Source organism: Sus scrofa, chromosome 2 (genome assembly GCF_054392235.1).
Source record: "Sus scrofa isolate SSC_HxYL_T2T_F1_AM1 chromosome 2, Sscrofa_HxYL_maternal_Yorkshire_Landrace_v2.0, whole genome shotgun sequence".
NCBI classification, from domain to species: Eukaryota; Metazoa; Chordata; class Mammalia; order Artiodactyla; family Suidae; genus Sus; species Sus scrofa.
Genome location: NC_139384.1, coordinates 86,300,548 through 86,363,348, shown reverse-complemented (window position 1 = coordinate 86,363,348; position 62,801 = coordinate 86,300,548). Strand labels below are relative to the sequence as shown.

The 62,801-nt window shown below is 53.8% G+C and overlaps 4 protein-coding genes across 12 annotated transcripts in view; 2 read left to right on the top strand and 2 right to left on the bottom strand.

The window, feature by feature from the left end:
- The window catches only part of SLC39A3 (solute carrier family 39 member 3), an 8,333-nt gene extending 2,040 nt beyond the window's left edge, over positions 1–6,293 (bottom strand). Inside the window, exons 1-5 of one of the 5 annotated variants that reach the window (XM_005652816.4) lie at positions 6,215–6,293; positions 5,866–6,064; positions 5,505–5,625; positions 4,601–4,938; positions 1–1,676 (exon numbers count right to left, since the gene is read on the bottom strand). The exon at positions 1–1,676 is cut by the window's left edge and continues 2,040 nt beyond it. In XM_005652816.4, coding sequence (XP_005652873.1) covers positions 942–1,676; positions 4,601–4,810 — 945 coding nt within the window. In that variant the 5' untranslated portion in view covers positions 4,811–4,938; positions 5,505–5,625; positions 5,866–6,064; positions 6,215–6,293 and the 3' untranslated portion in view covers positions 1–941. The remainder of the gene's footprint in view (positions 1,677–4,600; positions 4,939–5,504; positions 5,626–5,865; positions 6,065–6,214) is intronic. The other 4 variants (XM_005652815.4, XM_003123026.5, XM_005652817.4 and 1 more) reach the window with 4 other exon arrangements.
- Positions 6,294–18,559: 12,266 nt separating this feature from the next.
- Positions 18,560–35,706, bottom strand: SGTA (small glutamine rich tetratricopeptide repeat co-chaperone alpha). Of its 5 annotated transcripts, none has more exons than XR_014836306.1 (12): positions 35,651–35,706; positions 28,469–28,616; positions 27,144–27,250; positions 26,897–26,981; positions 25,536–25,635; positions 24,355–24,664; positions 23,487–24,071; positions 22,715–22,777; positions 21,561–21,598; positions 20,952–21,041; positions 20,672–20,792; positions 18,560–19,702 (listed from the first exon to the last, which is right to left on the bottom strand). XR_014836306.1 is itself a non-coding variant. In XM_085009277.1 (12 exons), exons 2-11 carry the CDS (start codon positions 28,566–28,568, stop codon positions 20,678–20,680), a joined length of 942 nt encoding a protein of 313 aa, XP_084865403.1. In that variant the 5' UTR covers positions 28,569–28,616; positions 35,612–35,706; the 3' UTR covers positions 18,560–19,754; positions 20,672–20,677.
- A 1,701-nt stretch (positions 35,707–37,407) lies between these two features.
- THOP1 (thimet oligopeptidase 1) lies at positions 37,408–57,051 on the top strand (the record flags this gene model as incomplete). The annotated part of the gene is given in 13 exon segments (NM_214223.2): positions 37,408–37,536; positions 40,698–40,910; positions 43,594–43,742; positions 45,054–45,161; positions 48,288–48,390; positions 50,566–50,726; positions 51,782–51,917; positions 52,094–52,460; positions 52,646–52,847; positions 55,229–55,415; positions 55,544–55,672; positions 56,292–56,428; positions 56,641–57,051. Coding segments are annotated over 13 exon segments (2,064 nt in total). The 5' UTR covers positions 37,408–37,520.
- Positions 57,052–59,647: 2,596 nt separating this feature from the next.
- The window catches only part of ZNF554 (zinc finger protein 554), a 19,752-nt gene continuing 16,598 nt past the window's right edge, over positions 59,648–62,801 (top strand). Inside the window, exon 1 of the mRNA XM_085013330.1 lies at positions 59,648–59,846. Within this exon, the coding sequence (XP_084869456.1) occupies positions 59,791–59,846 (56 nt within the window). The 5' untranslated portion in view covers positions 59,648–59,790. The remainder of the gene's footprint in view (positions 59,847–62,801) is intronic.

The following is a 62,801-nucleotide window of genomic DNA, read 5'->3' as shown; positions in this document are numbered from 1 at the left end:
AGAGCAGAGTGGCACCAAGGGTTTGCACCAGCCCCATAGGGCTCAGTCTCCTGTGTTCTTGCTTCATCTGAGTCTGGTGTGGGGAGTTGAGTCATATGACCCCTGACCCTGGCCTGCAGGGGTCCACCCTGCCCTGGAGACCTGGGCACGCAGGGCCAAGAACCAACAGCCAAGCCGCCTCCGACCTGCCCACAAACTCTTGGCTCTGGGCCCCCTTTGCCTTAAGGAACCAAGAAGCTCAGCCCAGCCCAGTGCCCCAGCCCCCATGGAGGGGCTCCCACCAGAAAGCACAGAATTAGAGGTGGTTCCAAGGTCCTTGGGACCCCTTTCCCCCCAGAAGCATAGCCTTGAATGACAGGAATTACAGTCTCCTGTGGATCTGAGCCTCCTCGAGAAGGAACTCTTTCAGAAACTGTTCAGGGCTGCATGTGACCAGTGTTTGGACCCCCTGCGAACTCTGGGTCCACACCAGTCACATTCTGCAGGGCTTGAGGGAGGCTGAGGATGGCCATGGTGTTGGCACTGGAGCCAAGGGAAGGAGGACAAAGGCCTGGGGGTTTTCAACAGCAGCTCAGCTGGCTGCTCCCATCCTGGTCCACAGTCGGGGGCGTATTTGGGGTGGGGAGGGCCTGGGCCTGACCCCACCTGGACGCCCGTCTCTGCAGCCCCTATGAGTCACCAGATCCCTATGCCCGAGGACGACATGGCCACACAGCTTTGGTAAACACTTTTTAAGTGAAGTATCTGAAAAAGGAGTAGTGGTGCCCCATGGTTCAGGGTGTAAGATCTGGGGCTCAGCGTGGTCTCTGTCAGCCCCTCTGTGCGCAGGCGAAGCCTGGGCCCAAGCTTGTCCCCTGGGGTTGGCAGGGCGGGTCCACGGCCTGTGTCTGGTGGGACTCAGGTCCAGTGGGGGTAGGGCAACCATGACGGGTGCAGGGTGGTCACCATTTGAGGAAGACCATGCCGGCCAGGACGGCATAGCCCAGCACCAGGAAGAGGACCTTGAGCAGCCGGTCACTCTTCTCCTCCAGTTCCTTAGCCAGGATCTCAAAGAAGGTGACAAAGAGGAATGTGCCACCCGCCAGGCCCTGCAGCAGCACAGAAGCCACGCTGCCTGGCACTCCCCGGGCGCGCTCAATGCCCAGGCCCAGGCTGATGCCCAGGGGGATCATGGCGCTCACGGGAATGGCCAGCTTGGCCGCATCCCTCAGGGCCATGGAGCTCCTGGCCATGCTGATGCCCAGGGCCACAGCCACCAGCGTCTCATGGATGGCCACACCCACAAACAGGCTCACCACCTTCTCCCCCTCCTCCTGCAGGCCCAGGGCCAGGCCCTCAAAGACAGAGTGGGCTGACAGGGCAAACACCAGGCTGAGGAGCCGCATTGGGCTGGAGCGCGACAGCTCCTGGACGCTCAGCCCATGGCTGTGCCCATGGGGCTCCCCATAGAGCGTGTGGCCCCGCGGGCCACCCATGAAGGGGCTCTCATACTCCGAGTCACTGCCGGCATCTGAGCTGGCGTTGAACGTCTCCAGGTCGATGAAGGCCGGCCTCTCCTTGCGGAAGGTCAGGACCAGCTGCTCCAGGAACACAGTCATGAAGAAGCCCATCAGCACAATAGTCTCAGCCAAGGGGTAGTCGGTGCTGATGTGCCCGAGACTCAGGACTTTCTGGAGCTGGAGCAAAGAGTGTAAGAGGGGGAGAGGGACGGAGAGGTTCAGAGGCAGGCAGTCTGGAACCCCACTGCCCTCACAACATGGTTCATCAGATGTCACTGTTCCATTAGCAGAAACAGCCAATTCATACAGGTTTAAAAAGGGGGGAAGGGCCAGTGGCTCATCTTGGATGGATTAAAAAAAAAGAACTTTATTAGAAGGGGAATAGGCCTTTCCAAATTTTAACACAGTATAGTGGGCTGCACTGTGACCCCTATAAGATGTGTCAACCAGGAAACTTAGAATGTGACCTCATTTGGAAGGGTCTTTGCAGACTTAACTGAGGTGCAATGGGCTGAACTGTGTCCCCTCGACCAAAAAAAAATTTCCCCTCTCTCTCTCTTTTTTTTTTTAAAGGCCCATACCTACAGCATATGGAAGTTTCCATACCAGCAATGCCAGATCCAAGCTGCATCTGAGACCTACACCACAGCTCACAGCAATACCAGATCCTTAACTCACTGAGCAAGACCAGGGATCGAACCTGCATTCCCATGGATACTAGTTGGGCTTTTAACCCGCTGTGACACAACAGGAACTCTAGGACTGGTTGCTTTATAAGAAGAGGAAGAGGAGTTCCTGTCGTGGCGCAACAGTTAACAAACCTGACTAGTATCTATGAGGACTCCGGTTCGATCCTTGGCCTTGCTCAGTGGGTTAAGGATCTGGCGTTGCCCTGAGCTGTGGTGTAGGTCGCAGACACGGCTTGGATCCCGCGTTGCTGTGGCTCTGGCGTAGGCCGGCGGCTATAGCTCCGATTCGACCCCTAGCCTGGGAACCTCCATGTGCTGTGGGAGTGGCCCTAGAAATGGCAAAAAAAAAAAAAAAGAAAAGAAAAAAAAAAGAAGAGGAAGAAACACTGGGGACCATCACGTGAAGAGGCAGCCAGAGGTAGCAGTCTGCAAGGCAGGGAGAGAGACCTCAGGAGGCCCCAGCCCTGTCAGCATCCTGGTCTGGCACTTGCAGCCTCCGGCACCAGGAGAGGATAAACGTCTGTTGTTTAAGCCTTGGTCTCGAGACTTTTGTTATGGCCATCCCAGGAAGCCTGGACATGAGATAAGGATCTGGAGATGACATGATCCTGAGTAAGGATGGGTCCTTAATCCAATGACAGCCAGAATCTTATGAGACAGAAATCTTATGAGACAGAAAAGGAGGGGCTGAGTGACAATGGAGACCGAGATGGGTGATGCTCACTCAAGGCAAGGGACGGCAAGGACTGCTGGCGATACCCCACAAGCCAGGAGAGATGCGGGACAGAGCCTCCTCACAACCCCAAGAGGCCCCAGCCCTGCCAATACCCTGGTCTCAGACTTCTGGCGTCCAGACCGTGATATCAACCAGGATTTGGCCCTGACGCCTGCCCAGGGTCTGCCTCCTACCCAGAGAGGCTGGTTCTGGCCTCTGACCACCCTGGTCAGTGGCTGGGAATAAATGCAAGGCTTGGCAGCACATTCAGCCATGCTCCTCAGATCCCCTGAGCCAGGACTGTCCAATAGAACTTTCCAGATGACAGGAATGTTCTCTATCTGTGCTGATACAGAAGCCACTAGCCATGCGTGGCCCATGAGGACTTGAAATGTGGCTGGTGAGGCTGAGGACTGGCATGTTGAACTGCGTTTTATTTTAATTCACCGAAACCTGACCAGCAGGAATGGTGAATGGCAGCCACAATGGACCAAGAGACAGGCGCTCTGGCTAAGGCTGGCAGGTGGCCAGGAGGCATGGGAAGCCTGGGAGGAGGGGCAGGACGAGGGAATGGTTTGGGAGGACTGAGAGGGCCTTGAGCACACTGAAAGGGAATAGGAAGGGGCAAGGTCATTCCCACAGTCCAGGCCTGAGGGGTGATACTACAGGAATGCAGAAACTGGGGGCGGGGGGACATGTGCAAGAGCATCAGAGAGGACTCAGATCTTATCTTTATTGATGCCATCTTTATGAGTTCACTGAACTGTGTAAAGAGGAACTCAAGCTTAGCAGCCAGGAGTCCAGGAGGGAGATGGGCTTATAGATAAAGCAAACAGCATGGCGGGGAGGCCTGTGTGCCCAGGGATTGAGGCTGGCTCCCAGCCAACAGCCAGGGAGAAACTAGGCCCTCAGTCTGACAGCCAGGAAGGAACTGAGCCTGCTTTACATCCACGTGAGCTCAGAAACTGATCCATCCCCAGTCGGATTCTGAGATGAAACCACAGCCCAGTGGATACCTTGACTGCTGCCACATGAGAGCCAGGAGCAGGGAACCAGACAAGTGGTGTCCAGAATCCCAATCCAGAGACACCACGTGGAAATAAACATGTGTTGTTTTAAGATGCTAGGTCTGTTATCACCTGTTAGGCAGCAGTAGCTAACTGATACAGGAGTTGTAGAGAGGCCCCAGTCGCTACTTTCAGGGTGAAGTGCATGCTGACCAGGGCAGGCAGTCTAATCAAGTATTGACTGATGAGCCTATCAGCTGGGAATCTCAGGTCTAGGGCAAACCCCCTGTTTACCAGATAAGACCCAGAGGGGAGAAGCAACCAATGTGTGATCACACAGCAAGTTCATTTTCTACTTCCCAGCACCCTTACAGTGTCAAGGCCCCCAAGCTTGGTGTTAGGGCTGAAAAGCACTAGAGAGGGGAGGAGCAAGACAGGGGAAGGGGATTAAGAGGTACAAACTATTATGCATAAAATAAATAAGCTACAAGGATATATTGTACAGAACGGGGACTACGCCAATAGTTTATAACTACACAAGGAATATAACCTTGAAAAATCATGAATCACCATGTTGTACACCTCTAACTTAAACAATCTTGTACATCAACTATATCTCAATTTAAAAAGAAAGGAAAAAGGGAAAGTATAGAGACCCTCTACCATAAGGTGCCAAGGGCTGCTGCTTACCTTTTCCCTCACGGCGGGCAGTAAAGCATTGAAGCATGTGGCCAGAAAGACCCCGCCTCCAAAGGTGTTGCACAGTGAGAGGATCTTTTTCGAGCGATGGGCCTTCTCAAAATCTGACTCGATGATCTTTACGGGGAGCAGGGAGCCAAGCAGCATGAAGAAGAACACGCCCACCATGCAAAGGATTTTGGCCACCAACAACTTCATCATGGTGGCGGCCCGGACTGCTCCGGTCACCGGTCGCGGCAGGGCCAAACCATGTGTGGGCGTGCACTCTGTCCCAGGAGGTGCTATGGGGTCCAGCCACACAGCCGGGCGCTCATGCCTCAGCCTAGCCACTGTGAATGCCAGGAACAACCACGTCAGCTGTTGGACTGGTTATACAACTAGCTCTAGGGAGCAAGCCCATCTCCCCCAGCATCTCACCCCCATCCCAGGTCTGACACACATCACTGCCTTCCGCAGAAAATTCTCCATGGCTGTCCAACATGGCTAGGGAGTTAAACTTAAATAAGATGTAGAATTCAGCTCCTCAGGTGTGCTACCTGTATTTCAAATGATCAGGAGTCACCTGTGTCTAGCAGCTACCATACTGGACAGCACAGAGAACATTTCCATTGTTGCAGAATGTTCTGTGCCCCACTGCTCTTACATAAAATCCAAAAGTTTTACCCTGAGGCAAAGACTCTCCACCATCATCTCCCCTCACTGGTCTTTATGATCCCTAAAGGTGCCAAGCACATTCCTGCCTCAGGGCATGTGCACCAGTTGTTCTCTCGGCTTGGACCCTTTCTCTTCCCTGACCTTCCAATGATGTTTGTTTTCCAGGTCACTGCTTCCAGGACCCCTCAGGAGGGCCACCCGTGGGCTGACCCCTGCCCTAAATGGCATCCCTTGTACCAACCGCAAGGCCTGGTGCAGAAGAGACGCTCAGTAACCGCTTGCTGAACAAATGGATGAGCTGAAGCATGTGGACCTCTTTACCAGACTCAATGAGCCAAAGTGGTACAGATCTCACCCTAGACCTGAAAACATCACTGTTAGTAGGAGGGACCCTGCTCCCTTGTCCTTTAGGCTTCCTCCCCAGTCTCCCAGTTCTCACTGCCTGCGATCCCACATCAGCTAAAATGCCACCTCCCACCCCCTCCCCTGGCATTATTTTCTGGCATTATTGGTGCTACAGGGAACTACATGATTTAAAATCCCTATATGTCCACAATCGCCCTGGGCTGCTACCTCCACGGGAAAGGGGAGGCGCCAAATACCTGTGAGTGTCCAGATCCCCCGGTCTGTGGCGCTGGGGTGAGGGGAGTGGCCTGGACGCCCTCAAACCGAGGGCTGATCGGGCTGGGTAAAGGTGATCGGCTCATTCATTCATCTTTTCATTCAGCACGTAATGAACGCCTTCTGTGTGCTCCGCGCTGCACCGGGAGCCTAGCCCAAGAGGGGACAACTCGCGCTCCGCTGGGAGAACCCGACGCAAATCACACATATCACCGGTAAAGGCGAAACCACGGCGGGTGCCCCGGCGGGCCCTTGGCTAACGGACGAGAAAGCCTCCTCCGCCCCGGGATGCCCCGCCCGGCCCCCAGCCCCGACCCAGCCCGCACGTACCTTCGCCGAGTCCTCACCCGCCAGTCTGAGCCGCCCGCCGCTCAACCGCCGCGCGGTGTTTGACCCCACTGCCGCGCTCCCGGCCAAGCCCTAGCTCGGCGCGCCGCTGCCTACGCCCCGCCCACGCCTTTGTCTACTGGTCCCCTCAAGCTCAGCGGGACAAGTTCTCCAAGCCACTGGCTACTGTGACTGCCATTCACCCCGCGACTCCACCTCTCCCACAGGCATGGGAAAGTAGTTTCCTCCCATTGAGCGGCGGGTACAGCCTCCGGGCGGCTCCGGCGGGAAACTCCAACCATAGAGGAAAGGTTCCGGTAGTTTGGTTTCCAGAGCTGTCCAGGGGCCCCTGGTGCTGAATACCGTTCAGATCTAGGCTTGGCCATTGTCAGGAAACGATTTGCTAAGGAAGACTATTTCTCTCGGAGAATCCTCGCTGATGATGCCCTTCCTATGGGCTTAAGAAGCAGGTTTATCCGTTCAACCTCTCTGCCTTCTATGTGCCAAGGCCTTTCCTTGGAGAATATCTGTCAAGAGAACAAAAAAATCTCTCCTTTTTTGGATCTTACATTCTAGGAGAAGACAGAGGAAATAATTGATAAACATAATAAGTGATAAAGTCATGTCAGAAGGCCACAAGCGCTCTGGAATAATAGAGCCTAGTAAGGGTTATCAAGAGTGCTGGGTGGGAATCCCCGCTGCCATGCAACAAATCGACAACGTCTCTGCAGCGCCAGGACACTGGTTCCATCCCTGGTCAGGTGCAGTTGGGTGAAAAGATCCGGTGTTCCCACAGTGACTCTGATCTAATCCCTGGCCCAGGACACTTTAATTGTAGCCTTTGAGAGGCCCTGAAACTGAGGACTCATTTATGTGAACATGGATTCCTGACCCACAGAAACTGTGAGATAATAAATGTTGCTCTTGTGAGCCACTGAGTTTTGTGGTAATCTGTTAGGCAGCAAAAGATAACATATATAACCTCATGGTTCCTGGTGGGATTCATTTCTGCTGTGCCACATGAGTAACTCCCAGAAAGTTTTAAAAAATGATTAAGAAACGTCTTATGATGTATTACTAAAGTTGTCTCATAAAAATATTAAGTCGGAGTTCCCGTCGTGGCGCAGTGGTTAACGAATCCGACTAGGAACCATGAGGTTGCGGGTTCGATCCCTGCCCTTGCTCAGTGGGTTAACGATCCGGAGTTGCCGTGAGCTGTGGTGTAGGTTGCAGACGCGGCTCGGATCCTGCATTGCTGTGGCTCTGGCGTAGGCCGGTGGCTACAGCTCCGATTCAACCCCTAGCCTGGGAACCTCCATATGCCGTGGGAGCGGCCCAAGAAATAGCAACAACAACAACAAAAAAGACAAAAGACAAAAAAAAAAAATAAAAATAAAAATATTAAGTCAAATGTAAAAGAAAATATAGGAGTTCCCATTGTGGCTCAGTGAGTTAAGAACCCGACATAGTGTCTGTGAGGATGCAGGATTGATCCCTGGCCTCACTCGATGGGTTAAGGATATGGTGTTGCCTTGGCTGTGGCGTAGATTGACAGCTGCAGCTCCAATTTGACCCCGAGCCCAGGAACTCCCATATGCCACAGGTGTGGCTGTAAAAAAAAAAATTGTCTCAGGAGTTCCCGTTGTGGCACAGTGGAAATGAACCCAACTAGGAGCCATGAAGTTGCGGGTTCAATCCCTGGCCTCACTCAGTGGGTTAAGGATCTGGCATTGCCATGAACTGTGATGTGGGTTGCAGACTCGGCTCGGATCTGGTGTTGTCGTGACTGTGGTGTAGGCTGGCAGTTGTAGCTCCAATTAGACCCCTAGCCTGGGAACTTCCATGTGCTGCGGGTGCAGCCCTAAAAAAGCAAAAGACAAAAAAATTGTCTTGTAAAAATATTTAATTGAATATAAAAGTAAATATAAAAAGGAGAAATGATAACCTTTGGTATAAAATGGTAATAAAATTACCAATTGAAAAGTGGGCTGACAGTTAAAAAAGCAATAATCAAGAACCAATGCTAATTTAAATGAGGGCATTGGCAGGAGAGGTGGAGGGGAGTGGATGAATTTGAGAAATACCTTGGAAGAGGAATGGACAGGATTTGGCACTGGTCTGTCTGTGGGCTGCAGAAGTGGAATGTGTTGGGCATGATTTCTGGTTTTCTAGTTTGAGCAGTTAGATGGATCCTGGTGTTGTCCACTAAAATAGAGAAGACTGGAGGAGGCACCAATGTTGGAGGTGTCAAAAGACTAAGTTTGGCTTTGCAGAGGTTAAGTGTGAGACATCTATAAGTTCTTAACCTTTAATGCCACTTTCTGCCTGCATGGACTTGCTTCATTATAGACAATATGTGGTAGCTATTTTTATTATTAGACATAAAGTGACTTGACTCTGTTTTCCATAATTCACAACAACAACAAAAGATTGTTTTAAATAAGAGCACACTAGGTTAATGCCTGCAGGATGACACCCTACAGGCTGACAACCTCCTACAGGAGAATTATTTTTTTAGGGAAGAAATAGATTTATTAGGATAGGACACTTGTGAGAGATGTAAGCGGGCAGGCAAGGAGGCTCTGTCCCGAGGATTCAGTGGGCTACAGTTTTTTCATCTAAGGGTACAGGAGAATTAATAATATGCAGTATTTATTCATAATTCTTTAGAGGATAAGACTTCTCAGAGAAGAAGCTGCCTAGCTTTGGGCTTTTATTTATTCCAGACGTATTTTTGAAAGCTTCCTAGACTCTAGGACCTATGTAAGAGCGGGTATCTTCAGAGTACCATACAAAAACAAATACTGACAAATTGGATTGCACTGACTATTTCAAAAATCTCCCCTAGTGGAGTTCCCCCTGTGGTGCAATGTGATCGGTGGCATCTGCAGCGTCAGGACACAGGTTTGATCCTGGCCTGGCACAGCGAGTTAAGGCAGCTGATCTTGCTGCAGCTGCAGCGTAGGTAGCAATGTGACTCAGCTCTGGCCCAGGAACTCCATTTGCAGGGGAACAGCCAAAAAAGAAAAAAAAAATCTCCCATAGTCAATGACTATGAATGAGCTAAAAAGATAAGTGACAGGCCAGGAGGAAATGTTGATGATAGATGAGACTGAGATTTTTTTTTTTTTTGTCTTTGTGCCTTTTCTAGGGCTGCTTCCTCGGCATATAGAGGTTCCCAGGCTAGGGGTCTAATTGGAGCTGTAGCCACTGGCCTGCGCCAGAGCCACAGTAAAGCTGGATCCAAGCTGCGTCTGTGACCTACACCACAGCTCATGGCAATGCCAGATCCTCAATCCACTGAGCAACGCCAGGGATTGAACCCGCAACCTCATGGTTCCTAGTCGGATTTGTTAACCACTGCGCCACGACAGGAACTCTAAGACTGAGCTCTTAATAGAGAGCAAACATCCAAAAATGGGAAAGGATTTGAACAGACAATTCTCAGAGCAAGCACAAGAGGTGAATAAATATAGAAAAAGATGCTCAAGACATACAGATAACCGTGGACATAGGAACTAAAACCATGTGAACAGGTTTGGGTTTTTTTCTGTGTTTGGGTTTTTTTTTGGGGGGGGCACACTTTTGGCACATATAAGTTCCCAGGCAAAGGGTGGAATTAGAGCTGCAGCTGCCAGCCTATGCTACAGCCACAGCAGCCCCTGATCTGAACCCCAGCTGCAACCTACACCACAGCTCATGGCCTTGGTGGATCCTTAACCCACTGAGATCCTCATGGATACTAGACATGTTTGTTACTGTTGAGCCACAATGGGAACCCCAGAGCAGCTTTACTGAAGTATAATCAACCCTTCATGGTACAATAAACATATTCATATTCCAAGTATACAGTTTGATAAGTATTGACTTATGTACACGCCTGTGAAACCATCGTCACAAGACAGTGGACATCAGAGTTCCTACTCTAAGGGCACTCTTCCAACACTGCTCTGCATGCTGCTGCATGGCCATTTAGATGTCTTGCTGATAAGCGTACATCCACAGGGGAACTGTATATCCAGGGATTCTAGGATATCTGGATGCTCAACTTTAAAACTTAATGTAGGAGTTCCCACTGTGGCGCAGCAGGTTAAGAATCCAGTGTTGTCTCTGTGGTGGCACTGATGCAATCCCTGGCCCAGAGCAGTGGGTTAAATGTCGTAGGTCGTAGCCATGGCTTGCATCCCATCCCTGGCCAGGGAACTTCCATATGCTGCATGCGGCCAAAAACGGGAAAAAAAAAAAAAAAGGAACTTAATGTCCAGCTGGCTTTTCTCCTTTGGCACTGTGCAAACACAGGGTCTACAGGACACCTGCTATCCTCCTGGAATCTGAGATCTTGGTGGAATATGGCAGAGGTGCCTGTGTGACTGGCCCCCGGTGAGAACCTAGGTTGGGTCTCCAAGAACTAACTTCCTTGCAGGCTGTACCTCACTCATGCAGTCACGTCTCCTTTGGGAGGAATTAAGTGTGTCCCTTGGGACTCTGCTGGGAAAGGACTCTGAGAGTTTGTCCCTGGTCCCCTGGACCCTACCCCACGCCTTTTCCCTTGCTGATTTTGCTTCATATCCTCTTGAGATAATAAACCACAGCCATGATCACTGCTGAGTCCTGTGGCTCCTCCTGGCCAGCCCCCTCGCCTAGGGTGGTCCTGGACACCCTCATGGATGCCCTTTTGTAATGAACAACACTTGCTTTGTCTTTCCATCTTAGCCATTCTGGTGTAGTCATCTCACATTATGGTTTAAATTACTGTTCCCCCAATGGTTAGTGAAATTGAGTCCCTTTAAATGAGCTTATTGGCCAATTGCATATCCTATTTTTCAAAATGCCTAAGTTTCTAGGGTTTTGTTTTGTTTTGTTTTGTTTTTGTCTTTTGACGGTTTGCACCCAAGGCATATGGAGGTTCCCAGGCTAGGGGTCTAATCGGAGCTGTTGCTGCCGGCCCACACCAGAGACACAGCAATGCCACATCTGAGCCGCATCTGCGACCTACACTACAGCTCATGTCAATGCCGGCTCCTTAACCTACTGAGCGAGGCCAGAGATCAAACCTGCAACCTCATGGTTTCTAGTCGGATTCGTTTCTGCTGAGCCACGACAGGAACTCCAAAATACCTAAGTTTTTTGTTCATTTAAAAAATGGCTTATTTCTATTTTTCTCATTGATTTGGAGAGGTATTTTATATCTTTCATCAAGTATGTTACAAATGCCTTCACCCATTCAATGGCCCACCTTTCCCTTTTTTTGGCCACACTCATGGCATACAGAAGTTCTCAGGCAAGGGATCTAACCTACGCCACAGCAGTAACCAGAGCCACAGCAGTGACAACACCAGATCCTTAATCTGCCGAGCCACCAGGGAACACCTCCCTTTTCTTTTAATGCAGTCCAGTTTTAGGTTTTTTTCTTTTTCTTTTTCTTTTTTAGGGCTGTACCTGTGGCATATGGAATGTCCCTCACGCTAGGGATCGAATTGGAGCTGCAGCTGCTGACCTGTGCCACAGGCACAGCAATGTGGGATCCAAGACTTAGCTATGACTTACACCACAGCTTGTGGCAACGCCAAATCCTTAAACCACTGATTGAGGCCAGGGATCAAGGCCAAATGCTCATGGATACTAATTGGGTTTGTAAACTGCTGAGGCATAATGGGAACTCCTGTTGATTCAAAAAAAAAATTATGGTTAGAGCTTGTGTTAGTCAGGGTTCTCCAAAGCAACAGAACCAATTGAATGCCTGCCTACCTACATACCTATCTATCTATTGAGAGAGGGAGAGGGAGAGAGGGGAATTTACCTATGAAAATGAGTCATGAAGTTGTGGGAGCCGGCAGGTCTGAAATCTTAAGGGCAGGCTGGAGATCTAGAAGAGATCTGACATTGCAGCTCAAGTCTCAAGGATTTCTTGAGGCAGAATTCCCTCTTCTCAGGAGGTGAGACCTCAGTCTTTTCTCTTAAGGCCTTCAACTGACATGGAAGATCAGCCACTCTACGCAAAGTCGATAGATTCAAGTATTAATCTCAGGAGTTCCTGTTGTGGCACAGTGGAAACAAATCCAACCAGTATCCATGAAGACTTGGGTTCGATCCTTGCTCAGTGGGTTAAGGATCTGGTGTTGCCGTGAGTGGTGGTGTCACAGACTCAGCTCAGATCCCACATTGCTGTGGCTGTGGTGTAGGCCGGCAGCTAGAGCTCGGATTCAACCCGTAGGCTGGGAACTTCCATATGCTTCGGGTGCAGCCCTAAAAAGACCAAAGGAAAAAAAAAAAAGTTCATCTCATCTAAAAATATGTCCCCAGCAACAGCTAGCCTGGTGTTTGACCAAATATCTGGATGCTGTGGTCTAGCCATGTGGACACATGAAATTAACTACCACAGTGCTTTTTGTGTTCTCTTTAAGGTAATTTTGCCTACCTCAAATCATATCTTGTATTTTCTTCTGCCATCTTTTTGGCTTTACCTTTCATAGATTTTATTTGTATACATTTTAAAAACAGGCAAAACTAACTCACCAGCAGATGCTGGGGCAGTGCTACCCTTTGGGGGTCATGAGTGGAGGAGGCTGGTCAAGTTCTGCTCTTGGTCTGGGTGCCAATGACACATGGGTAGGGGTTCTCCCTTTGTGAAAATTCATTGAGCTGTTTGCTTATAATGTGTGTACTTTTGTGCATGTATGTTACACTTTAATGAAGAGTTTAAGAAGCATAATAATGAGAGAGAGGAATGAACTCCCCAAGTTCACAGGGGCTTACAAAGACTGGGAAACAGCTGTAAGCAAAGCAGAATTATTTGTAGTTTGCACCCTCCAGCCTCTCTGCTGAAGGTTTTTACATTCTCTGACCCCACATGACATCAGGCAACGCAAGATGGTGGCCCCATCACAGCATGGCGCCCAGCACAACGCCCCTGGTTAGGAGGACTTAAAATGATGGAAGGGGAATCAATTCTAGAGGCGCAACTGCAATCGGCAGGACTGGACCCATTTCTAGGCTGCAGCCCAGGTGGTTTCAGGATTAGAGGTGGCCCTATTCCTTTTGGTCCTTATGCTGAGCCTGGCCCGCAGGGATGGAGGTGGTACCGTTGGGGAGGCTGCGGGTCCAGTGCGCCCCCTGGTGGCTTTACTCTGTCATCTACGGGGCCACGACCTGAGGGCTTGGTCTGTGTTGTGACCTTAAAATAATTGATTTTGCATTGGTGGGGTCAATTTGGGAAGGGATAGGGTCATGTGGGGAAGATAACTTACTTTTGGAGTTTTCGAGTTGCCTGGATTGGGTGGAAACCTTTGCTATAAAGATACAGCGACCCTCTAGAACCAGTGAAAAAATTATTTTTGCTGGTGGCAAAATGGTCTGGAATATTCGTGGGGGTATTTCTGACACATTTATTTAGGGTCTACAATGTGCTGGTAATACTTCAGGGTATGGTTTCTCAGACTGTGCACTGCTGATTTTCCAAGCTGGGTCATTCTCTGTGGCGGGCTGTCCTGGGTACTGTGGGGTGTGCAGTAGCATCACTGGCCCCCATTGTGAAAGCCACAGATGTCCCCAGGCATCACCTGTTGCCTCTGGGAGGTAGAATTGTCCCCGGGTGAGAGTCCCTGCTTCTGTGAGAGAGAGTCATACCTTGTTTCTACCTCATTGCTTCATGGGATTTAATCTACGTGGGGTTTGCTGTCCAGCTCCTAGGAATAATGACCAAGGGGGTGAAGACGGTGAGAACAGAGCCTTTGTAACTCCATTGACAGCAGCGGCTGCCTTACATCTTTTTTTGTGTGTGGTCTTTTTGTCTTTTTAGGGCTGCACCCGAAGCATATGGAGGCTCCAAGGCTAGGGGTCAAATTGGAGCTGTAGCCACTGGCCTATACCACAGCCACAGCAACAAGGGATCCAAGCCACATCTGAGACCTACACCACAGCTTACGGCAATGCTGGATCCTTAACCCACTGAGCGAGGCCAGGGATTGAACTCATGTCCTCATGGATGCCAGTCGGGTTCGCTAACTGCTGAGCCATGATGGGAACTCCAGCTGCCTCACATTTTAAGGCTCAGTCTAGTCCTGGAATATTTTGCCAAGTCACGACTTACGCTAAATCTATGTTTAATTGCCATTTAAAAAAAATTCAATGTACTTTTTTTTTTTCTTTTTCAGCTGCACTCTCCACATATGGAAGTTACCAGGCCAGAAATAAAACCTGAGCCACTGTGAAGATCACAACAGATCCTTGACCTGCTGTGCCACAGTGGGAACTCCAAAATCAATGCACTTCTGACAGGAATATTCAGAAATATCCCATTTTGGGAGTCTTTTTAGGAACCCACCCATAGCATATGGAGGTTCTCAGGCGAGAGGTTGAATTAGGGCCACAGCCACAGCCATGCCAGATCCAAGCTGTGTCTGCAACCTACACCACTGGGTGGGGCCAGGGATTAAACATGCATCCTCATGGATACTAGCCAGATTCTTTTCTCCTGAGCCATGACGGGAACTCCAGAAATATCCCATTTCTAACACGCGTGGGATCAAGCACTCATTCTCCCTGATACACTTATCAAGTCCTGTATAGGAGCCTCCGGCTTCTGGGGTGAGATGTTGACATACCCTTTTTTTTTTTCTTTCCCTCTTCTCCACATTTCCAGCGGTTCCAAAACAGAAAACTTCTGGATCTTTCGCGAACTCTTAGACTGGGTGTTGGGTAACTTTGCAAGAGTCTCTGCAGGGCCTCCCAGGGATGCGCACACAGGATGGGAGGGAAGGTGTGACTTCTATTCCCTCCCTCCACCCTGTGCCCACCAGCGCCCCTCAGCATGGGCTTCTCCAAACAGGTGCCTCAGGATCTCCAGGTCTGCTTGTTTGAAAATACAGAACCAGTAGGGGGCTGGCTAAATAAATTCAGGGGAATGCATAGTCTGGGTCAGTAGTTCTTGAGCTCTGCAGGGTGTTGAGTAGCCTCCCTGGTTTCCACACACTTGATACCAGGAGCACCCCTCACTCCTGACATCCAAAAATGTCCCCAGATCTCACCCAGTGTCCCCTGGGGGGCAGAGTCACCCTGGTTGACCATTGCCACCCTAGGTGAGTTTTTTGGGGAGGGTGGGATGCAGGTGTCAGTGATAAAAGCCCTCAGATGATTTCAAGGGCAGCCCAGATGGGGACCACTTAATCTGCACCTCTGAGCAAGAAGCCCCCAGCCAATCCTTGATCATCACAGATAAAGAGGAAACAGGCTTCACTGGCACCATGAAGCGTTAAGATTTTGCATGTTCTAGAAGGTTTGTAAAGCCTTAGAAGGATGCTGGAATTTTTCTCTCTCCTTTCTTAATTTTTATTTAATTTTTTACTTTTTAGGGCTGCACGCGTGGCATGTGGAAGTTCCCAGACTAGGGGTGGAATCTACACCACAGCTCTAGCTCACAGCAATGCCAGATCCTTGACCCACCAAGTGAGGCCAGGGATCCAACCCCATCCTCATGGATACTAGTCAGATTAGTTTTTGCTGCACCACAACAGGAACTCCTTTCTGAATTCTTGAACAGACTGATCTAAACTGGGCTTGCATGGAAGTGACGGCAAGGGAGTCACTAAAGACCCAAGATGCCACGACTCCTGCCAGACTCAGGCCCTGAGGACTCAGGACTGCTCTTCAGAACTTTGGACAGGACAGAGGCTTAGAGGCAGGCTATCAGGTTCTGGTTGGCTGGGAGACTTGGCTGAGCTCAAGTCTATGGCAAACGGGCTCTAAGACAGCCCAGTAACTCCCACTTCCCAGTGGCTGTGGTTGTCCTTTGAGGACAGGACCTGCAACTCACTTCGAACCAACAAGATAGGTGATGACTATCCTCAGGATTACATCATGTTACAGAAGGTTACGTCCTGCTCACTGATTGCCCCCTGCAGCTTTAATGATGAAAGTGGCCATGTGGGGAGTTTCGGAAGGCTATTATTATTTTGGGGGCCGCACCTGTTGCATATGAACAAGGTCAGGGATTGAACCCACGTCCTCATGGATACTAGTCAGGTTTGTTAACTACTGAGCCATGACGGGAGCTCCCAAGGCTATCTATTATTGATCCCAGTGATAGCCATGTCATAGTTGCTGGAACCTGTGATACCATACATAGCAAAAGGGTTTTTGCAGGTGGGATTAAATTAAGGACTCTGAGATGAGATGGGGGTGATCTCTCATCACCCAGGGCGGGTCCAGTATCACCACAAGGACTGTTATAAAAAGGAGGCAGAGGGAGTTCCCTGGTAGCTCAGTGGGCTAAGGACCTGGCATTGTCACTGCTGAGGCTTTGGTTGCTGCTGTGGACTGGGAACTTCCAAACGGCACTGATGTGGCCAAAGGGGGAAAAAAGAGATGCAGAGGGGGATTGGACACAGACAGGAGAGGTCATGTGAAGACAGAGGTAGAGACTGGACAGACGTGGCCAGAAGCCAAGGACACCACAGCCCCTGGAGGATGCAAGGGGTGGATCCTCCCCTGGGATGCCTGGATGGAGCGCTGGCTTTTGAACTGGAGAAACTGGTTTTGTGCATCTGGTTCCCAGAACCATGAGAGAGTAAAAGTGTGTTGGTTTAAGCCACCAAGTCTATAGTAATTTGCTCTGGCAGCCCCAGGAGATGAATAGAGGAGGCCCCATTGGGAGGCAGGGGGACACACAGAGCTGAGGGCCACTTCTGGGAGCGGAGGGAGTCAGGCCTCAATCTACAAGGTAAGGACTGAACTTTGTCCACAACCTGTGAGCAGATACCACAGACCAGGCTGGGACCCAGGCAGAGACCCCAGCTGAACCTGATTTCTGACTCAGAGAAACTGGGAAGTAACCAAAGTATTGGGTTTTTTTGGGCCATGCCTTTGGGATTTGGAATTTCTGGGGCCAGGGATTGAACACATACCACAGCAGTGACAACACCAGATCCTTAACCCACTGAGCCAGCTGGGAACTCCTGCATTTTTATAAAGGAATCATTTCCTTGGGCAGGTGGCTGAAGCTATGTAAAATGCCGGTTTACTGCATCAACTCAGTGGTTCTCAAGACTGAGTGAGCCACCAAGATTAAGTGTGCAGAAATCAATGAGATTCTGTGCAAACACAGATCAGAAACTCAGAGCTGGCCGGGCCACCTTCCTCACCTGCTCCACTGGTGCCCACAACACTCGGCCTGTGCTGGGGAGTTGGGGTAGTGGTGTAGGGGAGCGGTGAGGACAGCAGAGAGCTTCCATGTCCACCAGTGGCACCAGGAATGGGCCCTTCCTCCTCTTTGAAATTTAAGTCTCTGCTGGCCACCATCCAAGAGACAAGGAAAACACCATGGGAGTTCCCATTTGGCAGAGTGGAAACGAAACTTACTAATAACCATGAGGTAGCGGGTTCAATCCCTGGCCTTGCTCAGTGGGTTAAGGATCCAGTGTTGCCATGAGCTATGGTGTAGGTCGCAGATGTGGCTTAGATCCTTCGTTGCTGTGGCTGTGCCAGCAGCTATAGCTCTGATTCAACCCCTAGCCTGGGAACTTCCATGTGTCACAGGTACAACCCTAAAAACCTAAAACAAAACAAAAACAAACAAACAAAAAAAGGAAAACATTGAGGTCATCTCTGCAGGACGTGGAAGCTCAAGGTCACTGGAGGATGGAAGGCTAACTCCTTGGAGCTGAAGGTGGTAGGTGTCGCAGGCTCCTGTTCCAAGGGCTGAAAGTGTCCCCACAGCCCAACGGCCAGCTTGCAGCCAAGTGCAGGTCCTGATGGGCCCCTCTGCCCATGTCATATGTGTGGCCTCCAGAAACTGGAAAAGGCAGGAACTGATTCTTCCCTGGAGCCTCCAGAAGGTGCCAGTCCCATCCATGCCCAGGTTTAGCCCTGGTCCCACTCCTGGCCTCCAGGACTGAGATGATGTGCGTGGTTAAAAGCCACTGAGGGAGTTCCCATTGTGGCTCAGTGGTAATGAACCCAACTAGTATCCATGAGGATGCAGGTTCGATCCCTGGCCTTGCTCAGTGGACTTAAGGATGCGGCATTGCAGTGAGCTGTTGTGTAGGTCACAGACGAGGCTCGGATCCCACGTTGCTATAGCTGTGGCATAGGCCAGCAGCTGCAGCTCTGTTTAGACCACTAGCCTGGGAACTTCCATATAGCGAAGGAGCGGCCCCAAAAAGCAAAAAAAAAAAAAAAAAAAAAAAAAAAAAGCCACTGAATTTGTGGGAACATCTCAGGGGCTGTAGGAAATATATACATGACCTGGTTCAATGGTTTCAAGGTGACTCATGCGGGGTCCACCCAGGCTGGGGATTCCTGGAAGCTCGGGTCAGGGAGGGTGGGAGTGGTGCTGAAAGAGCAACACAGAGCAGAGGTCACGATGTCTATTTATTCCCCACACATTATGCTTGTCACCATGGCTAGCACTCTAGAATCAGGACATATCTCTCCGGACGCGTGCAGAGCGCAGGTGGCTGTCTCCCTAGAGTTACCTACGACACATGGCGATGGGTCTACCTCACAGACGCCCCCCCACCACCAGGAGCCTCAGGTGATCCCACTGCCAATATGGGCATGGGTGCAGTGACGCTAGCGACATCTCCTCCCCACCCTGCCCCTGCCCAGGCCAGGGCTCAGGGGACATCCACAGTGGCTGACCCACCCCTGCTCCAGAAGCTGCTTCCATGGCTGCCTGGAAATCTCCCAGGGCAGGTGGCACCAGGGCCCTGCAGCTGCCACCCCGAACAGAATGAGAGCCTGCTGAGGATGCCATGCGTTGGGTCAGTGGGACCACCTGGAGGCAAGAGGGCAGTGTCTGGGACACAGGGATAGGCTGGGATGGGGCCATGAGGGTGCCCCTTGCAGTCTGTCGGTCTCGAGCACTGGGAAAAGAGGATGTAGATCAGACACGCATCCATCAAAACACGCAACAGGAAAAAAAACCGTCCTGTGCACCCAGGACATTCCCCTGGCCCTGCTGGGCGCTGGACGACGGAACCGTTGTCTAGGAACCTGCAACTGAGTTCCTCATGCACGAACCCGGGTCCTAGGGCCGGGTGTGGCTGGCAGTGAGCTTGTCAGAGCTGGGGTGGCCAAAGTCGACTCAGGAAGGGCTGGGAGGCCCGAGGCCAGACCAAGGGGTCGGGGCTGCAGGAAGGGCAGCAGGGCCACGGCATCCCCACAGGCTGCTTCTCCGACAGCAGTGAGAAGACTACCCCACCCTGGGAATATTTTAGAAAACACTTTAGTCACTAGGTTTGGGGGGGTGTTGGAGGGAGATGGATGCTGGTCTGCACTCACAGCTTGCTGGCTCTGTTTCGAGAGAGGTCTGGGGGCCATGAGAGTACAAAAAGGGAGAGAAGGGTGAAGGCAAAAAAAAATAATAATAATAAAAATCTGTCTTAACATGCAGGTCCAATTTCTTTTTCTCTCGTGGGCAGTCCAATGGGAGAAGACGGCAGAACACAAGAAGGCTTCTGGTCGGCCACGCAGGACCCGATGGCACTGGGACAGCTGGAGGAAGAAGACAGGAGGGTGGCGGTCAGGAGATGGAGCCACGCGGTGCCTGTGGTGGAGAGGGCGGTGGGAGGACAGGCTTAAAGCAAATCCTCAGCCAGATGGGATTTGAAGGCACTCCAGGGATCCGGCTCCGACCAGTGATGAACACAAACTTGACCTCAGATGTGTGTATGTGGTTTTTAAATTTTTTGGCTACACCTGTGGCATGTGAAAGTTCCCAGGCCAGGGATCGAACCTGAGCCACAACAGTGACTGAGCCACTGCAATGACCATGTTGGATCCTTAACCTGCTGCACCACCAGGGAAATCCCCTCCCCGCCTTTTAAAGCGCACACGCACACGCACACACACGTCTGGAAGGAAAAGTATCCAGAATCTTAACATTTGTTGCTGTGGATGGAAAGGTTTGGGTTGTTCTCCACTGGTATTTTAACATTTTTGTCCTTTAGAATTTTCTATAAAAAGTCATGGTTAAAGAAAAGCATAAAGAGGGATGGTGACAAATAAGGGAAAGCAGGGAACGCACCCCCTGGGCAGGAGAGCCACCTGTGCCTGTGTCCATGGAGACGGGATGGGGATGGGGGGGCCCTGGACACTAACTAAGCTGGCCAAGGCTGTTGGGGACCCTCCTGGGACATCTGGGTGTATTTTTTTTTAAAGCAATTATTGTACATGTCACATCTGCTCACAGCAAGAAACAAAACAAACCAAAATCAGAAAACCTGGACATTAACATCCAGAGTGAGAGGCATGTGCCAGCCTGTCTTCCACATCCAGTCACAGCTGCCCATGCTCTTGCGAGAGCACGGCAGACTCAGGAGGGGTCCACCTCTCATCCGCATGGCCCACCTGAACGGTAAGTGGAAGGGGATTTGGGTGGGAATGCTTGGCAAGGGCCTGGTGTCCTGAGATGCCCCCGCCTGGCCTTGATGGCTCAGGGAGCCCCCAGCCCCGGGGACTCACAGGCCATCACTCCTGCTGGTCATCGTTGCTGGCACTGGGGGTCCGACTGCGGATCTGACTTCGTAGCTGTTCTATCAACTCTGGGTTCTGCTGCTGCATCTGCTGAGCGAACTGCTGGCCCCTGCGGAGGTGAGCAAAGGCTTGGCCCATGCCCAGCTCCACCCCCACCCCAGGGTAGGGGACTGTTCCCTGGAGGACATGGGCCCCAAGAGCACCTGGGGACACTACTGTGCAGGCCCCTCCTCCCCTGGGAGCCACCCCACCCGGCAGATCCACTCACGCCTGGATGAGACTGGCCAGGTCGTTCTGCGAGGGACTGGTGCCCGGAGTCCCCAGGGGGTTGTGGCCACCCGAAATCATGCCAGACATGCTGCAGAGAGAGCCCTTGACTCGCAGACGGCCCAGCCCCCTCCCTCAGCCACCCCACTCAGCCTCTCCCCTCTGCAGGCAAGAGACCTTTTCTGTTGCTGCCAAACCAGCCCAGGGCCCACCCTTCTCTCTGACTGCAGCCTGTGTTTCATCGGCTTCCCCTGGAAGGTCCTTTCTTGGCTTAAAGGTAGTGATTCTCAACGGGGCAATTCTGTCCTCCAGGGACACTGGGGGATGCCGGTGACAGCAAAGACCACAGGATGCCCGAGTTCATTTACAAGAAACGTCCAGAAGAGGCACACTGGAGACAAGGGAGGGGGTGGAGTGACTGCTGATGGGGACAGGGCTTCTTTCTGGGGAGATGAAAACTCTGGAATCAGATGGTGGCGACAGCTACAGGACATTGGTATACTTGGCACCATGGAACCATAAACCTTAGAATGCCCACAACGGTACATTTTATGCATCTTTTACCAGTCATTTTAACCACAAGACCCAAAGAAGAACGGCTGTCACTTACAGCTGTTGAACCTGGGGATTATTCATTAGATTTGATGCCTGAAGAAAGAACAGACTTGTCAGCGTAAGCACTCTGGGCACCAGGCCCACCTCCTCCCTGTGCCCTGACCCTCCTCTGCTGCCCAACTTTGACCGTGGCTGGACACATATTAAGAGATTCCAGGAAGTTCCCACTGTGGTGCAACAGTACTGGCAGTGTCTCTGGAGCTCTGGGACAGGTTTGATCCCCAGCCCGGGGCTGTGGAACTCCATGATGTCCCAGAGTGACCAAAAAAAAATTTTATTAAAAAGCTTAAAAAAAAAAAAAAAAAGCGCTCCCAGGCATCACACTATCTTCCCCGACCAAGGCTGCCTTGGGAGTCACCTGCTCTGTGGATGACAACGTCCTGGATGCTGTCCTGCAATCTTGGCCCCATGGGATTATCTCCTTAGGCCAATTTCAAGATTTGGATGAGCAGGGAGCTGAGGAGGCGGCTTCCGGGCCAGAGAGCGCTACCAGCCGGTCTTGGCTTGTCCACTGGGCCTGCCATCCGGGCATTACCACACAAAGCCACGGGGGACTATGACCCCTGATCCAGATGCATGAGGCCAAAGGAGTGGCTACTGTCAGGCAGAGCCCCCGCCGGGCCTCCCTGGGTGGCCCTGTGCCCACCTCATCCCTGGGCAAGGGCAGTGGCCAGGCTCTAAGACATGGGAGGCCAGATGCCTCTCGCTGAGGAGGGGGCTTCTCTGACGACCAGGGTTCCAAGCTCCTCTCCCTGACAGCTGAGACCCCACACCCCCGCAGTGTGGCCCGAGGACCAGCAGGACCACCTAGGGGTGGATAGGCACCTGCAGACACGCTGGGTGCCTGCTTCCAGAGGATGTCCCTGCACGGAACACTCGCCTGGGGACCTGAGTGTCTGGCCCTGGAGGTGGCCCTTCCTCCGCCGGGCCCAGCGCCCCACAGTGTCTTGTCTGAGCTTCAGGGAGAAGGCGCGGCCACTCTGCTGTCACTGTGTCCACACCCTGAGGGGCCCAGGCTGTGTTATTTGGCCTAGAGAGGCAGGTTTGGTTTGTCCTCTGTGCTCAACACTGAGGGTCTTAAGGGGCGATGTGGACCCTGCCCCCACCCAGGACATGGCACTCGTGGGACATGTACAGCTGTCATCTTACCATGCTCATAAAGCTCGGGTTGTTCAGCAGGCCTGCGATGTCAAAGCTGCCAACACCTCCCGTCTATAGGGGGAGAAAAGCCTGCTTAGTGTGTGTGGACACAGGACCCTGATGCCTGGCCCCGGAACTGAGAAGCAGGGTCCCACGTGGGCCCTGTTTGGAATCCTGGGCGTCCTAGCAGCCTTGGCAGCCCAGCCCTGCGGCCAGACAGCACTTTGCAAAAGGCATGCACCACAGTGTGGGTTACTCAGGAAAGGCATGGCATGTTAGCTGTCTTTCCCGTCCTGACGCTGACCTGGACAGACGGCCCTTCCCAGGGGTGACCAATCCCTAGGGAGAGTTATGACTCGCCCAAGGGTGCTCCTTTCCCACACAAACTAGCCAGTGCACAGTGGCACCCCAGGCCCTCCTCCTCCCATACTCAGGGCCCTGTCCCTGCCCTCATCACCCCAGGTAGCCCCTGCCCCAGAGCCCAGGGATCATTCAAACTAGCGAATCCTGATCTCACTCGCCCGCCTGCCTGCTCCTTCTGAGGGATCCATACCACAGGCTCTGTCCCCCAGGAGCCCGAAGGCTTCCCTGGGCAGGCCCCTTCCTCTTCCTGGGGGTCTGTGAAGATAAGCTTCTTTCCGTACAAAAAGACTCCATTAAACACATGCTGCCCCCCACCCCTCCCTTCTTCTCACACAGGGCATGCCCAGCCCTCAACCCCATGCCTCAGGAGTGTCTGCCCCACCACCCTGTCCCCATGGCTCGTCCCTAGGGGACTCACAGGGCTGGGCGCCTCTCTCAGCCTCAGCTCTGCGACCTTGAGGTTGGACTTGTAGGTCTCATTGTCGGGGTCCAGCTCCAAGGCCTTCCTATAGTAGGCCACGGCCTCTGTGTGCTTGTTCAGGCTGGACAGTGCCAGGCTGCAGGAGAGACAGCAGGTGTGTGTGGGGGGGGCCTGGGAGGCTGCCCGGGTCATGAGGGGAGTCAGGCTCGGGGAGGGTAGCACAAGACCCGGAAGGCGGCAGAACAGGGGTGGTCAGAACCCCCTGCTCCAGGCAGAGCGGCATCACAGAACTGTCCTCGGACCACACCTGAGTTTATTCTGCTAATGAGGAGCCTCAGGATGGGCATTTGTCCGGGAAGACCAAACAAACTCACCCCAGCCTTTGGGGAGGAAGGTGCTAGAGACAGGTGATTAAACCCTTGAACAGGAGTTCCTGTCATGGTGCAGTGGTTAACGAATCTGATTAGGAACCATGAGGTTGCAGTTCGATCCCTGGCCTTGTCCAGTGGGTTAAGGATCCGGCGTTGCGTTGCTGTGGCTCTGGCGTAGGCCAGTGGCTACGGCTCCGATTAGACCCCTAGCCTGGGAACCTCCATATGCTATGGGAGTGGCCCAAGAAATGGCAAAAAAGACAAAAAAAAAAAAAACCCTGAACAGCGAGACTGGAGACTGTCTCCACTGGTGACTGTCTTGAATGCAGGTCAAGGGTGCAGTGCAAACCCCAAGGGGATGGGAGCTCTGCCTTGGGACCCACCCTGACCTCGCCCTGTTTGCATACTTTACAACGAGCAGGTGAATGTACGTGAAATGGTTCTGAGTTCTGTGAATCCTGATGTATAGTTGGTGGAGAAGCTCAGATGATGGCCTGGACATGACTGGTGGGTGAGGTGGGAAGTCCTGTGGAGCGGAGTCCTTAACTTGAGGGGCCTGCATGGCCCCCAGGCAGGCAGTGGCTGCACTGTTGTAGAGGTCGGTGAGCTGGGGTGGGCAGGTGGTGTGGAAAAGATTCCACCGCACCAGGAGGAAGCCCTGCACGGGTGCAGGTGTGGACGCGGGTGAGGGGTACTTACCCCATCCTGCCGTAGGCCTTGCTATAGGACGGGTCTATGCAGATGGCTCGCTCACAGTCCTGTACGGCGCCTGCGTAGTTGCCCAGTTTGCTGTAGGCTGCAGCTCTAGGGGAGGAAAGAGGGCAGGCGGAGCTGACTCCTCATTGGCCGCCGAGGAGGCGGCACGGGGGCAGCATCAGCCTCCATGGCTGTCACAGGGGGTTTCCAGGAGTGTGAGGCCTGGTTAGATAAACACGGGTCGAACTCAGGCTTCTGTCGGCCAGGGGCCGCCGGGGTCATGCAGGAGGACCCAGCAGTCTGTCCCATTTACTGGGGAATCTGAGGCTGAGGGAGCAGAGGGACAGCCGGGACAGGGAGAGGAAGGGAGGAGCACCTGCCCATCCCCTGTGGCCAAGTGTCTCAGCGTCACTTCCCTTCTGGTTGGGTTTGTGGTATTTGCACTTTATGTCTCCTAGAGTTTCTCAGTACATAAAGATGTCAGGCAGGAAACACTAAGTGAGAAGCGGCCATGCGGGCGGGCAGAGGGTACAGGAGGCAATTCTCCATGCCACCTGTGCAGCTTCCCAGGAAATCTCAACCTGTTCCATGAGAGCAGTTCCAAGGCAGAACCTGAAGCTCAGGGAGGCTCTACCCTGGGCAGCTGGACCTGCCGCAGCTTCCGGCCTCTGCACACAGCTCTCACACAGATATTCGACTCCCTACCTGCTTTCCTCTGCCTGCTTCTTGCCGCCACTACACCCCACACCGTGGGCAACAAGGGCTGACTGTTTAGCCTTCCCTTTGGGTCATTGGCTCTGCCACATAGAGAACAGAGCCGCCCACCTCCAGCGTGCCTGCTGCCCCTTGCTCACAGCTTGCCAGCCGCCTGGCATGTGCTCTTATTTGGGAGAGTGGCTGAACCATCACCACCCTGCCCTATGGCTGGACCACCCCTCCACTCCCTCCTGTTCCCTGGGGGACCCGCGCTCGGCCGTACCTGTTACAGAAGTAGACGGCATTGGAGGGGTTCAGCTCGATGGCTTTCCCGTAGAAGTGCACGGCGGCCTCAAAGTTTTCTACTTTCATCTGTTCATTTCCTGAAGAGAAAGGGAGGAAAGCGTAGAGCCAGCTGTTTCCATCAGACCCCAGAAGTCAAAGGTGCAGCCTCAGCTTCCTAGCTTCTGTCTGAAGGTGTGAGATTTTGGGGCCAGGACGCAACACTTAGCTACAGGCTGAGGCTGGTGACTTGAGGAGGAGGGTGGTGTTTGTGTCCAGTATAAGGCCTGGCCCGAGCCAGCTCTCACTGCTCCAGTTTTGGTATTTAGGAACCTAAGCCTCAAATATTGTTGCTCTTGCTCCTTCCTTCAGAAACAGCTGGTTTCTTTCCCTTTTTTTCTTTTTTCTTTTCAGGGCTGCACCTGCAGCATGGAAGTTCCCAGGCTAGGGGTTGATTGGAGCTGCAGCTGCTGGCCTACACCACAGCCACAGCCACAGCCACACCAGATCCGAGCTGCATCTGTGACCTACCATAACTCACTGGATCCTTAGCATACTGAGTGAGGCCAGGGATCGAACCTGAGTCCTCATGGATACTGGTCGGGTTCTTAACCTCTGAGCCACAACAGGAACTCCCAGAAACAGTTGTTTTAGTGAGACATAATTCACACACCATGAAACTCACCCTTTGAAAGTATAAAAGCCAGTGGCCTTTAGAATATTCAGAGTTGTCCAACCGTCATAACTAATTCCAGAACATCCCGTCAGCCAAAATAAGCCCATCTCTCTAAGCGGGCACCTCCTAGCCCCTGGCAACCACAAATCCACTTTCTGTGTCCGTGAATGTGCCAATTCTGGGTGTTTTCCAACCATGGAATCACACACCATGTGTCCTTCTGTGTCTGCTCCGCTCACTGAGCATCTTGACCTCCAGGTCCAGTCCGTCCACATGGAAGTGAGTACTTTTCTCCTTTTCACGGCTGAGGGATGCTCCCGTGTATGAAGAACACGGTGTGCAGATCCATTCATCAGCCGGGCAGTTTTCACATCTTGGCTGTTGTGAATCGTGCCCCAAATATCTTTGTGGGGTGTCTGCATCTCCCCTGGGCACACCTGGGGGGTGGAACTGCTGGGTCATGTGGTCACGCTGTCTAACCACTCTGAAGCTGTGGGAGCACCCTCCGCAGCAGCCTCACCACTGACACTCCTCCCCGTCAAGGGTCTGATTCTCTACGTCTCTGCATCCGTGTAAGAGGTTCCAGTCCCGTCCCCAAAGGCCAATTAGCCACTCGTTGCTCAGCACCCCCTACCCCCAACTGGCGGCCCTAGCAGGCCTTCAACCTCCGGAGAGGCAGTCCTCACCTTCAGTTTTGAGGCGCTCTGCCTCGGCGGAGTCCTCCTCTGAAGGTGGGGTTTGCTGGGGGCTCCTCAGATCCTGCGGCACTTCCTGGCCACAAAACAAAGGTGAGCTGTTTGAAGGGCTGCAGGAAACTGCTGTCCTCCTCTGAGCACCACCTGGGCCCCCCACACAGGGGAAGCTGGTGCTGAGGGATAGCAACTCAGACCCTTGCCCCAGACCCAACCACAGCCCCACGGCGCAGAGGCTCACCTTGCCTGAGGCAGCTGCTTCAAATATCTCTGAGAGAGTCTGAGGGAGTGCGAGGTCGCTATCCTCCACCGTCACCCCAAAAGCGGTCTCCAGGCACTGGATTGCAACTGCCAAAGGGACAAAGGCATGCCCTCTGAACACACCCCCGCATTTCCAATTCTGGGGGTGGCCCTCAGTTCCTTCTGGGTGAGCTTGCTAAGGCCTCAGGGCACATCAGCACCTCACATGTGCTGTGGGGCTTAAAGGTCCCGGCTTTGATGCCTTGGAAACTCAGGCAGGATGGCCCTTGAGCCCCGAGGGATCCAATGGGTGATGCAGTGCTGTTGGCTGTTATAGTGCTGGGGCTGCCTGAGTGGGGGCCTTGGGGCCTAAAGCACCACTTGGCAGGAAAGGTGCTCAGGGACGTTCTGTCCAGCCTGCAGGGGAATCTGGAATCCAGCTGGAGCCTGGAGCTGGAGGACAGGCTTCCCTAAGTCTGCACAATTGGGCGGCTGCATGATCACATGGAAGCAGCCCAGATGCCAGTGGGGGGCCACTTGTGCAGAAGCTGCCCTGGCCACCAACCCCCATGCCATGGCTGTGTGATCCTCTGCTCTGCCCCAGAACACCAGCACCGGCCTCCTCTGTGGGTGGGGCCTCTCAGTCCCAGGGCCCTGACCCCAGCATCAGAGATGGGTCTTCATCCTTTCCAGCAATGCAGATCTACAACCAGACAAAGCCACAGCAGTGGGTCCTCTGCCTAAGCCTGGGCTTCTGTTGACAAAGACCCAGGGGGGTAGTGGGGATGGCATGTGGATGAAGGACTCCTGGAACAGCAGTGCAGAGGACCTGGTGCTGCAGGTCCCCCTGCCTGTCTCCCCAGAGCACTGCCTGGCAGGTGCTGAATGGCCACCTCCTGCTGTGTGGCCGTGGGCAGAGTGGGCTGGCAGGGAGTCTGGCCCAGGCACCCCCTGCTCCCTCATAAGACTTGTAGCCCTATACACCTGAAGGGGGATGAAGAAACTTCGGGACCTGCACCTCGCCAGGAGGGGAGACCAAGGGACACCTGCAGGAGGCCTGGTCTGAGGTAAGGGAGGGCAGCCCGGCGTGGTGGGGGGCGAGCTGGAAGCAGGACAGATTGGTCCCCATGTCTATCTGGGGCTTGACATACTTACTATGAAATGAGGACCGGGACCAGTACCTTTGGCTGGTCAAGTGCGCCGGCTGATAGCACCAAGCCCCCATGGGGTTTTAGGCATGGATGGAGGGGGTGGGGAGGAGGGGACAGAAGCTGGCAGCAGGGGGCAGTTCCTGGTGCGGGGCAGCAGGCAGTGCCCCACACGTACCTTCCAAGCTTTCCTGGGCGTCGGGTGAAAGCCCCCCGTGCCGGAGCTGGTCATGCAGGAAGCGGATGATGGCATAGGCCAGGCGCTTCTTGTTGTCCATCTTGAGATGGGAAGAGACAAAGCCTGGGGGGCGGGGGTGTCTCAGGATCTGTGGACACAGGCCAGGGCATGAGGACAGGATGCGGATACAGCCACAGCTGGGCCTGGCTACCCCCACACAATCTGCAGAAGCACTTCAAACTCACTGGTTAATTTTATCTGCATGACAAGTGAGGCAAAAATATGAATCAAGCCCATTTCCCAGATGGGACACTAAGGCTGCCAGGCTCCTTGCTATCCTGCCTGACTCTGACCCAAGGGTGATGTGGCCTAGGGACACAGAGGGCCAGCTGCAGCCCTATCAGAAAGGAAATGGTCCAACAGTTCTGAGTCCCCAAAACCAGAGGGACATGGCCCACCCTCGCTCAGGCAAGGAGCACCGACCCCTCCCAGGCCATCGGAGGCCTCTTCTGGTTCCTCTCTGGCATGCTGTACTCCCAGGCCAGGTGTGTGACCCCGCCCCGGGTGACATGTGGGGACATCTGGGGTTGTCAGGACTGAGGGGATGGCCCCACAGTGCTGAGGTGAGAACCCTGGGGGAAGATGAGGTAGAGAGAGCTGATGCACACAGCCTCACCCCTGCACAGGACCACCTCCCATTCAGAGGAAGTAGGTCCCAGGCCTGCCTGAGGCCGTGCAGGCCTAACCCAGGCAGCTGGGGTCTGAGGTGTTAGGCATCTTGGTCCCCGCTAAAATGCCCCTGAGGTGAACAGGCCATGAAGCCTCGAAATCAAAGGGTGGCCTTCTGGCTGAGATATCATTTAACTCACTGCTGGCCAGTGGCAGTTAAATCAAATTGGGGAGAGCAATTCATAACCCCAGACTTCCCAAACTGGTCAAGAGCAGACTGGGTGAGGGCCGCCCTGGGCGCCTCAGAGTCACAGGCAAATGAAATCAAAACACATGGTGCTGACCGCCCTCAGAGCTTTTTTCTGGTTCATGGAAAACTACGTTCATAGGACAGTGTGTGATTCCATTTACGTGAAACGTCCAGAACAGGCCAACCCAGAGAGACAGAGAGTGGGTTGCTGATTGTCAGGGGCTGGGGGCGGGCTTCTTTTGGGGGAGACGAAATGTTCTGGAATCAGTGGTGAGGGTCGCACAGCACTGTGAATATACTAAAATCTACTGAGTTCTATGTATGTGAATTCTATCTCAAATTTTAAAGCGTGAAGTACTCAAAGCAGCCGTGTTTTGTGTGGCTGGAAAGGGCGTGACGGCCACCCCGGGAAAGCTCTTCGGGGATGGTAACAAGCTTTCCTTCCCCACTTTCCTATACAATGAGCCTTTACCAAGCAAGTGCCTTTGGCCCAAGAGCGTCTCTGAAACTGGGAGGTCTGGGATCAGGATGGCCCAGAGCCTGGAGGACAGATGGCCCATCCCAGATCCACAGGATCTCAGAGAGAGGGCCCACGGAGACCAAGAGCACAACCTGCTTGTTCTGAGGCCAGCAAAGCCCCCAAAGGCAAGTCATCTTCCTCAGCTGAACCAGCCAGCCAAGATGTCAACAATGCGCTGCTTTGGAGTTCCCGTCGTGGCGCAGTGGTTAACGAATCCGACTAGGAACCATGAGGTTGCGGGTTCGGTCCCTGCCCTTGCTCAGTGGGTTAATGATCCGGCGTTGCCGTGAGCTGTGGTGTAGGTCGCAGACGCGGCTCGGATCCTGCGTTGCTGTGGTTCTGGCGTCGGCCGGTGGCTATGGCTCCGATTCGACCCCTAGCCTGGGAAACCTACACATGCCACAGGGGTGGCCCAAGAAATAGCAAAAAGACCAAAAAAAACACACAAAAAAAACAAAAAAAACAATGCACTGCTTTTACAGACACAGGGCAGCATCACTCACAACAGTCAAAAGGGGGACACAACCCAACTCTCCATGCACGGATGATGCATCAACACAACTTGGTCTGTTCACACACTGGAATATGATTCAGCCTTAAAAAGGGAGGGGGGAGTTCCTGTTGTGGTTCAGCAGTTAACAGACCTGACTAGTATCCATAAAGATGTGGGTTTGATCCCTGGCCTTGTTCAGTGGGTTGGGGATCTGGCGTTGCTATGAGCTGTGGTGTAGGCTGCAGATGCAGCTCGGATTCAGCGTTGCTGTGGCTGTGGTGTAGGCCAGCAGCTACAGCTCTGACTAGACCCCTGGCCTGGGAACCTCCATACACCATAGATGTGGACCTAAAAAAAGACCAAAAAAAAAAAGGATTCTGATGTTATTACAACATGGATGGACCTTGAGGACATGATGCTCAGTGACAGAAGCCACACACAGAAGGACAAAGACTGTCTGATTCCACCCCTGGGAGGTCCCTAGAGAAGTCAGATCCACAGAGACAGAAAGGAGATGGTGGGGCGGGGGCTGGGGGAGTTAGTGTTTCATGAAGACAGAGTTTCGGTTTGGGAAGATGGGAACGTCTTGGAGATAATAGTGAGGATGGTCGCATGACAATGTGAATGTACTTAATGCCACTCGGCTGTGCACTTAAAAATGGCTAAAATAGAATATTTTATGTCTTTTTTACTATAATTAGAGAAAAACTTTTTGTTTTGTTTTTAAAACCTAAGGTCCTTCTCTTAGGATGTGAACCTCTGAGATTGCAGGACCCTGATCCTTTCAAACATCCATTTAGCTGAGAATGTCTTTTGCATTCCCTTGTCACAGAAGTTTCTGCATTAACAAGTTTCATTTTCTTCAGGGCTCCAAAGCCCACAGAATTTACCACCTGGGCCTTTATGTTTGCCGACCCCCCACCCCCACACTTTTCAATCACTGTAACAGTGAGCTGGGTAGAGGGGTGCCAGGTCTCATGGTGGGGGTGGTCAGAGGTTGACAGGAGACACAGTAAGGTCACAAGACTGAGCAGCTACAGTGCAGCATTCCAGGCACTGCTTTGCAGCACAGCCCCCCTGCAACATGGGAGAGCCAGCACTGGGTCACACTGGGCTTGAGGGGGTGTGGGGCGGATCTGCTTTCCCTCCCAGGGAACTAAAGTGGGGCCTTGCAGGGACAGCCATTAGCTTAAGAGTGGAATAAAACAGCAATCTGACTTCATGTGACAGCTGTGAGGACAGAGGGGCTGATTCCCAGGCACCATAAGGGTTCAGAGAACTGAAAGACAAAATCATACCCCTTCCCCACACTTTGTTCTTCCAAGGGCCCTTTCTGCCTCAGGGCTTCTGCACGCACTGCTATCACCCATTCCCTTCCATTTCCAAGTGGCCTGGTTTCCTGCCTCCTGGGCTTCTCCAGGCCTACTGATGTGACTTCCTCCTGCGTGTTGGCGCTGTCTGCCCCAGACTATTAGCATCAGGGCAGGATCATTCCTCTTGTGGAGGACTGTGCACTGCAGGGGGTTGAACTGCACCGTGGCCTTTGTCTGATGATGTCCTCTGGGAGTGGGGTGGGGTGTGGGGGTGAGAATCACTTAGGGTGAGACCCCAGGGAGAGGGATTCCACAGACCCCAGGAAGCTGGGTCCTGTGCCCATCTGACCCGAGGCCCTAGGATGCTGCACAGATTTAAATACACTGGAGTAGAAGGGAGTGGAGGCAGCTGACCATAGGGGATTTATTCTGATGTGCAATGTGAGCTACGGATCAGGCTCATTTCTTTCCTAAAATAATGAATCCAGGGCCCCTCCCCTGAATCACTGCTGACTCGGGGGCTGGGTCACTCCGTGTGGGGGCCATCCTGGGCATTGCAGGGTGCCAAGCAGCACCCCTAGTCCCCACCCTCTTCAATGCCAGGAGCCTCCTGCTCACTGGTGACAACCACAAAAGTCTCCAGATGTCACCAAACCACCCCCAGCTGACAATGAGCAATAAACATCACGTGGGAAAAATGAAGGTAGGCACAGGTCAGATTTTCTGGCCAATGACTTGGCTGCAAACTTTTGGCAAACCCCAAGTTTGGAGAGTATTTTCGGTCTCAGAACTGCAGGAAAGGGCCTTTGAATCCACAGTAGGGACTCAGCACCTACTGGACACAGGCGTCCCCAGAGGACTTCCGCTCTCCTCCCCCGTGGCACAGACTCTCTTTGCTCCCTCATTGCCTTCCTGCTCCTGGTGGCCCAGTGAGGCGAAGATGCGCTTTTCCACTGGGCCCTGGGGACTGAGGAACAATCACGACTTGTTGGGTTCTGTGAGGCTCAGGAGGAACCCCAGGTGCTGGTCTGCAGGTGAGAGCCTGGCTCGGGGACAGAGGCTGGCTCACCTTTTCATCTTATTATTAAAAACACCCCATTCCTTTTGTTTCCCTGCCCAAAACTGAACATTCGAAGGGGAAGATGCATGCCTCACTAAGATGAGTGAGCCGGGGAGTTCCTTTGTGGATCATCAGGTTAAGGATCTGGCATTGTCACTTATCAGGTTAAGGATCCTGGGTTGCTGCCGTGGTGTGAGTTCAACCCCCAGCCCGGGAACTTGCACATGCCACCGGCACAGCCAAAAAAAATTAAATAAGTAAAAATGTAAATTAAAAAATTAAAAAAGAAATAAATATGAGTGACCTGGACCTGGGCCCCAGGAAAGAACATCCTCTTTCTGAGTGGCTGCCCGGTCCCACCTCCACCCCAAATCTAGCTCTTCTCACAAACACCTGGTGTGTGCTAGCTTGTCCTCTGCTCCTCCCTCCCCTCCCCGGACACCTTAGATCCTCAGAAGAGGGCCATCCCGAAAGCTGGAACTCCATCTCAAGCCTGCTCTCCACACTGCAAACCTTCCATGGCTCCCTGAAACCTCCTGAGTGGAAACCCCACCAAAGCCCCCATGCTCTGCCTACACCCAACCCTCTCCTCTCCTCCCGTCACCAGGGACCATGCACTTTCCCTTCAACCAAGCCGGTAGGTCACCTCCTCAGACAGAGCTAGACACCCTCCTCCTCCAGCAAGCTCAAGTGCCAGCCCTGCCTCTGGCCCAGCATCTCCTACAAGGCCTTCCAGCCTATTCCTGGCCTGCCCACCACCCACAGACTGTGAGCCATTGGACGGATCACCTTCTCCAGTCCATATGGACTCAGGAAAATTTTGGATCCCTGTCATGTTCAGAGCCACGTGGCCAGGTTCACTTGGGAGATCATTTCTCTTGGGTTTCCTCGTCAGTAGAGAACGACAAATCCGTATTTGTCCACCTATCAGCCGTCCCCTTTATTCTTTCACTTTCAGGTGCATTGGCTACAGGGGCCAGCATTGGGTCTTGGCAAAAAAACAAAAATAAAAAATTAGAAGTTCCCACTGTGGCGCAGTGGGAACCAATCAGACTAGGAATCATAAAGTTGCAGGTTCGATCTCTGGCCTTGCTCAGTGTGTTAAGGATCTGGGTGTTGCCATGAGCTGTGGTGTAGGTTGCAGATGTGGCTCGGTTCCCGAGTTGCTGTGGCCCTGGTGTAGGCCGGCAGCTGTAGCTCCGATTCCACCCCTAGCCTGGGAACCTCCATATGCTGTAGGTGTGGCACTAAAAAGAAAAAAAAAAAAATTAGAAAATGCAGGAACCAAGTAAGAACAGCTCTTAATCCAGGTCAGAGCTTAACCCGATCCAGAGCCATGGGAGAATGAATTATAAACCTCAGGTGAAATTCCTGGAGTGTTCAGGACTTTTCATGCCCTGACCCGAGTGCTGTATATGCAAAAGCTTATTTCAGGGGTCAGCAAAACATTTTCTGAAAAGGGCCAGCTTCTCAGGCCACAGGTAACACGTCTGTGGTATGTGGGCTGTGTTCCCACAAAATCTTTCACTAAAACAGACTGCAGGGTGACCTGACCCCCCCGGTTACAGTTTGTTTAATCTAACTCATTCTATAGAACAAAAAAATGAGGCTTTTAAAGATGGGGGTGCCACCCAAGGTCACCCAGCTAAAATGCAAATCAGTTCTAAATGGTCTGATTTCAGAGTCTGAACTCCAAGATACCCGTTCCTCAACCACAAAAGTGGGCACACACACAAAACCTTGCACGTGACTTCTCAGGGGCTCACACACCCCTTGCCTCTGTGCAGCAAGCACACTGGTGAAGAATCACTAGTCTAGGGTTGGATTCTGCTTTGGCACCATGGACATCTGGGGCCAGACTGTTCTCTGTGGGCCCATCCTGGGTACTGTGGGGTATGGGGCAGCATACATGGCCCCCACCCCCTCGGTGCCAGGAGCACCCCCAGTTGTGACAGCCACAGATGTCCTCAGACATTGCCTAGTGTCCGCTAAAAGGACAAAACCACTGGTCTAGGGAGAGGAAAAGCAAACCAAACACCAAAAAAAATAAGAACATCACTCAGCAGGGATGCAGAGCGCACACACTTCCAGCCACTTAACAAAACCAGTTGTCGTCTAGGAAGACAAGTAGCAGGAACCCGATTAAAGAATGCTCCAGGTGTACTTAACCTCACAATGACCCTAAGAAGCATACACTTCTACAGTCCCTATTCTAAAAGGAAAGGGCTGGGGGAGACGGATAGCGACTTGCCCAAGAGGCCACAGCCAGCAGGGGTGGAGGACCTAGTCTTCAACCCCAGATTTGTCTCACTTCAGCACACCATGCAGAGGCCCTCAGTGTGAAAAAAGACCCCTCCTGTGTTCTCACGTTGCGCTGGGGTCTCTGCGACTTTAATTCTCATGGGAAGCCCCCCAATCCTAGGCAGAGGCTGTGACAACGCCTGTTTTACAGAAGGGGAAACTGAGGTTCCGAGACGCCAAGAGACTGACCAAGGTGGAGGCGGCGCTGGGACAGGAACCCCGACCTGAACCCCAGGAACAGAGGGACTCCGGCTTAAAAGAACCGTGTTTCCGGGAAGCAGCGGCCACTCGGCGAGCGCTTACTACGTGCGGGGCGCTTTACCTCCTGCTATCCACTCACGGACCTGCGAACCCGCATTTCCCGGGCCTAGGGTCCAGGGGAGGGAGATCCCGGCGGGCAAAGGCCCGCCCGATACCTCCTGCCCTCAGTTTCCCTCCGCGCTGCTCACTCACAACACTCCCCCAATTGCGGCGTCCCCGCCCCAGATCGACGTCCTCTTACCCACCCCGGAACCCCAGGAGCCCCGAGCCACTGACCCCAGGTACATCCGGCTCAGCGCCGAACCCGCGACTCACCTCTCAAGCAGCCGAACCCGGACCCACCGACGGCGGCGCCTGCGCACCGCGGCACTGCCCGGCCCCGCCCCCAGCCCCGCTCCGCCCCCAGCCCCGCAGCCTGCGCAGAAGGAGCCGGTGGCCGCTGGATTTCATTCTGCGCAGGCGCACCAATTATCAAGGCGGGAGTAGGAGGAAGTGACGTAATGTAGAGGCGGGAACGAGCTCGTCGTTAGGGCAACTGACCTCTGCGACCGAACGGAGGCCGGAAATCCGGATCAACTTGTCCTCTAGGCCGAAATGGAGCGGTGCATGGTGGGACAGTGGTGGACTCTTGTGGGTCGGCCGAGCCCGTCACGTGGCACCGTGTCCGCCACGTGGTGCACCTGCTGCTTTTGGGTATCTGGCGCCCAGAGGATCACAGGCGGTCTTTGAGTGGGGGCGACTGTTACCCTCTCACTGTATTTATTCATATATTCACCCACCCAAACATCCGCGAGTTCGTTATTTCATTCATTCAATCCATAAGAATGAATACTAAGATATTTGTTTACAGTAGGTGCATAATAGTAAACAAGTATTTATTACACACAAACTATAAAGACCAGCAAAACTTTTGCTTTCATTACCTTGTATTGGGGTACACAGACAATAAACTGGTAAACTAATACGTAAATGAACAAGTTCTACTTAATGGCAAGCACTGTGTAGAAAAAAATGGGGTGTTCTGATTGTGATTGGGGCGGTAAATTTGTTGGGTTGGTTAGGGAAGACCTCTGTTTCACATGTAGATTTGGAGAACTGGGAAAACACTCCAGGTACAGGGAACAGCAAAAATGAAGACTAACGTAGGATTACGCTGGATGTGCTCAAGAGAGAAAGAAATCGAAGGTCAGTAATGAGACATTCCCTATTAAATGACCACCATTAGCATTCAAGTTGCCAGAGTGTTCTCCCAATTCATTTTTTTTTTTCCTAATTCATTTTTATTCAACTTAAAATGCATGTACTCAACACCCTGGGTTTACTCAACACCCTGGGTTATTTTCATTTATTTTGCAGAAATAAAAGACGTAGGTTTAGGGACCAGTTTTAATTTTCTTAGGTTTTTCTTTCTGTGTGCCTTAGACGGTTCAAGGTGTTTTTTGTTTTTTTTTTTTAACTGACAATACTACATGCAGGTAAGGCACAGTTCCAACACACCTGTTGTTTGAAGTTCTGCATCGGTTTACTGAAGCTTTCTCAATGATGCTTGCTTACATTTCTGCTTTTTAAATAAATGTCTTCTTAATTTGGTTGTCTAACTGGATTCAGCTGGTATATGTGGAGGACCTTTAACCATTAGATGCTAGAAGATGAGCAGGATGTTGGTAATGGAATAAGTGCCTGAGGTTTCGTAAGCGACCACTAACGGAGCGCCTTAGGTGAAGGTAAAAACTTGCAAAACTAGCCAAATACACAATTAAGGTTGGGAGGAGGTAATGACAAATTAATACAGGAGCTAGAAGCCCAAACGAACGACTGGCACAAAGAGCCGCAGAAAAGATTCGAGGCGCCTGCGGGGTGGGTTCCCCTGGAAACACCTCCCCCGCTAGCCTTCCCGAAGGCTCCGCCCTCTCACCACTAAGAGCCAATGATGGACGGGGGTGGTTCAAGCGACCGCGCAGAGGAAGTCTGCGCCCCTGCGCTCCGCCTCGCGATGTAGGTGGGGCTAGGGCGCGCGCTTGCGCCCTACTATCCAGCACACACGCTCTCCCAGCATCCGGTGGGCGCGCGGGCGGCGGGCGCCTCAGTCGGGACAGCTGCGGCAGCAGAGAGGACCGAGGCTGCTGACCGCTGCTCCGACGCGGACCAGGTGGAGGGAGGGGCCGTCACTGAACATTCGCCCACCATGAAGCCCCCAGCAGGTACCTGCTTCCCCTTGGTGCGGCCCCGCTCACCAGATCCGGGCGCCCGGTGCGCACTCGTGCGCACTCCTGCCTCCTCCCCGGGGTCGCCACTGGGGCCTACGAGCGGAGCCCAGTGACCCTCAAGTGATCCGGGCCCGAACGGAGGAGGGGGTCGGCGAGCCCCAGAATGAATCCGTGTTCCAGCGCGCCTTCACTCATTCGGCAAACTCCATGTTTCTTCTGCTGGGGACGGGTCGGGCTCTGGGATGGACTTGAGGGAGTTCTAGACACAGTTCCAAAGCCGGAGACCAGCATTCAAGAAGCAAAATCAAGCAAGGACTTTAGATGGTGGTTGGTGCTGGGGCTGGTCATACATCTTTAAGGGAGGGCAGTCCTGGAGGGCTTCTCGCAGGAAGTGGCATTTGATTCAGCTTGGACCCAGTGGAGAGAAGCAGTTGTCCTGCGGGAGAAGCGTCCCAGTTGGTGGGAACCTCGAGGGCAAGGATGGGGAGGCAAGCACAGGGGCAACGCGTTTGGAAAGCAACAGGTCATCTTGGCTAGAACACAGCTGGGGGTCTCTTATGTTGAACAGAAGGGGACTGCCGGGAATGGTTTTCATTTATGGGAGCTTTGCAATCTGTATACTCTGTTTTAGAAAATGGCCCAGGATGTTGCGTGGTGCCTCATGGAACTTGGTTTGCCCACCTCTCTTCCTTCAGGTCTTTCTGCAGCCCATTGGGATGATGGTAATAATTGTATTAAAGATAATAATCATAATTAGGGTTTTTCAGGTCTCAGGAAGGCAGGAGTGTTGTCTGCCTTTTTTGCTGCAGAATTGTTAGCTCAGAGACTTGGCACACTGGTGATAATCAGTAAATATTTGTAAAATGAATGTGCTCAAAGTTTCAAATCCTAGCTCCTTCAGAAGATTTTCCTGAGAATTCCACTATATTTCCCACCTCTTTGGAGCTTCTGGAGCCCTTCTTTACTACCAAATTTAATGCAGACCCACAGTTCCTTTTTTGCAGTTCTAAAATCCAAAATAGTCTGCAAAGATTTTCCCTTAAATTTGCAGCAGTCATTTGGCTAAAAAAATCTAATCTCTCTCAGCTTAAGAGCCTTTTTTATCCCCACTTGGTATGTATCAGTGTTCCTCAGCTGGGGTGATTGTGTCCCCTCGGGACACTGGGCCACATCCGGTGACATCTCTGATCATTGTGATCTGGGGGCGGAGGTGGCTGGCCTCCAGTGGGTGGGACCGGGGATGCTGTTCAATACCCCACCATGCCCAGAATGGTCCCCAACAGAGAATGATCTGCTGTGGTACAACAGGATTGGTGGCATCTCTGCAGTGTCAGGATGCAGGTTTGTTCCCTGGTGGCACAGTGGGTTAAAGAACCCAGTGTTGGAGTTCCCGTCATGGTGCAGTGGTTAACAGTACCTGACTAGGAGCCATGAGGTTGTGGGTTCAATCCCTGGCCTTGCTCAGTGGGTTAAGGATCTGGTGTTGCTGTGAGCTGTGGTGTGGGTCGTAGATGCAGCTCTGATCCTGTGTTGCTGTGGCTCTGGCATAGAGCGGTGGCTACAGCTCCGATTGGACCCCTGGCCTGGGAACCTCCATATGCCGCAGGAGCGGCTCAAGAAAAGGCAAAAAGACAAAACAAAACAAAACAAAAAAAACTTCAGTGTTGCAGCAACTGCGGTATAGATCATAGCTGTGGCTCAGATCTGATCTCTGGCCCAGGAACTCCACATTCCTCTGGATGGCCAAAAAGAAAAAACAAAAAACCTACCCGAGAGACACCATACACAGGCCCAAGCCAATAGCACCTTGCAAAGACCCTTAGTGTTCTCAAAAGCAGGACTCCAGGACCACTGTTGCCCTGCCCCTCTCCTGCCTGCCAGAAGGGGGAAATGAAACACAGGTGCCCATTTCCTTGGAGCAGCTTCTTCTTGCTTATTATGCATTCCACACCCAGCTGGCCTCTATTCTTTTACTCAGGTAGTTTGGGACAGGTGTAGCCATTGCAGACCTTCAGAAGCTATGGGAATGCCATTGGGGGACCTCTCTGAGAAAGGGATGTGAGAAGAAAGGCCAGCATGGTGGGGCTCAGGGCAGAGAGGACAACCCCCAGCAGGCCCAGGAGACTTCTTGAAGAAAGCTCGTGTGAGAGGGTACAGAGAAATTGGCAGAACCAAGTGGCTAAATCCACTGTAGTGCAAACAATGCAGAACAGGGGTCAGGGAACCAGTTTGTATGGGGCCAAGTGGTTTAGACTTGTCAAGCAGGCTGCACCCCTTCTGGGTCACAGTCAGAAGTGAATTTAGCTCAGGGGCTGGAGGGGGACAGACAGGATGTTTGCCAGCCCTTGGTGTAAACTCTGATAAAGGGTTTGAACTTTTATCCTGAGTGCAGGGTGGAGCCCTGGAAAGGGGGCAGGAGGACCCAACCACCAGATGTGCAGATTTACAAAGGTGGGCTGAGCACAGTCCCCTAGTTCACAGCATGGAATGGGATAGGCTGCCTGGCTTTGAATCCCACCTCTGCCACTTGCTGGCTGTGGGGTCAAAGGTGATCTCAGGATTCCCATCTGTAAAGTGGGGCAACAGAGGATGCAGATTACAGATCTGAAGATTCAGTGAGGTCAAAACATGCCCGACCACCATAAGGTTCAAGTGATAGCCGCTGTTGTCTTTTATCCCAAAACTCTTGGGGCTAGGGACATTTGAATACCCAGGATTGCCCCGTCTTTTAGAAAGGTAATACAGTACACGTGTCACATATCACAATCTGGAAGGTCGGGGGTAACATGCTGTCATCAAACAAATGACTCAATGCAGTGCACGTGTATATGAGATGTCCACCTAAGCACTGCTGACATCTGGGGCTCAGTCCTCCTCAGGGCATTGTCCAGAAGGGCAGGATGCCTGACCACACTGATGCAGCAGCATCACTCCCTAGTTGTGACAATGACAGGTCCCTGGTGTCCCCTGAGGACAAGATCATAATGTGTGTCAGAAGAACTGTTTGCCTTCTGTTTCCCCACTAAGCCCTTGAGCTTCACCATCAGCTCTGGGAAACCATGTCCTCCCCCATCCCAAACCTTACCCTGACCCCGATTTTGATTCCGGGCTTGAAGCAGACACATTGGGTGTGGGGTTCTGTCTCCTGGGTCCAGCCTGTGCAGGAGATGCCCTGGATGTGGCGGCGCCATGCTCTGCTGTGAACTACCTCCGGTGGGACCTGAGCGCCCAGCAGATTGGGGAGCTCACCACAGAACTCATCGAGCAGACAAAGCGTGTGTACGACCGCGTGGGCACCCAGGAGCTTCAGGATGTATCCTACGAGAACACGCTCAAGGCACTGGCTGACGTGGAAGTGTCCTACACAGGTAAGCCTGGGCAGGCCCTGCCTGGACTGGGGTACTGGTGAGCAAAAGGCTGCTTGGAAGACCCACGGTGTCCCTGTGCCCTCCTCAATTCACTCCAGGCGTGGCCGGCCCACCCCATCTCCATGGGCTGTGTCACCCATGGGCTATGTCGTCTGAGGGCCCAGAATGGGCAGCCCTGGACAGAGTCTGACAGCCCTCCTCTCCAGGAGCCATGTACCAGGTGCTGGCGCCTTGAAGCTGGAACCTCCTCCCCTGTCCTGGGGCATGTTTGTTCCTTCTGAGTAGTTTGTTCCCAACTCAGCCCCCTTTGGTTTTTCTCCTCCCTCTCCCCCACCCCCCATGCTCTGAGTAACCTGGTCCCCTGAGGCACTCTCATCACCACCCAGTGGCTCCTTCTCTCCCCTGTGAGGTCTGTCCACTCCCTCTCTGGTCAGACAGATACAGAGCCTCCTCTGTAGAAGTTGACAAGTCTGAGAACTCTGAATCTTTAGGAAAGTTGCTTTTCTGGGAACCATCTAGAATCCCTGAGTTCTAGCTGCAGGATTCTCATGTGTCCCTGATGCCTTGCCTGCGCATGCTGGGACTGCAGAAGGTCCTGGAGGTAAGGGCTGTGCTCAGCCAGCAGGTGGAGTGCCCGCAGGCCGGCCCTGCCCTCAGTCACCTGCTCCAGGCCTCTGTCTCCCCCTCGTGTCTGACACAAGGAGGATTGATTCCCACTTACTGGGCATCACCTGCCTGCCAGCCGTGATTTGGTCTCCCCATCGCCACCTCCACTCCTGGGACCTTTTATTTCTGTCCCCGCTCAGTAGTCTGAGTCATCTTAAAAGAAACTAGAGGAGTTCCCTTGTGGCCCATTGGGCTGGTGTTGTCACTGCAGTGGCATGGGTTTGATCCCTGGCCCAGGAACTTTTACGTACTGTGGGTGTGGTACTGAACTGGGGTACTGGCGAGCAGAAGGCTGCTCGGAGGACCCACAGTGTCCCTGTGCCCTCCTCAACTCACCCTAGAAGCAGTCTAGAATTGAAACACTCCCCTCAGCTGGCTCTTTGGTGCCTGGCCACGGGCCCCCTTGCACCTCCTCCCATGCCCCCATCTGGGGGCTTTGTGCAGGCCAAATAGCCCACCCCTCTGCCTTGCAAGGCATGGAGTTCTCTGAGGAGATTGAGCTCTGCCCCTGGGTGCCCCTTCCTGTGCCGCCTCTCCCCACGCCAGCTGCCTGGACTAATCCCACACTCTGCTGTTTTGTTGTCACACTCGGTGCAGCCACAGCCTGCAAATCCCAGATGGACAGAGGCTGTTTCTGTCCTATTCACACTCGTTCTCGGGCAGCCGACATCAGGCCCACCCAGAGCCCACCGTCTTTGGTTTAGTTGGCAGAGCAGATCACTGCCCACAGAGGGTCTCCACAGTATAGCCCACCCACCAGACCTGGGGACATTCTCGTGGCCTGGAACCGTGGAGGGCACCAAACTGTTATTTTAATTCAGACCTCTCCAGTGCAAAGTATATGCCTTTTTTTAAAAGGTGCTTTATTGAGTTTAATTAACACACGTCTCTAACACATACATTTCAGTGTTTTTGGTGTGTGTAGCATATTCAAACATTACCGCTACCTAATTTTATTTTATGTTTTACTTATTTATTTTGCTTTTTAGGGCTGCACCTGAGGCATATGGGAGTTCCCAGGCTAGGGTCAAATTGGAGCTGCTGCCGCCAGCCTATACCACAGCAACGCCAGATCCAAGTCACGTCTGCCACCTACACCACAGCTCATGGCAGTGCCAGATTCTTAACTCACTAAGCCAGGCCTGGGATCAAACCTGCATCCTTATGAGTACTAGTCAGGTTCTTAACCTGCTGAGCTGCAATGGGAACTCCCTATCACTACCTAATTTCAGAACTTTTCTGTCACCCTAAAAAGAAGCCCCTTCCCCATTTGCAGTTACTCCCCACCCCCTCCCCAGCCCCGACAATACTAATGCACATCTGTCTGTGGCTGTGCCTATTCTGGACGTTTCCCATCCATGGATTCCCACACTGTGTGTCCTTCTGTGTCTGCTTCTCTCACTGAGCATCGTGGTCTCCAGGTCTGTTCACATGGTAGTGAGTGTCTGTGCTTCTCTCCTTTTCGTGGCTGAATACTGTTCCAGTGTGTGGATGGGCTTCAGGGTTGTGTCCACTGTTTGGTTATTACGAATCATGTAGCTGTGATTGTGTGTGTACACGTTTTTGGGTGGACGGTGTTCTTTCTCTCTTGGGTGTCCCCTAGGACTGGGGTTTCCAGGTCATGTGGTGACAATTAAAGCTCACACTCTCACAGCAACCCATGCGCTTCCTGTCTCACAAAGTGCATACATGTGCTATGAGGTATAGAATCACTGGGAACTTGCAGCATAGCCATCAATGGCCATGGCTCTTTCCTGGCTTCCAGTCCCTTTAGCCTGTTTGGGTCTCATCCTACCTCTCTGTCATGGTCTTTGGCTTAGGGTGTCATGAGTTGGATCCATTCTCCCTTGGACTGTGGGTCCCCGAGGATGCGTGTTCATCTCTAGCCCAGGGCCGCCTTGAACAGTGTCACCGATCGACTTGGCCGCATGCTGAGCCCCCTGCCTGGGCGTGAGGCCCGCGCCCACCTGTTTCCACATGGGGCCTGCTTTCTCACTGTCCATCGCCCCTGTTTCAGTTCAGAGGAACATCCTTGACTTCCCCCAGCACGTGTCTCCATGCAAGGACATCCGCACGGCCAGCACGGAGGCGGACAAGAAGCTGTCCGAGTTTGATGTGGAGATGAGCATGAGGCAGGATGTGTACCAGAGGATCGTCTGGCTGCAGGTGCGTGCGGCAGACAGGATGCAGCTCTGAGCGCGGGGTGGGGGCACGGACCAGCGTGTAGACCTCTTCAGACTGTTCGCTGGGCTTGACACGGTAGAAAGCTGCAGAGAGTTGTAGAGGTGGGAGGTGTGAATGTAATCTGCCTCGAGCTGTGCTCATGGGCCTGGTGAAGGTGGTAAGTGTCACAGTAGGGCCGTTTTACCACAATAGACAACATTAAAGATGTGACAAGGACAAGTGAGAGGAAGGAGGAGAAGTATGATGTGCCCAGGCCTTCCCACATCCATGCCGTCATCTCACTCTCCAGCCTTCCTGGTGTCACCTAGAGGGGCTGTCCTGCCTCCCACATGAGGTAGGATATGACTGGCTGGCATGTGCAGTCCCTGCTGCCTGGTCGATGCTCCCCGCAGCCGCTGAGGGCCACTGCCCACGTCCCAGGAATGCAGAGGCTTCTTGTGTGGCTGGCAGGTCCTTCTTAGAACTCTTGACCCATTTCCCTTGGGACCAGGGGAGGCTCCGTGTGCTTTATGCAGGAGTGGCTGGGAGTTTCTGACAGCACAGGTGGTGTTTATTTTCACTGAAGTTTTTATTGGGACTGTTGTAGGTTCACATACAGCAGTAAGAGATGAGTCCGGTAGGTCCCAGGTTCCCCCGGTATCACATTTTGTAGAAGTAAAGCTAGTCTCACAGCAGGATCCTGACGTTGGCACAACCACCCTTTCTCGCTATCACTCTGTGCCTTTCGAAAGCCTCCTGCACTTCTTTCAGTTTGTGGCTGTTTGCAATAAATCAAGTTTGTGTACAGGTTTTGTGTGGACACAGGTCTCCATTCCTCTGGGATAAGTGCCTGGGCTGCAGTTGCTGAGTCCTGGGAGAGTTGCCTGTTTTGCTTTTTTTTTTTTTTTTCTGTCTTTAAGGGCCACACCCACAGTATATGTAGATTCCCAGGATAGGGCTCGAATCGGAGCTGTAACCACTGTCCTACTGCACAGCCACAGCAACGCCAGATCCGAGCCGCATCTGCACCTACACCATAGCTCACGGCAACGCCAGATCCTTAACTCACTGAGTGAGGCCAGGGATTGAACCTGTGTCCTCATGAATACTAGTCAGATTCATTTGTGCTGAGCCACGACGGGAATGCCACCTATTTTGCTTTTTAGGAAACCACCTAACCCCTTTCCAGAGCAGCTGCACCGCTTTTATCCTTTCTTCAGTGACAGCTTCCCCTCCCCTTTTCTGCTGCCTCGCCAGCACCTGGCATCATCCTGATTTTTTGTTGTAAACGGAACTTTGTTTTTCGTGTTCTAGGAGAAGGTCCAGAAGGACTCACTGAGGCCAGAGGCGGCACGGTACCTGGAGCGGCTGATCAAACTGGGCCGGAGAAATGGGCTCCACCTGCCCAAGGAAACGCAGGAGGTGGGTGCCCCTGACCCCCCGCCCGAACCCCAGGAAGGAAGGCCTACCTGGAACAGTGCTCCATCTGCACCTGCTCTGCCCTCAGTTTTCCAGGTCACAGGGCTTCCCCAGAGCAAGAAGAGCATGCGGGAGCGTAGCAGCCTCTGCCTCTCCCGCACAGTGCCCCCATGGCTCTGGTGCTATGGTTCTCAAGGAAGACATGCTGCCCCATCCTCAGCACCTGCTCCCACCTGCTTCCTCCTGACACCAGGCCTGTGGGTTTCCCACAGTAGCGGCTGTGATTGCTGGTGTCCTGTGGGTCAGTTCTGATATCATCCATCTGGAGCCAGTGCCAACCCCAGTCTGGGGTTCAGCCCCTCACCAGCCACAGGTCCAGGTCATCCCTGTGCTTCTGGCCATTAGGTTAGGTCAGGGGCTCCCACGTCCCCTCCATTGATTTGCAGAGCAGCAAGCGGCTCCCAGGACTCAGGAACTCAGTTCTTGTTCTAGATCACCGGGTTGGAAGGGATGCAGGGGGAGAGGTGCAGGGAAGGGCACGGGTGTCCCTGCTCCCTCCAGGCTGCATCCTCCTCAAGTCTCCCTGTGTTCACCCACCCTGAAGCTCTCTGAACCCCACCTGTTTATAGAGACTTTGTTTCATAAGCACAGTTTTATCACTGGCTGTTGGCATCCAATTCAACTTCTAATGCTCAGCTTTCCCTCCCAGGGAGCAGTTGTGAGGGTGGAGCTCAAAGTTCCAGCCCATCCTCTGGTTTCAGGCTTTAGGAGCTATGTGCCAGGAAGGGGCATTTTTCTTTGGGTCACAGCATCACACAGGTCATCTGCTGATTCCCCAGTGGGCGCTGAGGCTGGGAGAATGATGTGACATTGACAAGTGTGGTTCCTGCCTTCACCTTCTCCCTCTCCTCTCGGCTGAGCCCCGCAGCCTCCAGGTTCCAATGGGGGCCACACCCGCAGGCCTGTGTCTCCAGGTCCTCCCAGCTTTTTAGGAAGGCCTGGCTGTGCAAGTTTGCATCTGAGGTGGCTGTCTGTCCCCCTTGGGCCAGTGCGGTCACCCCTACCATGCGGTTCTTCATGCCTCCTGCGTGAAGCTCTGAGCAGTCTGGATGAGGGAAGGAACTGCCCCCGCCCCGGCAGCCACTGTACTCCCTGCTGAGGGCCTGTCCCTTATAGTCAGAGGTAGGTTGGTGCCTCTGATGAGCTGGGAGACCCCCGACTAGTGCCTCTGCCCCCACCATGGGGCAAAGCCTTTAGCTCTTCCCATTCCTGGTCCAGCTGGACGGTCTTCCTGGGGCACCCTGGGCAGTGGGCAACGGGCAGCTCAGCTCCTACCCCAGGAGGCAGCCTGGGGGTGCAGGGAGTAGGAGTGGGGCAGGCACTGGAGCCACCCATGGTCAAGGGAGGCTCCTGTTTGAAGTGTGGGCACCGAGGCCCAGGGCAAAGTCCCATTTGTGTCTTCATGGCTGGAACCAGACGCGGCTCTGCTGCCAGCTGGCTGCGTGCCCAGAGGCCAGTCACTGAACCCCTTTGTCCTCTGTTCACCATCTGCACTGGGGGGTGCCCTGAGGACCACCCCCAGGGGTCGTCGTGAGGGTTGAATGAGGCTGTTTGTACAGAGCACAGAGGACAGTGAGGCCAGTGGTCAGGAGCCACTGCCGCTGAGAAGAGCTGGCTCTCACGGTTCCGGAGAGGAGCTGGCTCGCCTCGGGAAGCACCAGGGTCCGTCAGGAGTCGGGGGGCTGTAGTCCAGAACCTTGAGTGTGGTTCCCCTGGAAGGAGTGGGCTTGGGATTGGCTAGTTTGAATGATCCTGAGGCTCTGGGGTTGGGGGCTAGCCAAGGGTGACCAGAGCAGGGGTGGGGACCTGAGTGTGGGGACTCCATGGGCTGGGCTGCTGCCCTGCATTGGCTGGTTCACGTGGAAAAGGAGTGCCCCTGGGCAAGATGTTACTGTCCCTAGGGATTGGCTACCCCTGGAAGGGGCTGTCCCTCCAGTTCAGAGTTAGGAAATGAAAAGACGGTTGTCACCTGAGTCAGGCTGACCCAGAGGTCAGTGACTGTTCTCGTGATTAATACAAAGGCCGCCCCAGAGCGGCACCTTGTGCTGGAAGAAACGAGGACTCAGAGAGCCCTCAGTTGGTTCCTCCTGTGGCTGGAGACTCCTCTGGAGCTGCAGGCCTGGTGGCTTGGAAATTTTGGGAAGTATCGTGTGTGGTCTGTGGGGGCTGTGTGGACTGTCTGGGCCAGAGGGACCCTGAGGACAGAGCCCAGAAGAGGCGTCCAGCTGCCTCTGGGTGGAGTCCTAGGTGCTGCCTTGTCCTCCAAGGGAGCCCTGTTGTCATGCCAGGTCATGGATGTGGAGGGGGTGGGGCATGGGGAGCTGCAGTGAGGCCAGTGCCCAGGAGGGCTGATTCTAGCCAGTCTGCTCCATAGGCCCGAGCTCTGCCGAGCTGGTGGGCACACGCCCTCCCATCTCCTGTCCCTGATGGGTGCTCCAACCACGGGGCAGGTGCTGTCCTGCTGGGGGGCCTGGGCCCTGGGGAGCGCCCCCACAGCTGGCCCAGCAGGGTCCCACGTGGTTGCTTCACCCACATCGCTCAATCGCTGTTGATAAAAACTAGACCCTGAAAGAACAAAAACTAAGTTCCATTAAGATGGCCAATAGGAGGTGGCACTGTGGTGCAGTGGGTTGAATCTAGCTGCATCAGTTTAGGTTGCTGCTGAGTGGTTCCATCCCTGGTCTGGTGCAGTGGGTTAAGGATCTGGTGTTGCTGAAGCTGTGGTAGGTTGCAGCTGAGGCTCTGATTCCCTCCCTCCCCCAGGAACTTCTGTGTGCTGTGGATGCGGCCATAAAATTGAAAAAAAAAGAAAAAATGGCCAAAGCTCAGGCTGTTGACTCTGGAGGTGATTCCTGCAGAGGAGGGTCTGGAAAGCTCCTTGAGGGGCCCTAACACTTAGGCCCCAGGCACCAGGGTCTCTGAGGACCCACGCAGTGTCCCGAGCCCATAGCCCTTTTTCTCCTGCCTCTCTTTGCTCAACCCCCTCATCTGCCTTCTCTCCCTGGGGGGCCCTGGATCTTGAAGCCCCTCCATGCTCCTGCCTGCTCTCACACTGTTCTTTTCCTTCAGAAAATTAAGAGCATCAAAAAGAAGCTAAGCCTCCTGTGCATCGACTTCAACAAGAACCTGAACGAAGACACGACCTTTCTGCCGTTTACACGAGAGGAGCTGGGTATGTGCATGTGGTATGGGGTTGGTGGGAGGGAGGAAGAGAGGAAGGCATCTGTGGGCTCCTGGGAGGGCTCTTCACCTGGGGTGCTCAGGGTATTTGGAACCCAAGGTTCTGGATTCTTCCTTGGGGGGACCATGGGCTGCCCACCGAGACTGCCCGCACAGGAGGCGTCCCCCCACCCCTCTCTGTGACATTTGTGTCTTTAATGCTGCAAAATGACAGGCATGGACAGAGGTTTTCCCCACACCACCTATGCCTGGGGCCAAAGGGCTGGGGCCTGGGTGCCCTTTTTTTAGTACCTGTTCTCTTCCCCAGTTGCTATGTTTTGAGAAGCTCACTCCCATAGGAAAGCGGCTAGAGTAGAACAAGAGAGACCTGGTGCCACCCTGGCCCAGTCTCCCTCCCTCTGTGGACACAGTGGGTGCTGCCCTTAGCTGTGGTCTCGGGACACGTGGCCAGGAGCAAGGGCGCCTCCTGCTGCCCCTGAGCGCAGGCCCCCTCGGGGAAGTCCCCCAACCTTCCCAATGTCCCCAGGACGCTCTTCTCATTTCTGGGCCTGTCCGGCTGGAGTCAGGCCTCGGGCGGCACATTCAGTTCCCCTCTCCAGGCTGCATTCTTGTTGAGTGATGACTCAGCCTTTTACAAATTTTCTTCCGTCTTCCCCACATTGACAGTTTTGGGAAAACCCAGGATAGATGGGCAGCAGCCTGTGAGCTCTGCCCAGGGACTCAGATGGGACCATGCGGTTCTGGTTCCATGTAACGGGACGTTGCGTGTGGTGTGATGTGGCATTCGCCTCTGTGGGGACAGGCCTCCAGGGCAGCTGGGTTGTGCAGACACCTGCAGATGCATGCTGTCCTGGGCAAGTGCCTCAGATCCATCCATCCCACCCACCTCTGCTGCCCTGACTTCTGGTCCCCACCCTGTGTCCCGGGCAGCATCTACCATGTAGCTCCTGGCGTTTGGGCAGACGCGGTTTCCTGGCCAAAGAATCCCAGGCCTCTGGAATCCAGCAACTGATCCTGCTCACATGCCGTCTGCAACTGCTGACCACCAGTCTGTCCAGCCCAGGGACCCCCTATCTTGCCCCGGCCTCCCACACAGGAGAATGAACCCCCAGGGGATGGTCTCTCAGGGCTGGGGCAGTGGCCAACCCAGCAGGGTTTGGCTGCGTCTCAGTTTCAGTTCCAGCTGAGCAGGAGCCGTACTGGTTTATTTTCTTCTGGTTGCGAAAAGAATGGGTGTCATTTTACAGAAGCTGAGATGGTGTGTTTGTCTCCTCCCTCCCCCCACCCCCATATATAGAGGGTCATATGTGCATACGTAGAACTTTGTTTTTTTCTCCTTGAGCCCTGATCCCTCGGCTAAGGCAGTTTCCACTAGGCATTTCCTCTGTAATGTTCCTCACATCTTCACCACTAGGGGGTGATTTTCTAACTCCAATCTCCCTGTCTGTTCGTATCCTCTTGCAAGTCAGAGGATCCCCCTCCCGTATTTCCTGAGGGGTCTCTGTGTCTGTGGGGTGTGATCCTGTGCTGTCATCACTTACTTTGATGCTCATTCTCCTGTTCCGGCCTCGAGGAACCCATTCAAGTGGATGTGTCCCTGTGATGCTTCCATGTGACCCAGGGTGTGCCAGCTTCATTTGTCCTCTTCCCAGCCCCGCGGGGAGTCAGAACCAAGGTCTGGTGCCTAGGGAGCTATGCCTCCAGGCCCCCAGCAGATGGGAGCTAGAAATGCTTACCTGTGTGCATGTGTGTGCAGACACACCTCCGTGAGTGTGTCTCAGCACCTTCAGCTCCAGTTTAGCCCCGTGGGGTTCAGCTGGTGGCATCCCTTCCATGCTTTTACCACCTTCACCAGTGAGAGCCAGGTCCTGAGTAAGAGAAAGAGTTCCAGGGCCTCACAACCCTAGTGGGGAGGACGTGCCAGTTCCATCCAGGGCTGCCTGGGAGTCCTGCCGCCCTCTGGCGCTGGTCCCAGAGAACACACGGGAGCAGTGGCAGGTTTCCAAGGCGGGGAGAGTTTTTGATGTTGTCCCTGTGGGTACAGAGGTGGGCTGAGAGCGGCCTTGAGCCCAGAGCATGCGGGGGCCGCCCTGGCACCTCACTCTCCCACGTGGGAGGGAAGCCCACCCTCCTGCCTGTCCTCTCAGAGCCGCTTTCGCTCACACAGGAGGGCTCCCCGAGGACTTTCTCAACTCGCTAGAGAAGACGGAGGATGAGAAGCTGAAGGTTACCCTCAAGTACCCACACTACTTCCCCCTTCTGAAGAAGTGCCATGTGCCAGAGACCAGGAGGAAGGTGGAGGAAGCCTTCAACTGTCGGTGCAAGGAGGTGAGGGGCTGTCTCTGCCGGCTTGGCACCCGGCAGGCCACTGGGGTGAGGTTCTGGCTTCTTCCCGAGCTTGTCCTCCTGCTCCCACCCTCTCTAGCCTTAAGCCCTCTCTCCTTGGGGTGTTGCTCATGCCCCATGAGCTCGGGTTTGCAGATGTTCCCCCCTCCCCTCCCCGCCCTGGGCCTCTAGCCTGGGGGGCCGGGCCTTCTAGCTCCTGTTCAGCGTCTCAATCAGAAGAGCTGGTGGATGGGCCCCTACCTGCTCCCTGCAGGCACTAGCAGTACTCACTTGGCCTCACAGGTGCTATAGGGGAGCTTGCAGGACAGTCCTGTGATCCTGCCTTCCTGGGCTGCAGATAGGCCACATTGGTCCTGTGGTGACTGGGTCTCCCAGGAGAACCCCCACTGCAGAACCAGAGAGGGTGAGCCCCAGGCCACCTGGGGCAGCGCACTTCTCACTGTGCTGCTCTCTGCTCCGTGGCTGCAAGATTGTATCATTAAGCCTGAGTATAAAGATCTGCAGGCTGGGCTGCGCATTAGGGGTTGGTGTTGCCCCGCCTTAGCCCTGCACTTGACTGGGGCAGAATTCCAGGTCAGGGGACCTGGTGCTGCGGAGACAGCGCTGCTGGCCACTGGCTTCCAGCCCCTCGTCTGGCTGGACATTCTGGCTCAGCCTCCTGGGTCTAGTTGGTTTCTCGCAGATGAACCAGGCCAGCGGGAGCTTCCTGTTCGAACAGGCCTGTTTGCTTGTAAACAAATCAGGCACATGTACTTTTTGTCTGTCCCACTTGGCTTGGTTGGCTGGGTGGAGCCCTCAGAGGTGTAGCAGAGCCCTGAGGCCAGGGAGGTTGGCCGTCGTGCTGTCTTCCCTCTGGCTTGAAGCTGACACATTTGCACCCTTGCTGCTTTCTAAGAGGACCCAGGGTTTATAAAGAGGATGGGTTACCTCAGGGCCCCAAGAGTCTCGCCTGCTGAGGCCACCGAGCTGGGGAGCTGGCCCTGGAGCCCTGCCCGGGGAGGGCACGACCTGTGGCCCCAGCCATCTGTTGATTGCAGGAGAACTGTGCGATCCTCCGGGAGCTGGTGAGGCTGCGGGCGCAGAAATCCAGCCTGTTGGGGTTCAGCACCCATGCTGACTACGTGCTGGAGATGAACATGGCCAAGACCAGCCAGGTGGTGGCCACTTTCCTAGGTAACCCCCTCCCCTGCTCCCACCGAGGGCCATGGGGGCTCAGGGTGACCTTGACTGGACATGAGAGCCCTGCTCTGGCCACTCTTGGGGATTCCCAGGGCCTTCCCGCACCCTGATTTGGTCTCCAGGGGTGTGGGGACGCAGGGAGGTAGCCTTGCCTCTCCCCTCGCCCCCAGATGAGCTGGCCCAGAAGCTGAAGCCCCTTGGGGAGCAGGAGCGGGCTGTGATCCTGGAGCTGAAGAAGGCCGAGTGCACCAAGCGGGGCCTTGACTTTGATGGCCGCATCAACGCCTGGGACATGCGCTACTACATGAACCAAGTGGAGGAGACACGCTACCGTGTGGACCAGAACCTGCTCAAGGAGTACTTCCCCATGCAGGTGGTCACCCGTGGGCTCCTGGGCATCTACCAGGAGCTGCTGGGGCTGACCTTCCACCTGGAGGAGGGTGCCGCTGTGTGGCATGAGGATGTGATGCTGTATTCTGTCAGGGATGCAGCCTCAGGCAAAGTCATCGGGAAGTTCTACCTGGACCTCTACCCGAGGTGTGTGCGGTGGGCCCCCGTGCCACTCCTCTGCCCAGGGGTGTGGAGGTTGGGAGTCAGGGGGGAGGCTGAAGTCAGCAGTCTGTGTATCTGATTGATGGAGGGACGTCCTGGAGTCACACCCTCTGGGCTGACCTGGTGAACAGAGCAGACCGTGGCAGGCCTGACCCCATGTCCCTCTGCAGGGAAGGGAAGTATGGGCACGCAGCCTGCTTTGGCCTGCAGCCAGGCTGCCTGCGGCAGGACGGGAGCCGCCAGATCGCCATCGCAGCCATGGTGGCCAACTTCACCAAGCCCACGCCTGACGCGCCCTCCCTGCTGCAGCACGATGAGGTGGAGACCTACTTCCATGAGTTTGGGCATGTGATGCACCAGCTATGCTCCCAGGTGGGTGTGGGCAGGTCCGAGGGCGGGGGTCCTTGCTGCTGCACTGTTCGTCCCGTGTCACCACGGATGTCCTGACCCCCGTATCAGCTAATATTGTTAAACCCCACGGGCGGGGTGTGTAAACAACTGAAATGTATGTACTCAAGGTTCCAGAGGCTGGAAATCCAAGATCAAGATGTCAGCAGGGCTGGTTCCCTTTTTTTATTTTTGGCTGTGGTATGAGGAAGTTCCAGCGCCAGGGATCAAGCCCAAGCCACAGCAGCAGCAATGCCAAATTGTTAACCCGCTAAGTCACCCGGGAACCCCAAGAGTTTTCTTTAAAAACACAAAAACAAGGAAGTGAGGAAGGGAAGAATGAGGGCAAAAAGGACCATTGCCTGCAAAGTCTGATGACACCAGTGATGAGAATCAGCGGGACGGTCCTGGGGGCAGACATAGCACAGCCCTGGGTCCTGTGAGCAGTGAGCTCAGCGAGGCAGTGGGGATGAGCTGCCTTCTCAGTGGGGGCGCTGAGGCTCAGCAAGTCCAAGTGACTCTCACAAAAGGCCCTTGGGGCAAAGGCAGGCTCACCCTGGGGGTTCTGGGTTCCTGCCTGGCATTTGTGCCCACAGCCCCGCCGCATGTATGCTTGTACCCGGCCCCTCCTCATGGTCAGCACTTTCTTCTGAGGGCGAGGGCTGTGTGCTTCAAGAGGGTGTGTGGGAACAGTTTACCACATTGTGCAGCCATCACCAGGGCCCTATTTTTGAACATGTCCGTCACCCCAGAAAGAGCCTTCAGGAGCCTTAGCAGTCACTCCCTCTGCCCCCTCCCCAGAAGCCCCCTCCCCTGACAACCAGGAACCCACCCTCTATGTCTGTGGCTGTGCCTATTCTGGATGTTTCCCATCCGTGGGGTCACACACTGTGTGTCCTTCTGTGTGTGCTTCTCTCACTGAGCGTCGTGGCCTCCAGATCCGTCCACACGGTAGCAAGTGTCGGGGCTTCACGGCCGAGTGATGCTCTTGTGTATGGAGAGACTACTTATAAGTGTGTTTATGAGCAGAAGGTCTTGACTTTTAAATTCAGTCTGTTAACTTTTTTCTTTCACAGTTTGCACTTTTTTGTGTGCTGTGGAAGAATTTGTTTCCTAACCCAAGGCACTAAGATTTTGTCCTAATTTTTTTTTCTAGAAGTTTTGTAGTTTTAGCTCTTCCTTTGGTGTCATCCATCGTGGTTAAGTCTTGTCTGTAGTGTGAGGGTGGGGGTCACCCACTCACCAGCTAGCAGCAGCAGAGGGCAAGCCTGCGAATGTATATCACTGCCCCCGCTCCCCTTCTGGCTTCTGCATGGTCTACTCGGGTTACTTCCCATCTCTGGACCAGCGGTCCAACAGGGGTTACTTCCCATCCCTGGACACTCTTTTGCCACTGACCCTCATGGCTCCCTCACCTCCCTCAGTTATCTCTTGGTACAGCTGGTTCTCGTTGTTCATCACAGTTCTGTTCTGTAAAGTCATCTCAAATGCTGAGGGAGGAATTACTGAGCCAGTGCTCCTAGGGACACAGGGAGCCAGGCTCCCGAGAGAGCCACTGGTCACTGCATTGTTATAGCTGATCCATGAGCAGCCTTGTGTGATGTGTGTTTCTGTTTAAAGACACATGGTCTGATACAAGTTGATTCATTCACTGAACCCCCTGGCACCGGGGCTGGTCTGAATGATGCTGATCTAACACCCATGTCTCCTCTGTGAGTGGGTCACCGCCCTCGTGCTCAGGATACCACACAACACTTCTCAGGGCAGTCTCAAACAAAAACAGGAAAAGGCCAACATCAGGGCATTCAGGAGACCATGAATAGGATGCTTATCTCCAGGTAATAGCTGGAGCTGGAAGGTGGCATGGGGTGACCCCAGGAGTAAGGAGGCTGAGGGTGTCCTCTGCGTCTGCCCTGCTGCCCTTAGGCCTAGAAAGGACGGGCCAGGGTCACTGGGCTTATTTGGCCCAGCGCCTGCCAGGCCTGGGTTCCCCATGTGCTGCCTCAAGCACGGTGTCTGCAGGAAGAATTTCAGTTGCACAGAAATGGAGAAGAGAACTCCTGTCAAGCACCTCCTAGGTGGCTCAGCGGGTTAAGAATGGGGCGTTGTCACTGCTGTGGCTCTGGTTCGATCCCTGGTCCGGGAACTGTCACATGCCATGGCCGTTTCCTCCACTCCCCCAGAAAGAGCACTCCTGTCAAATGCCATCCAGATTCGCCATTTCCAGGTCCTTGCCTTTTGAGATGCAGGGCTTCCTGAGAGTGCTGGCTTCATGGGTGGGGGTGAGGGCAGCGTGCTCACTCCACCTCCCTGGGTGTCTGGGCAGGGAGGGGTCCGGGCACGCCTGCAGCTCCACCGTCCCATAGGCCGAGTTCGCCATGTTCAGTGGGACACACGTGGAGCGGGACTTCGTGGAGGCACCCTCGCAGATGCTGGAGAACTGGGTGTGGGAGGCAGAGCCGCTGCTCAGGATGTCCCAGCACTACCGGACGGGCAGCGCTATCCCGCAGGAGCTGCTGGAGAAGCTCATCAAGTCCCGGCAGGCCAACACAGGTGCGGCTGGGCCTTGGTGGGGTGGGGGCCCCCGGTTCCCGCTGCATCCGCCGAGGAGGCCTTGCACCACCTGGCTGCAGGGGGTGGCATGAGCACAGAGCCAGCCTCCCTGTCCTTCTACCACCCAGGCCTCTTCAACCTGCGCCAGATCGTCCTGGCCAAGGTAGACCAGGCCCTGCACACGCAGACGGCCGCAGACCCGGCTGAGGAGTACGCCCGACTCTGCCAGGAGATCCTTGGGGTCCCAGCCACACCAGGTAGCCACACTCCAAGCCAGGCCCACTTTAGAGGTCAGGGCAAGAGGTTCATAGTGATGTATGAGGGGGTCTGGGAGGAGGAATTTGACCTCTGGCCTTTCCTGCTTTGGTTTCTGGGCTGGTCCCTCCACCTGGGGGCCGTGGGGGCGATGGGTAGGGTGGGCGGCTCCTGCCTCCTGGAGCACCCTCCACACATGCAGTGGGAAAAGCCTGGAAGGAGCAGAAGAGACAAGGGTGTCAGGCCCAGATATAACGAGTAGACCAGGTCTGAACACATACGTGTCGGGGTAGACATGGTTCACTCCTTCATAGGCAGTGGAGTCCCTTCAGAAGGCAGTTAACCAGCGCATCATCCTGTCCCCATTGTTGGGGGTGGGTCCTGCCCCTTCACACTGAGCCTCAGCAGCCAGTGGCGGCAGGAAGATGCTCTGGGTTGAGCCCTTTTGAGTTTCTGCAGAAAGTGGGCAGATGTTTATTTCTCCTGTTAGCCCCAAGGCCCCACTAGAAGTGTTGGGCCAACTCCTCCTCTTGGGTGGGGCTGCTTTGAAGCCCCCCTCCTTTGGGAAGGGGCACTGAGAGGTCTGGGGGCCCCACCAAGAGCCTCTCTGCTCCTTCCCAGGGACCAACATGCCTGCGACCTTTGGCCACCTGGCGGGGGGCTACGATGCCCAGTACTACGGCTACTTGTGGAGTGAGGTGTACTCCGCGGACATGTTCCACACGCGCTTCAAGCAGGAGGGCATCCTGAGTGGCAAGGTGAGGAGCTGGCCTGGGCCCTGAGGGGCTCCATCCTGGCATCCTGCTCTCCTGCCCTTTGTGTAGTCACTGTAGAGGCCATGCATCCTGCTCCCGCCCCCCCATGCACGTGAAGGGCCCCGAGGAGTATGGGAAGGGTGCACAGATTGCTGTTGGGGTTTTCGAGCTGGGAGGGGTGCTGGGCCCCTCCTGCAGCCCCGCCCTCTCGGCAGGTGGGCATGGACTACAGAAGCTGTATCCTGAGACCTGGCGGCTCCGAGGATGCCAGCGTCATGTTGAAGCTCTTCCTGGGTCGGGATCCCAAGCAGGATGCCTTCCTCCTGAGCAAAGGACTGCAGGTTGAAGGCTGCGAGCCACCAGCTTCTTGACAGCTTGGGGGTTTGGCGCACCCGCGGGCTGGGCCGTGCTCTCCCTGGCCCTGGTGCCTTAGCACCCAGCCATGGCGGCCTCTAGCCCAGGGGTGGGGTGGGGGAAGGGCTCTGCGTCCCCCAGCCCCCTGCAGCGGCCTGGGCAGGAAGGTCTCCTCTGGAGGTGTCTGGTGAGCCTCATCCAGGCTCTTCTTTGTTGCACTAACACAACCCCTTCCTGGGGAGTTTTCCTAGTTTAAATGGGTTCTTTGAAATGCAGCCATTAAAACAAAAGACCCCTGGTCTGGTCTCTGACCCCTGTCCCTTCCACCTCAGAGGAGCGGCAAGGTGGTTGTGGGTTCTGCCGTGACCTTGGTCAGGGACTGGCCCTCAGGCCAGGGACACCAGGTAGTTGAGTTACTCTCTTGGGAGTTCCCGTTGTGGCTCAGTGGGAACAAATCCGTCTAGGAACCATGACGTTGCGGGTTCAATCCCTGGCCTTGCTCAGTGGGTTAAGGATCCAGCGTTGCTGTGGCTGTGGTCTAGGCTGGCAGCTGTAGCTTTGATTAGACCCCTAGTCTGGGAAGCTCTACATGCCACGGGTGGGGCCCTAAAAAGCAAAAAAAAAAAAAAAGCTACTCTCTTGGGCTGGTCCTTTCTGGATGGTGACAAGTTCGGGTCACTGGGAGACAGCTGAGCCATGGAGTGACCGGTGGGCAGGGACTGTGGCACCAACCTGCTGGGATTGCTCACCAAGTGTCTGTTTCTTGCCAGCCTCACCTTTCACCTCACAGCCTCCCTGCGCTGTGCTGGCAGTGTGGGACCAGTTCAGGAGTGATGCGCCTGCTCTTGGGCCCGTAGTGAGCGTCCCTGGGGCCGCACCCCTCTTATGACCCCCCCAGCCAGGATCTTTGGGGTGGTGATTTTCAGGAGCCAGGTGTGACTGGGCACCACTGTGGGGAGCCTGGTAGTGGCCTACCCTGTCTCCACGTCTTGTCCTGCTCACGGCTGGCTGGCTCCCTCTGGCCGTTAGTGGCGTGATGAAGTCTGGGCCGCTGGAGGGGCTGCCTTCCTAGTCCTGGTAATTCAGAAAGGCATGAGTGATGTTTGGTTGCAGTGGGAGTTCAGAAAGTGTCCTTCAGGGGAGCAGGAGGGTGGATGTCCCCCCTCCCTCTGGTCTGGATGGTCCTGTGTTTCCTTCCGTGGCCTTTGACCTCTTCTTGCCTCTGGTCCTTTGCCCTAGGACTAGGCAGTGGAGTGGGGGGGTGGGCAGTGGAATGAGGGGGTGACCTTCTCCTCCTTGGGGGCACAGGTCAGCTCTGCCTTCCCCACCCTCCTCTGTTTCACCTGCCCCAGGCTACTTGGCTGTAGCCTGGCCTGTATCTTCTGCCCACTTCTGTGCCTTCTCTATAGGGCAGGGGGACACATGTTCATGGCTGGTCTCTGGCCCAGAGCTGGTGGGCGGTGGGTGCCCTGGGGCCAGGAGGGCTGTGCTGAGAGTCACATTTGAATTATCTTGGTTTTGAAAAGGACCATACCCAGCCTTCCATCAGGGTACCTCCTGAGGGATAGAGGCTGTGTGCTGAGTGGGGTGGGGGCTGGGTTGCTTACCTTCCCCCTGCACTGAGCCCCCAGGTGGCTGCCTCCTGGCCCCCGTGTACAGCCCAGGTGTAGCGTTGGCACCCGAGCCGTGTGCTGGGCTGTTGTGAGAGTCAGGCCATGGACCCCCACGTAGGCAGGTCAGGACTGGGAGGGGAGGCCTCTGTAACCTCCTCTCCCCGGTCCCAGAGCCCAGACGGAAGGTGGGCCAGAGGCCTGTCTGCTCACTGTGCCTAGCTCCTGCCCTCCCAGGAGCCCCAGGGTTCGCGCTGAACTCAGATATTTGGCACCCAGGCTTCCTGGCAGCCTGTTTCAGCTTCTCTAGTCACTGGAGGACTTGGAAGTAGGGGCCCCCAGGAAACTTGTGCTCAGAGCCCTGGGAAGGTGGCAGTGGCAGTGGGCACGGGTGTGGTTACCAGAGTGGGCAGAGCGTCCTGGACACAGTAAGTGCCTCACCAAAACTGCTGTTTGTCCAGCCGCACAGGGACCCAGGCTCAGGTCCTTAGGTGGGAAGGGGCAGCGGTGCAGCTGTCACCGGGGTTGAGTGTGGGCAGGTGCCACATCTTAGATGTTCTGCCATCCCCTTCCAGGTTCTGACAGGATCCCTGCCAATTGGGGCTCTCGCTCTCCTCACCACCTCCCCCCCCGCCCCTCCTACTTGAACAAGAAAGGAAAACTTTGTAAAAGTTTTGGGCAGGTCCTGCCCTGTGTCCCCAGGCTGAGGGAAGGGGAGAATGGCCGGGCCCTTCCCAGATGAGAACCAGCACAACCGCTCCCCTTATCCCTGCCTCACCCCCATCTGAGCAGGGTTGGGCCCCAGATGTCCTGGAGGGCTGTGTATTCTCGGCTCTGGCACAGCTGGCGGGGTGGGGGAGTCAACCGGGCCCCAGGTGTCTTGGAGGCTGTGTATTCTCAGCTCTTGGCACAGCTGGTGGGGTGGGGGACACCCTAGAGAATTGCAGATTAAAACCACAACAATACATCCATCAGAAGGTCTAAAATTAGTACTTTTACCAGTGGAACGACTTGTACCTCATGAAGCTTCAGGCACATCCACCAAAGATGCTGTTCCATTTGTACAATAGAAGACTCCACAGCAAGGACAGGACACACCATATGCAGAGCTGGGCTGCCTGCGGGGAGGACTCTCACAGACGTTCAGTGAATGAAGCCAGAACAAAAGGGGATGAGCTATAAGCTTAACTTGTCTCTGAAGTTCAAGAACAGGCAAAAAACTCACTGATAGGCTCTTCCCAAAGTGAAACATGGAATTCCCATCTGACCTAGCAATTCCACACCTGAATATAAGCCCCAAAGAACTGAAAGCATTTTCCCCTCAAATAGCAAATCTCAGCCGACTCAGGGCCAGGGCTGCCAGGGCCCCAGTTCTTGGCAGCGTTTGTTTTGCACATTCAGATGTTGCAGCCGAAATCCAGAGAGGAGGAAGGACAGAGGCAGAATGCATGTTCCAGGTTTGTCCTTTCTTTCTTTCTTTTTTTTTTTTTTTTTGTCTTTTTCTAGGGCTGCACCTGTGGCATATGGAAGTTCCCAGGCTAGGGGTGGAATCAGCTGTAGCTGCCGGCCCATGCCACATCAATGCAGGATCCAAGCCGCATCTGGCACCTACACCACACGACGCTGGGTCCTTAACCCACTGATCAGGCCAGGGATCAAACCCGAGTACTAGTTGGGTTTGTTTACCACAGAGCCACCATGGGAACTCCCTGTCTTTCTTTTCTTTTCCAATCAGGAAAACAGTTGTTTTTCCAGCAGCATCATCCACTAGGCATCTGCTAACTCTGTTGGTGGAATTTGATAGCATGTGCCTCTCAGCTGAGGGGTGTACGTGAGGGTGTCAATGACAGGGATGTCTCCAGTGGCTGCCGTGAGGGCAGTTTCCATGAGACAGGAGGAGGGAAGCCTGGTTGCAGGGGAAGCAGATTAGCTCAAGACCAGGACGGGAGGGAGGGCAGGGATGAGTAGCCTGGGCTGCCATCCTTCTCAGTTTTAGTTTCTACCCCGTCAAATGTTGCTGCTCTCTGGCCCCAGCAGGAAAGTAAAGGGGAGAGGATTTGGAAAAACCCCAGGGCTTTTGCACTTGCTTTCCTTTGTATATGTGTGTTTGTGGCTCTCATCTCTTTCCCCCCCACCCCTCATCTTTTTTTTCTCGGCATCCATGGCATGCGAGGATTCCTGGGTCAGGGATGGAAGCTGTACCACAGCTATAACAGAGTCTCAGTAGTAACAACACCGGATCTTTAACCTGCTAAGCTACAAGGGAACTCTCCCTCCCTCCTTCATGCCCCTACTCAAATGTCAAATCCTCCAAAAGTTCTTCCAGGATATTGCTGGGTACAATTACACTTTATTTTCTTTACCTTCTCACATGCATCACATCTGAGCCTATGACATATTTACTTGTGCATCTGTTTTCTTTGACCCTCCCACCCCACGTCTGGGTTCATTGCAGCATCCCTCTGCAGCAAGCCTGTTGTCAGCCAGTAGGAGTCATTCGGTATGTGCAGAATCAATGGAGCAACGAAGCAGACTGCAGTACTGGGTGTGCCCAGCAGGTGGCAAAGCGTCACTGCAGGTTGCCCTTCAAGACTCATCCAGTAGGTACCTGGATGGAAGCTATTCTAAGACGTAGGACAGATGTCTTGATCTCCTGGACCAGTGCCAGAGAAATACAGTATGAGCTGTGTGTCACTTTAAGTCTAGTGACCAAGTGGATGGAAGCAGTTGAGAGTAACTGTTGTATTGAATTAAACACAAGCATCGTTTCAAAGTGTTATCACTATAAAAAGCTATTAATGAGGAGTTCCCATTGTGGCTCACCAGATTAAGAACTTGGCTAGTATCTGTGAGGATGTGGGTTTAATCCCTGGACTCACTCTGGGTTAAGGATATGGCGTTGCTCTGAGCTGTGGTGTAGGTTGCAGATGTGGCTCAGATCCAGCATTGCTGTGGCTGTGGTGTAGGTTGGCAGCTGCAGCTCTGACTCAACCCCTAGCCTGGGAATTTTTAGGTCCACCCTAAAAAGAAAAAAAGGGAAAAAAAAACTATTAATGAAATATTTTATACTATTTTTCTTTCCTAAAGGCCTTAGAAACCAGTGTCATATTTCACAGCAAAGTTCAGTGTGGGGAATAGTCACATTTCAAGATGCACTAGCACTTTCTGTAATGGACAGTGTGTTACTGGACCAAAAGATGAAAGGTGAGACGCCTCAAGTTTGAAGGCTGTCTGTGGACACTGGACCTAGCCAGGGCGTGGAAAGAAAGCTGTTTGGTCACTCCCTGGGTCCTGCTTCCTCTGTGTTATCACGTGACTGTGCCAGTAAAGCCCATGTCTCCAACCCAGAGTGGAAGAGGTCTTCCTTCTTGGCGGGATCCCCACTGGTAACCTCACCAAGTCACTAGATGGAAGATAGAGTGAACCTGTTTCACTGATGATGTGATAAGCACTTGCTTAACCCCAGGACCACAGCTCTCTCTTTTCTACTAAGGGAGATGACAAATTTCCTCCTTCAAAGAGGAGTTTGAGTAGGGCATTCTTTTACTGGTAGCCACAAACTACAATCAAGCACGACTGAATATTTTATCAGTTACCTAAAGGAACTGACCCAGAATGATGCCTCTAGAAAGGGTTAGATGAAATCAGGGGCCGAGGCTTGATAAAAGCTACAAGGAACCCCTGTTTATCTGCTGAATGAAAGGCAGAGGATGAAAAGACAACTGATACAGTCATTACCAAAATAATACATTTCTTAGGCAGAAGATGTTTTCTTTTTTTTTTTTTTTTGGCTTTTTGCCATTTCTTGGGCTGCTCCCGAGGCATGTGGAGGTTCCCAGGCTAGGGGTCCAATCAGAGCTGTAGCCACCTGCCTACGCCAGAGCCACAGCAACATGGGATCCGAGCCGCATCTGCAAACCTACACCACAGCTCACAGCAACGCTGGATCGTTAACCCACTGAGTAAGGGCAGGGATCAAACCTGCAACCTCATGGTTCCTAGTCAGATTCGTTAACCACTGAGCCACGATGGGAACTCTGCAATGTACCTTCTTAAAAGAACCTTTTTTTCTGAACTCTGCAAAGGGTCATTGTGACTTACTGCTTGGTGCTTTGTATGTGCTTTCCTAAACCATGCTGTTATCTTTGGTGAGCTTTATGTACAACGTCAGTATGTCATTTTGACGTGTGATCCTTTGTCTTGAAAACATACGTGTATGTGCCTTAGACTTTTAATAGTCGGCGCAGTTCTCAGAGGTGAGTATCTATCGTCCAGGTTGAAAGGCTCAGTTTGGCTGGAATAAAATTCCCTTCTTCTCGATTGTTAATTGAACTTCTGTAGACAGGTAGAAAGATGGTACATTATATTAATTCCAGTAGACCTTGTGCTTTTTGCCGACCTGGGTTCTTGGT

Coding starts and splice junctions, on each gene's coding strand:
- SGTA (XM_085009277.1), bottom strand. CDS start 28,568: ATGGACAACAAGAAGCGCCTGGCCTATGCCATCATCCGCTTCCTGCAT. Junction 24,665..25,535: donor GCCGTCTACTTCTGTAACAG/GTACGGCCGAGC, acceptor TTCCTCCCCTAG/AGCTGCAGCCTACAGCAAAC. Junction 21,042..21,560: donor AATCCCCAGGTTCAACAGCT/GTAAGTGACAGC, acceptor CTCTCTCTGCAG/CATGTCTGGCATGATTTCGG.